We start from the raw sequence: 70777 nt of genomic DNA, 5'->3' as shown, positions 1-70777 counted from the left end.
TTGGCTAAGTCTAAAGTAGAGATGAATTGGGCATGTCCCAATTTCTCCAATAGCTCATCTGTGCGTGGCATTGGATAGTTGTCAGGACGAGTTACAGCATTTAGCTTACGGTAGTCCACGCAAAAGCGTATTTCCCCATCTGGTTTGGGAACTAGAACCACTGGAGATGCCCATGCACTGCTAGAGGGGCGGATTATACCCATCTGTAGCATGTCCTGGATTTCCCTTTGTATAGCCGCTTGGGCATGAGGTGACTCCCGGTAGGGGGGGGTTCTAATTGGGTGAGCATTACCTGTGTCAATGGAGTGGTATGCCCGTTCGGTCCGTCCTGGAGTGGCTGAGAAAATCGGTGCAAAGCTTGTGCACAGCTCCTTGATCTGCTGTCGCTGCAGACGTTCCAGGATCGTGGAGAGGTTCACCTCTTCCACGCCACCATTTCTTTTTCCTTCATAGTAGACACCTGCAGGCCACTCTGCGTCATCAGTTTCCTGGGCTGTAAACTGGCAAACGTTTAATTCTCTAGAATAAAAGGGCTTAAGAGAATTAACATGGTATACCTTAGGCTTTATGTTGGAGGTGGGGGAGGCTATGAGATAGTTAACAGCTCCTAGGCGCTCCTGGACCGTGAATGGTCCTTCCCACTACGCTTCCATTTTATGGGCCTGGAGCGCCTTTAAGAACATGACTTGGTCTCCTACTTTGAAGGACCGTTCTCTGGAATGTTTATCATACCAGGCCTTTTGCTCTTCCTGAGCATCCTTTAGGTTTTCTTTAGCAAGGGCTAAAGAGTGTCGGAGGGTGTTTTGTAGGTTGCTTACAAAGTTTAGAATGTTAGTTCCTGGAGAAGGCGTAAACCCCTCCCATTGCTGCTTCACCAACTGTAATGGCCCCTTAACCTCGCGGCCATACACAAGTTCAAATGGTGAAAACCCTAAAGTGGGATGTGGTACAGCCCTGTAGGCAAAAAGGAACTGATGCAACACTAGGTCCCAATCATTGGAGTGTTCATTTACGAATTTACGTATCATGGCCCCCAAAGTTCCATTAAACCTCTCCACCAGACCATTGGTTTGATGGTGATGAGGGGTGGCAACCAAGTGATTCACCCCATGAGCTTCCCACAGGTTTTTCATGTTCCCTGCCAGGAAATTAGTTCCCGAATCTGTAAGGATGTCGGAGGGCCAACCTACCCTGGCAAAAATGTCTGCTAATGCCTGGCACACACTTTTAGCCTTGGTGTTGCTTAAGGGTACAGCTTCCGGCCATCGGGTAGCAAAATCCATGAAAGTCAGTACATACTGCTTTCCTCTGGGTGTCTTCTTTGGGAAAGGACCCAGAATATCCACAGCTACTCGCTGAAATGGGACCTCAATTATGGGTAGTGGCTGGAGAGGGGCTTTAACCTGGTCTTGGGGCTTTCCCACTCGTTGGCACACCTCACAAGACCGGACATAATTAGCAACGTCCTTGCCCATTCCCTCCCAGTGGAAGGACTTCCCCAACCGGTCTTTGGTTCTGTTCACCCCAGAATGGCCTCTGGGATTATCATGGGCTAAGCTCAAGAGTTTTACCCGATACTTAGTGGGAACTACCAGCTGTCTTTGAGGATGCCAGTCTTCCTGGTGCCCACCAGAAAGAGTCTCCTTGTATAAAAGTCCTTTTTCTACAACAAACCGGGATCGGTTAGAAGAGCTGAGAGGCGGTGGGGTGCTCCGTGCCGCCGCCCAAGCTTTTTGAAGGCTGTCATCTGCTTCCTGCTCGGCCTGGAACTGTTCCCTTGATGCTGGAGACATCAGTTCCTCCTTGGACTGTGGACTGGGGCTTGGTCCCTCTGGAAGCGATGCAGGTGCTGGGGCTTTTTTAATTGACTGTGAACCGCTGTCCGCTGGTGCACTATGTGGTATTTCAGGCTCTGGCTGAGCCTCTTGGGTAGGGTTATCTGCTCCTTTCGCCAGTTTAGGCTCGCTGGTGCCCTCTGGCATTGGAGTTGTAGACGGGGTTGCAAGCGCTGGACTCAGTGCTGGCAATGGTTCTGGTGCTGGTTGCGTTGCCAGTTCCGGTTCTGGGACTGGCTTTGGCTGGGTCTCTGGGATTGGATCCACTACGGCTGTTGCAGTCGTTGGCAGGGGATCCGGTTCCACCACCTGTGTTTGGGTCTCCGGTAACACAGACGGGGCCCTGGTGGACGGCTCAGGAACAGGGATGGGGGTGAAAGCTTGCTTAGCCTGGCTGCGGGTGACTATTCCCACCCTCTTGGCTAGCTTCACATGGTTGGCCAAGTCTTCCCCCAGCAGCATGGGGATGGGATAATTGTCATAGACTGCAAAAGTCCACATTCCTGACCAGCCCTTGTACTGGACATGCAACTGGGCTGTAGGCAAGGTTACAGACTGTGACACGAAGGGTTGAATTGTTACTGTAGCCTCAGGGTTGATGAGTTTGGGGTCCACTAGGGATTGGTGGATAGTTGACACTTGTGCCCCAGTGTCCCTCCAAGCGATAACCTCCTTTCCGCCCACTCTCAAGGTTTCCCTTCACTCCGAGGGTATGAGAGAGGCATCTGGGTCTGGGGTTCTTTGGTGTGATTGGGGTGCAATGAACTGTAATCGGTTGGGGTTCTTGGGGCAGTGAGCCTTTATATGCCCCAGTTCATTACATTTAAAACATCGCCCTGCTAAGGTATCACCGGGGCGATGTTGGTTGATGGAGACTGGTGTGGTGGGGTGAGAAGGAGTCTGGGGTTTCCCTTGGGATGTGGGTGGGGCCTTGGGTTGTCCCCGGTGATAAGGTTTTGTTTCGGCTTGCCCCTTCTGATATTCGCTCCAACTGCTACTAGCTTTTTTCTTTTCTGTCACCTCCACCCATTTGGCTCCAATCTCCCCCGCCTCGGTTACAGTTTTGGGCTTCCCATCTAGGATATACCTTTCTATTTCCTTAGGAACACCCTCTAAAAACTGCTCCATTTGCAATAGGAAGGGCAACTCTTCCGTAGATTTAACATTTGCTCCTGATATCCAGGCATCCCAATTTTTCCCAATGTGGTAGGCATGTCGGGTAAATGACACATCAGGTTTCCACCTTAGGGCTCTGAACCGCCGACGGGCAGGCTCAGGTGTTAGCCCCATTCTGATTTTGGCCTTGTTTTTAAAAAGTTCATAACTGTTCATGTGTTCCTTAGGCATTTCAGCCGCCACCTCTGCTAAGGGTCCACTGAGCTGCGGCCTCAGCTCTACCATGTACTGGGTTGGAGGGATGTTGTATCCAAGGCAGGCCCTTTCAAAATTTTCTAAGAAGGCCTCAGTATCATCGCCTGCCTTGTAGGTGGGGAATTTCCTGGAATGGGAAGTGGTACCTGGAGAGGAGTTGTTAGGATGGTCTGATGCACCCTGCCTAGTCCTTGCTGCTTTCAGTTCCATCTCTTTTTTTTTCAGCTCCATCTCTTTTTTATGGGCCTCCTGTTTGGCTTTTTTTTTTTTTTTTATGGGCCTCCTGTTTGGCTTTCTCTTCTTTGTCATGTTTGGCTTTTTCCAGCTCCATCTCTCTCTTGTGGGCCTCCTTTTTGGCTTTTTCTTTGGCTTTTTTCAGCTCCATCTCTCTTTTGTGGGCCTCCTCTTCAAGTTTTTTAATTTGAAGCAGTCTTTGATGTTTTTTTTTCATTTTCTTCTGCTTCTAGTTTGGCCAGTTCTATTTTGTTAGCTGCTTCTTTGGTAGTCATTTTCCTGTTTTCTTGTGCTGGGTCACACCCTCTGCAGTTGACTGAAACTGGGATGTATTTAGCTCAGGCTCCTGCTGAGTGCTGCTGAGTTAACAGAGACTTTCTAACTAGCTACTTCTGAGGATGTAAAAAGAAAAAAAAACAATTCAGCTTGTAAATTACCTTTACCAGATCAAAGTTTGCTCACTTATTGAACCGTTCTCTTAACAAAGGACCTTGTTAAAAAAACTTAACACCTCTGCCTTCAGGCAAGGAGAGATAAGATATGCATCTACCTTCAGCTCTGCTCTCCAAGCAGCTAGAAGGAAAAAAAAATCTTTTACTGGCTTTTGGGTTTAAAATGATCCCACCGCTGACACCATGTCAAGGCTGTATCCCCACTTTGAACTTTAGGGTACAAATGTAGGGGCCTGCATGAAAACTTCTAAGCTTATTTACCAGCTTAGCTCTGGTCCGCTGCCACCATCTCAAGAATTCCCTCCCTGGGAAGCCTTGAGAAACCTTTTACCAATTCCCTGGTGAATACAGATCCAAACTCCTTGGATCTTAAACAAGGAGAAATTGACCCTTCCCCCCTCCTTCCTTTCACCAACTCCTGGTGAATACAGATCCAAACCCCCTTTGGATCTTAAAACAAGGAGAAATGAATCAGGTTCTTAAAAAGAAGGCTTTTAATTAAAGAAAAAGGTAAACATTATCTCTGTAAAATCAGTATGGAAAATAACTTTACAGGGTAATCAAACTTAAAGAGCTCAAAGGAATCCCCTCTGTCTTAGGTTCAAAGTATAGCAAACAAAGATAAGCACTCTAGTAAAAGGTACATTTACAAGTTGAGAAAAACAAAGTAAATCTAAGACGCCTTGCCTGGCTTTTACTTACAATTTTGAAATAAGAGAGACTTGTTTAGAAAGATGGGGAGAACCTGGATTGATGTCTGGTCCCTCTCAGTCCCAAGAGCGAACAACCCCTTCAAACAAAGAGCACACACAAAAGCCTTCCCCCCCCCCGCAAGATTTGAAAGTATCTTGTCCCCTTATTGGTCCTTGGGGTCAGGTGTCAGCCAGGTTACCCGAGCTTCTTAACCCTTTACAGGTAAAAGGATTTGGAGTCTCTGGCTAGGAGGGATTCCATAGCACTGTACACAGGAGAGCTGTCACCCTTCCCTTTATAGTTATGACACACCCTTAGAGTCACACAGATTATGCAAAGTGCAGCACACAGCTATGACCATGGGGATATTATCTTTGGTAAGGTCTAGCTTGCCATTTAGACACCTCCAGTGAGCTTTCAAATGGCCAAAGGCACATTCGACTACCTGCTCAGCCTATTGTTAAAAATGCTTCTTGCTGCTGTCCAGGTGCCCTGTGTAAAGTTTCATGAGCCAGGGCTGTAAGGGGTAAGCTGAGTCTCCCAGGATTATTATGGGCATTTCCACATCCCCCACTGTGAACTTGTGGTCTGGAAAGAAAGTCCCCACCTGCAGCATTCTGTTCAGGCCACTATTGGTGTCACTAGGCATAACCCTAGGTAACTTGGGAGGGTGGAAGACCACGAGTGTCGATGAAGCCTTCCTGCACTAGGCCTAAGTAAGCCAAAGTTCTTCCCCTGTTTAAACTCTATTCAACCTCAAAAGCCAGAGGCAGAAATTGGAATGTGTAAACAGCCAGTTATTAGTTACGACCCTGCTCATACCAGTACCAAGCGGTAATAATGAGGCCTGTATGTTTCTAGCTGGAGAGGAGGTAATAAATCAAGGTGAAACAGGACCAGGTAACGGCGCCAAGATGATTTAACTGCTTAAATGTATAAACATGTCTTCGGTAGAGATGGGAGGGGGGAAAGGGAGGGGTAGAGAGGGGGGTAAGGAGAGGGGGAAGAGGGGTGGATTAATTGTAAAATGTATAAGAAGAGAGAAACTGTTTATGCTGGTGTGCTTGATTTGAGACATGCCAGTCTCCTTGCACCGCTTTGAGATCTCAAATAAACTTTGATTGCTTCTCCACCCTGGTGTGTTCATTGGTGCGAAGCACACCGGGCAACAAACCCCGCTGTTGCTGTCCTCGGGCCCTCTGTGCCGGCAATACCACTCTTCCTGAAGATGCATGTGTCATGCACCTTTCCAAACCACCCTGCATTGATGTCTGTGAAACACCCCCGGTGATCCACAAGCACCTGTAACACCATGGAGAAGTATCACTTCCTGTTGATGTATTCAGAGGCAAGGTGGTCTGGTGCCAAAATTGAAATGTGTGTGCCATCAATCACCCCGCCACCGTTAGGGAAACCCATCTCTGCAAAGCCATCCATTATTTCATGCACATTTCCTAGAGTCACAGTCCTCCGCATTAGGATGTGATTTATTGTCCTGCATACTTGGAGTAATACAGCCCCCCAACAGTGGACTTTCCTTCTCCAAATTGATTTGCAACTGACCGGTAGCAGTCTGGATTCAGCAGCTTCCACTCAGCGATTGCAACACGCTTCTCTACTGAAAGGGCAGCTCTCAATCTATTGTCCTTGCATTGCTCAGCACATAGCTCAGCAAATAGCTCAGCACATAGGTCCAGGAAGGTTGCTTTACACATCCTAAAGTTCTGTACCCACTGGTCATCATCCCACACCTACATGACAATGCAATCCCACCAATCAGTGCTTGTTTCTCTAGCCCAAAAGTGATGGTCTACTGTATACAGCTGCTCTGTGAATGCACAAAGCACTGATAAGTAGCTGCTGTCCATATCACACTCGGGTGCCTGCAATTCATCCTCTGCTAACTTTGTGAGTAACTCTGCGAGTAACTGTGCTGCCATGCATGGTGTCCTCATGACAGCTAACAGTGCATAGGAGAGAAGTGCGGGATCCATCCTCTCTTACTGCAGATGCTGGTGCACACTACAAAAGAATGACAGTTGGAAAAATGGCGCAAAAGGAAGCCAGAAACCTTTGGAGGGGTGGGACACAAAGTGGTGCATGACGGTACATTTTGCACATCCCAGGATGTGCTGCACTCCGTTTCCGCATTCCCACAACACCTAGCAATGGATGGTGTCACCAGGCACTGTGGGATATATACTTACAGTCCATTGCTCTTGCTGTCAACAGAGGTGCCCCGATGTGGACATGATCTGTCGACAGAGGGAGCAACTGCAGACATACTTTGGTGACTTTGCTTTTGTCGATTTTTATTTGTCGACATTAGTTTAATCAAAGAAACTTGCCAGTGCAGACAAGCCATTAGGTAACAGTGAGCACACCAAAGAAGCAAATGACATATTAGGACAAAAAGAACAGGAGTACTTGTGGCACCTTAGAGACTAACAAATTTATTTGAGCATAAGCTTTCGTGGGCTACAGCCCACTGCATCAGATGCATGGAGTGGAAAATACAGTAGGAAGATACATATATACACAGAGAACATGAAACAATGGGTGATACCATACACTCTCTAATGAGAGTGATCAGTTAAGGTGAGCTATTACCAGCAGGAGAGAAAAAAAAACTTTTTTGTAGTGGTAATCAAAATGGTCCATTTGCAGCAGTTGACAAGAAGTTGTGAGGAACAGTGTGTGTGTGGGATATAAACATGATACAAAAAGTAAAACTATTTCCCATGTTTATTTCACTCCTTGCCTGTCTTCCTTCCCCTTTGGGAGGTCCGTGGCAAAGAGGGTTACCAGAGAGTGGTGCTTGGGGTTCACTAATAGGAGCCATCTCACTGCAGCTAATTCCCACATGGGTAACATTTTGGAGGTTTTCAAACCCGCCTGGAGGATTTGAACATCCAGTTCCCAGGAGTTTTAATGGGAACTTTGAAACCCTGAATATCTCTGCCTTGGTTGTTGGTCTGACTGCAGAGGATTTGGGGTGGGGGTGGGGAGGAGCCCCTCTGTAGCCAGATGGGTTTTCAGGCCATGGGGGAAACGTTAATAACGTTAATACCTCAAGCCCTAAGCCACTTTCATACTCACACACGTACGTCCAGACTGGCCACGTCTGTGTATAACGTCCAGAGAAGGTGCTGTGCAATCTCCAACTTGGTTCCACTCTTGGGAGAGCTGTTCTTTTACAACCTGGGGTCTCCTGCGATGTCTCTTTCAGAGACCCTTAGCTCGGGATTCCAGTCCAGGCCGGCTGACTGTGGCTTCTTCAGAGTTCCCAAACCACATCGGCTCCAGGGTGGCAAAGGCAGACTGCTGGGTCTCACTGGGCAGCCAAGCTTTGCAAATGTAATTTCAGTCCTGTAACTTGTATTGCCTTTGGTTTACCTCTGTCTCTATTTTCCACAGCCAGCTGGGGCTGAAAGCAGTTTTTTTCTTTGTACTTGGCACGGTCTGTGCTGATTCTTGACCTTGAATGGAGCAGCTTTTTCTTTATCTCTGGGCCAAGCTGAATTTTTCAAATTAACCCGTTCTTTTCCCTCCTTGCTTTCAGCCTTATCTTACTTGGGGATATAAAGAAGCCAAGGGAGTTAATAAAATGGTTTGGGTAGGGAGGCATCCGGTTGCTATAGACAAATTGCTCCAACTGTGTGTCAGAGGCTTTTGGTGATGTAAGGGTTCCTCTGAGGTATGTGAATTTATCTAAATCAAAGGTACCTTCTAGTGGGAATTCTTTAGATGGATTATCACGTGTGCAAAAATTCCAATTTTCTAAATACCTGCAGGTTTTAGGACCATAATGTACGTATATGTAATATGCTGGGGTACCCTTAGGGGGTGAGGGGGGATGCTTAGACTGTCCCTCACCCATTTTCCAATCACACAGGGAGGGTGTCCTGTCCGCTAGCGGCTCATAAACTAAGGATCTCACCCCACAGGGCACTCACACAGGAAAGATTAACGAGGATGGCCACAACCCTCCTACACCTCCCTTCAGCAAAGACGTCAGCTAGTCTCAGACAGATGGCGCCGCTTACTCTCATTGCTTCCAGTGAGATGGTCAGATCAGTCAGTGGCTCACATGGAGAGGAAAAGGGGGAGGGAAGATGGGTTCACACAATCCTAGACCCAGGTAGGCCCCTTGCCAGACGATGCCAGGCAGAGACAGCCCACACTTAATTGAAGGGGACAAATAAGCAGGCTGGTAGCAAGACCTGAGTGAGGGAAGATATCAGTGTCTTAAGGGCCTAACTGGCTCCTAATACTTCAGTTGACTGCCTGTTCTCCTCAAGTGGGTTCAGGGAAGCAGCAGGAAACAAGCAGCTCCCTGAGAAGCTGGTGTTAATCAGTCCAGGCTCCTGGGGGTGCTAGAGAGGTACATAAGAGGCTCCTCCTCCTCTCTCTCTCTGCAGCTCCTGCTGCTTTCTGATATTCCCTTTCACCTTTTCTCCTGCCTGCCTGTTATGTCTCTTATGCCCTCCTTCCTCCAGCACAGCACTCCACCATATCTGTGCATCTAGAGCAGAGAGAATACATATGCACCAGCAGCAGACACAATTTTCTACACTCTGGGTCCTAGTGGTGCCCCCCCCCCCCCACAGTCTTACACCTGAGGTGGCCGCCTCTGTTCATCTCATGGTAAGGCCAGCCCTGATCATCAAGGATCTACAACCTATCCTGAAGGACAATCCCTCACTCTCACAGACCTTGGGAGACAGGCCAGTCCTCGCTTACAGACAGCCCCCCAACCTGAAGCAAATACTCACCAGCAACTACACACCACACAACAAAAACACTAACCCAGGAACCAAACCCTGCAACAAACCCCCGTGCCAACTCTGTGCACATAGCTATTCAAGGGACACCATAATAGGACCTAACCACATCAGCCACACCATCAGGGGCTCATTCACCTGCACATCTACCAATGTGATATATGTCATCATGTGCCAGCAATGCCCCTCTGCCATGTATATTGACCAAACCGGGCAGTCTCTATGCAAAAGAATAAATGGACACAAATCTGACATGAGGAATTATAACATTCAAAAACCAGTAGGAGAACACTTCAATCTCTGTGGTCACTCAATAACAGATGTAAAAGTGGCAATTTTTCAACAAAAAAACTTCAAAAACAGACTCCAACGAGAAACTGCAGAACTGGAATTAATTTGCAAACTGAACACCATCAAATTAGGCCTGAATAAAGACTGGGAGTGGATGGGTCACCTTGATTACATTGGCCTCATTAGCACTACAAAAGTGATTTCCACCCCTTCTTGTCAACTGCTGACAATAGCCCACATGCACCTTAATTAAATTGGCTCGTTAGCACTGACCCCCCACTTGGTAAGGCAACTCCCATCTTTTCATATGCTGTATATTTATACCTCCCTACTGTATGTTCCACTCCATGCATCTGATGAAGTGGGTTTTAGCCCACAAAAGCTTATGCCCAAATTAATTTGTTAGTCTCTAAGGTGCCACAAGGACTCCTCGTTGTTTTTGCTGATACAGACTAACACAGCTACCACTCTGAATGCAGGGAAGAGGAAGACATGCAGCAGGGAGCCCCATGAGTGGGAAGACTCAGACAAAAATGCCCAGATTTTGTGCCTGAACCATTTCCAGATGCTCAGGGTGATTGGAGCACCTGGGTAGAGCTAAATCAAATTAAGTCCACTTTAATTCTGAATAAAAGCATCCACACAGGTATTTAATGTGGTTTACTTAACCCCCCACAGCTTCACAGCTTCTGATCAGGGTTGCCTGAAAATTTTTCATCTGAAAAGTTTTCCCCCACTTTTCAGTTTTTTACAATGTTCTTGTTGAAAGTTTCAAGGGAAATTCATCTCAGTTTTCCACTGGGAAAAAAAAACATCTTCCACATGCCCCAGAATGCACCATGTTTTAGTACTCGCTGGTGGAATCTGCCAATCCTCCATCCTGCCCTTTGTCCTTCATGAGGCCCCTGCAACTTCTTAGGGGTTAACGAGCATTGGCGAGATACACTGTGAAAACTTTTCCCCTCCAGCGGGTACAATGCTGTGATTCCCAGTGACACTCAGGAGGGGCTTTTAATTGCTGTTCTGGAGTCAAATATGGATCAGGGCAGGTGTACATGGGCCCAGCAGCTTGCTCACACTCTGGGCTGTGTGCTGGCCAGACCTCTGACCCTTGGATACAGAGATTCCAATGCTCCCACTGGTTGAGTCTCAGAGACAAGCGAGGTCCTGCAGGAGCCTCACTGGAGGGTTCAGATGCTTCATCCCCTTTCTCCCCTTCCTCATAATGGCAGTCCAGAGGCATGGATCCACCCCAGAGGAGTGTGACTGTGAGGGACAGGGCAGCAGGAGGGGAGCAGGGCCAGGATCAGAGCCTGCCTGTCAATGAACCCCTGGTTCTGAAGGGTCTCAGCTCTCAGGAAGACTTTACCCTATGGATGGCTGGGTTTGGAAGACACTGAACTGCTGCAGGGCTTCTGGGCTGATGAACCACTCCCTACCAGCGTCCCTTTCTAGCAGTCAACACTCCCATCAGCCTCGGGCTGGGTGTGTCTGGATTGCACACACACACCCAGAACAGCACAGCCAGCCAGTATAAACGAGGCTCTGACACAAGATGAGCTGGATAAGGTAACCCTTACTAGCCCAGCACGGCTCTCTGGGCTCCTGTAGTGAGGAGAACAGGAATTAGGTTTATGGGGTGGCTCAGGTGGGAAGCTAGTAGCCATCTGCCTTTAGCCAGGTGACAGTAACACATATATTTTGCTCTATAGGGCCTAAATTCAATCCCTGCATCCTACCTAACCAGTGTTACTCAAATGATAAGCAGAAAAGAACTGTTAATAGAGCTTGTTCCTTAGCTAAAGTGGCAGAGGCCTGTGCTATAGCATAGCAGATGCTGAGTTCAAACCCGACCCATGACCCCTAGTAGATGCACTTGTATACACCATCACAACAACTCCTCCTTAGAAGTCTCTGGGGCTGTTATACCCTGTCCCATGTTCAAGCTGCTTGTATTAATTTGCACTGAACCATAGTTACCTGGGCTGCTGTTTTCTATGCATGCCCCACCCTGCTAATGCCCCCACCAGTGCTGGGACAGGAAGGGCAGCTTGGTGGTGGGAAAAGGGGATGAGATGGGAGTGGGAAGCAGATCCAGGGACAGGGGAGTATCAGCCCTGAGGGGTGACCTGCAATGGGCCTCCCAAGCGATGGGAGGATGAATGGGAACCCAGCGGCATGTAAACTCCTCGCTGCTCACCGTGTCTCCATAGGTAACCGAACACCTGCCCTGGATCCTGACCAGGTGAAACCACATACACAGGTTAATGTGTGACTAATGCCCGGGTGCTTTCACTTTCCCCTGGTCAGAGTTCACAAACAGCTCCGGGATGCATTTCCCCATCTGCCCCAGAATATCCATTCAGTTCCTTGGGCGTTCTGTGTGGGTCTGGCACCCCAGGCTACAGACACACTGCATGGCATCTCCTGGGACACGCTGAATCCTTAAGGTAGGTCTCTCCCCATTATTACCCCCTTTCCTTTGCTCTCAGGGGTTGCTCACACTCCTGCCCCCTGGGAGCACGTCCCCCCTGCCATGGCCTGTTCCCTCCTCCCATCAGTGCTCGGCAAATCCTGATGGTGGCTGTGATTCACTGCTCAGCCTGTTATCCCCTCACTGCAGGGTGTGGCCATCTGGGGTTCCTTGTGGCCTTTCCCTGGAGGATGTGATGGGGAGCACGGCTGAATTGGTGCCTCTTCAAAAGGGCTGCACAGCCCTGTGCTGCTGATGCTTCTAGAAGGAGGGGATGCCAGGCCAGAAGTGTTTATGTGGGGGGGCATCATTTGGCTCAGAGATCTAAATGGGAGGCCATGGTGACTCCCTGGTTGTTATTATTACATGTATTACATTAGCAATTAGAGGCCCCATCAGAGATTGGGGTTCCCATCATGCTTGGTGCTGCTCAGATCACAACTGAGATCAGAGCCTCACTGTGCTGGGTGCTGCACATACAGATTGTGAGAAACTGTTCCTGCCCCAAAGAGCCTCAGTCTGGCATCAGGTGTAGCTGAGCCTAGCTGGGCTCAAACCCTTTCAAGCCTCATCTCCATGGGACATTACATTGCGTTAGATCATGTGTTAACCCAGCACAGGAGGCTGAACGCACAGGCCTGGTCTATGCTGGAGGGATGTGTGGTGTTAGGTAACATATTAACTGTCAGATCTACCAGTTCATCAAGCCATCAGCTCATGCTCTGCCAACAATAGCAGCCCTGAATGTCAGCCTGTCCTCTGGAGCATCTCCGTGCTTTCTCCCACGCTGCTGCCATGCACGGGAACAGCTCCCCGCCAATGTTCACAAAGCCAACATCTTCCCATCCTCGAAATCCTCCCTTGGAGCCTACCTCTGCCATGGGGCCTGCATAGAGAGGTCATAAGGGCCCTGGCTGGACTATGCTTGTCTGGGGAGAGCTGGATTTGCTGATCAGAAGCCAGGAAGCTCCGGTGGTTTAAGAGCTGTCCTGGGCGTTGTTGTGTGTTGGTTTCTATTGTGTATCTGGAGCTCACAGACTGTTCATCTGCAGGAAGGTCGGGGCTCTGATTGTGCTGGCTTGTGGGTAACATCTTCAACACCACTCAAGTGATTTAAGAGCTGAGGGCTGGAGTCACAGGGTTGCAGGGCCTGACTCCCAGGTGCCCTGCTGCCTAGGAGACTTCACAGCCCTGAGCTGGGCACCCAGGGTTCACGTACAATGTCTGCGCAGAACTAGGCACCTACCAAAGGGCTCCTCAGAAGCCAGCATGCTGAGCAGGCAGCTGCCTAAGCCAGCCAGTGAAATTCTGGGGAAAGGGGTGGGGTTCAGGGCCCAGATTCACAAAGGGATTAGGCACCTCACTCCCATTGATCTGGAATTTAGGTGCCTGGCTGATGGCTGGAGGGAGGTTTCTCCTTCCAGTTGGGATTCTCAGCAGTAAACCCTTGCCTGGAGTTAGTCACCTAAATCAGGTCAGCCCTTCCTTGTACACAGCCAGAGAGAGAAACTCCCCTCCCCTGCTAATGCCAATAGCCCCAGGGTCAGGGCACTCAGCTGGGTATGAGAGACCCAGAGTCAAATCCCTGCTCCAATAACTATTTATTCAAAGTGGACCAGCTCCAATAGGAGAGACTCACACCACAGCCTGTTACTAGGGGACACATGTGGGATGGGAAAGACCTGGGGACAAATTCCTGGCCTAAATCAAAGGCAGGGAATCAGACCTGGTTCTCCCACGTGCCACCTGAGTGCGCCAACCAATGACTCTTGGATCCTCTGGCCACATGCCCACACTCTCTTTCCCTCTCACTCACCCCAGTTGTCTTTAGAGCAGGGCCTGAACTGGTAGCTGCTCTCAGAGCAGTTAGCCCTTAGTCTGTCTGTGTCCTTTTGTGGACCTGGCCCTCAACTCCTATTGAAAGCCAATGGGATTTAGGTACTTTTTCAGTATTTTACCCTGTGTTATTAGGCTGAACAAGAGCCCTGTAAAGAAGCTGGAAACTAGGCCTGGTGAGGAATGTTTCATCAGAAACATTTGTAATGAAAAATGGCTGTTAAAAGTATATGAACATTTTCAACAAAAAAAATTCAAAATTTTCAATACAATGATTCACAAGAAAAAATGTTCCTTTTGATTCCTGTCTGATGGCATCAAAATGAATAATGTTTGCCTTCTAAGGAGGAAAATTTAGGAACTGAACTTTAAAAAATATTAATTTTGTTCCCATTTGATTTTAATTGATTTTCCAATCTATTTTAAACTATTTTCTTTTTGTTTTGAGTCATTTTGTCAGAATACTGGAAGATTTCAGTAAAAATTTTGAATGGAAAGAAAATTTTCCTCAAAAAAAATTCCCCATTTTTGCCAGCTTCCCAGAATGCCCAGCGCCTGCCATGCCCTGTCTCTCTGGCTCTCAGTGGCTCGCTCTGCACAAGGTCATACAGGTAATTAAATGGCTCAGAAACTTACACTCACCCTTTGCTCTGGGGCTGGGCTGGAGATGTAATGATAATAGAGAGTGCTTGGAGAGGGGCCAGACTCCAATCCCACCTTCCTGGGCCAGCAGGTGCTGGGAGCTTTGCAGAGGGTAGGGCTGGATTCAGGCAGTGCAGGCCCTAGGCTTTCCCTGACATGGAGCCCCCATAGACCTGCCCTCTCCCCATTGGAGTGACAATGGCAGGGTCCCCCCTTCCACTCCTAGAGCGACAGGCCAGACCATGGGCCCCCTCTGCCCCCAGAAGAGTTAGAGCATTAACAAGGCTTTTGCCCCCTCCTCTCGCCCCCAGTACTTCCCTCAGCAGCGGGATGTTGGTTGTAGAGATTATAATTTAGAGAGGCTCCTACATAAGGGACAGTATTAGGAACACAGAAATTTTGAGCCGTGTCTGGTAGTTGGGTGGAGAATACAGGGTAGCTGTGCCCAGCAGTTCACCACAGACACTCTAGTTTGTTTTTAACAAAGTTTTATTCCTTTCTCATTCACTGGTTTGTTGTTTAATGAACCCCAAGATCATTACAGTGGTGCCTGGTATGTTTGTTTGGGGGGTGTTGGGTCCCCAGGACTCTTCCCCCCCCCATCACACACACAGTCCCTGCTGGGTGCAGTTGGGAGGGCCCCCAGAGGTGGGGCTGGCTGTAAACCTCCCACTGAGCTGCATGGGGCAGTTCCCCTCTTGGAGCTCTGGTCCCCGGCTCTCTGCAGACTCAGGCGGGTGTTGCTGGGACTGTTAAACTCAGGGCACAATTCTCAGCTTTTTTCCTCACACATGAAACCTGGAAACTTACATTTTCTTTTAAACACAAGACAAGAGTCTGCTGGGCCCCTGGGCACAGGCCTATAATTCCTACGCTTTAACCCTGCCCCAGCACAGGACAGGACAGCCCAGCACATGACAGCTCAAAGCCATCCTTTGTGTAGTGTGAATCGGGTCAACTACCCGAAGCCCCATGCTTTGGGAGGTCCTGCACTTCGATCAAATCAGGACTGTCCCAATATTTTGTCCTTTTCCTGCATCCCGACCCATGTACAATGAGGATGCCATTTGTCCTGATATTCAGGTGTGGAGGTGGTCGGGATGTGGGCAGGCGAGTGGGGTGAGGAGGCAAATGGAGAGGCGAGCAGGCAGGTGGGCAAGGAGGATGAAGAGGCAAACTATGGCCAGGTGGGCGGGTGCACCAGGCAGATGGTGAGGAGACTAGCAGGGAGGCTGATTTGTCCCAGGCCCCACATCCCCCCAGTGAAGGCCCTGGCAGTCCCTAGGCCTTAGGCCTGCTCTCTGGCAGTTCATGTCATTCCCCAGTGACCTTGGATAGGCAATGAAGGGAGGTCTTGTTGGAGATAAGGTCCCCTTTGTTATGCTCCCGGCACACACAGAGGAGGAGTTAGAATATAGAACATCAAGGTTGGAAGGGACCTCAGGAGGTCATCTAGTCCAACCCCCTGCTCAAAGCAGGACCAATCCCCAGACAGATTTTTGCCCCAAATGGCTCCCTCAAGGATTGAACTCACAACCCTGGTTTTAGCAAGCCAATGCTCAAACCACTGAGCTATCCCTCCCCCTGTAGCAGAAATCCTCCGGCGGAATGCTGCAGTGTAACATGGCTTTAATACTTAGGGTACGTCCAAACTACCCGACGTATCGGCGGGTAGCGATCAATTTATCGGGGATCGATATATCGCGTCTCATTAAGACGCGATATATCGATCCCCAAACGCGCTCCCCATCGACTCCGGAACTCCACTGGAGCCAGCGGCGGTAGCGGAGTTGACGGGGGAGCCATGGCCATCAATCCCATGCCCTGAGGACCCAAGGTAAATCGATCTAAGATACTTCAACTTCAGCTACGCTATTCACGTAGCTGAAGGTGTGTATCTTAGATCGATCCCCCCCCAGTGTAGACCAGCCCTTAGAATCCAGAACGATAACACATAAGGACCCAAAACACAGAGAGAGAAAGCAGGCTGCTCCATAAGGCTTAGAGGCCCAGATCACCCTTCCTTTCTCTAGGCTTCTGTTGGACCTAGATTGCACACTTTCCTACAGAGACCCCTGGCTGCCAGCAAGACCAAGAAAACCCACATAGTATTTATTGTGATGATTTACAATTCCAATACAGTTTTCAATGCACTACGCACATGATGGTTGGGCATGGAGGGAGCTGGGTGTGAAACAGAAATAGATCCACAGATGTTAAGGCCAGAAGAACCCATTGTGTCCATCCCGTCTGACTCTGTGTACACAGGCCGGAGAATTGGGGGCAGGACACATGAGCCTCTGTGCAGAGCTGAGATAGCCCCTCCTGCCCATCTGCCCCTGTGTATTTTACTGTAATGTCTACTAATGTGATGGTTTCCCCTTGATGTCAGGGGAGGGGGAGCAGGTATCTGACAACACCCTCTGGTGTCTGTGAAAGCCACTACCAGCCCCATCTGTGTCACTTGGCAGTGTCACTTACAGAGGTGGGTGGCTTCCGGCCAAGCTGACCCTGTAGAAAAGGGCCCACATGACACCCACTGGCCAGGTTGTGAGATGGGTTCCCTCTGGGCCTGATCCACACAGCACGTGAGTCTGTCACAGTCCCAGCTGCACAGTCTGTCTCTTTAGCTCACACTGTAGAGCCACATGCAGTTAGCTGTGTAGAGCCCCAGGTCACTCATCTGCTGTGTTATCCAGGGTGGAGGCAGGCACAAAGCCAGGCCCCTTCTGTAGGGAGGACAGCAGTGTGGGTACCACTGGGGTTACCTCAGAAGTGGCTTCCCCTGCATTGGAATCGGGGGGACACCTGCACCAATGGATGGTCAGAGAATAGGGTTGCCAACTTTCTAATCACACAAAACCAAACAACCTAGCCATGAGACTGAGACTCCTCCCTGAGACTCCTCCCCCTGCTCACTACATTCCCCCTCCCTTGGTGGCTTGCTCTCTCCCACTCTGTCATGAACATACAGCTACAGGTAGCATAAAATCCCTCCTTTACCTGTAAAGGATTAAGAAGGTCAAATAACCTGGTTGGCACCTGACCAAAAGGACCAATAAGAGGAGAAGATACTTTCAAATCTAAGGGAGAAGGTTTTTGCTTTGTGTTGTATGGGGGGATCTCCCCAAGACAAAGGGAGAGACCAAACAAGTAATCCAGCTCCTACTGAAATGATAAATCTAATATTGCAGAAATAGTAAGTACTTGCAAGGAAATGTGTTCGATTATCTTTTGTTTTAGCTTGGGAATGTTCCCTACGCTAAGAGGGAGGTTTATCCCTGTTTTTGTAACTTTGAAGTTTTGCCTAGAGGGGAACCCTCTGTGTTTTAAATCTTATTACCCTGTAAAATTATCTTCTATCCTGATTTTGCAGAGGTGCTTCTTTTACTTTTTTTCCCTTTGTAATAAAGATCTGTTTTTTTAAGAATCTGGTTGGTTTTTCGTGTCCTAAAAAAAAGGGTCTGGTCTGTGCTCACCTTGTTTACCTATCTGGTTGGTAGATTATTCTCAAGCCTCCCCAGGAAAGGGGGTGAAGGGGCTTGGGAGGATATTTTGGGGAAACAGAAACTCAAAGTGGTCCTTTTCCTGAATCTTTGTCTAACTCACTTGGTGGTGGCAGCAGTACTCATCCAAGGACAAGGAAGGATTTGTGCCTTGGGGAAGTTTTTAACCTAAGCGGGTAGAAATAAGCTTAGGGGGTCTTTCATATGGGTCCCCACATTTGTACCCCAGAGTTCAGAGTGGGGAGGGAACCCTGACACACCCTCACTCACTTTCACTGGGCTGGAGCAGAGGGTTGGAGTGTGGGAGGGGGTGAGGGCTCTAACTGCGGGTGTGGGCTCTGGGGTGGAGCCAGAAATTAGGGGTTCAGGGTGTGATAGGGGGCTCCAGGATGGGGAATGGAGTTGGGGTTTGGGAGGGGGTGAGGGCTCCCGCTGGGTGTGTGGGCTCTGGGGTGGGCCTGGGGATGAGGCGTTTGGGGTGCAGGAGGAGGCTCTCAGCTGGAGGGTGGGCCAAGAGATTTGGAATGTGGGAGGCGGCTGTGGGTTGAGGCAGGGGGTTGGGGTGTGGGAAGTGGTATGGGCTCTGGGCTGGGGGTGAGGGCTTTGCACTGGGAATGGGGATGAGGGGTTTGGGGTGCAAGAGTGGGATCCAGGTTGGGGGGTGGGGCCGAGGGATTTGGAGTGTGGGAGGGGGCTGCGGGTTGAGGCAGGGGTTTGGGGTGCAGGAGGGGGCTCTGGGTTTGGAGCAGCTCAGGGCTGGGGCAGGGAGTTGGGGCTCAGGCTTGTGGCACGGGCTTCCCTCGGGCGGCTTTCAGTCAGCAACACAGCAAGGCTAAGGCAGACTCCCTGCCTGTCCAGGCACCGCACTGCACCCTGGAAGCGGCGAGCAGGTCTGGCTCCTAGGTACAGGGGGGAGGAAGACAGGAGGATCCGCGGTGCACGCTCCTCTCGCCTACAGGCACAGCCTCCCCAACTCCCATTGATTGTGGTTCCTGACCAATGGGAGTGCAGAGAGAATGCTCAGGATGGGGGCAGCGCACAGAGCCCTGTGGCCCCCCGCCTAGGAGCCAAACTTGCTGGCTGCTTCCGGGGTGCAGCGCAGTGCCAGAACATGTAGGGACTAGCCTGCTTTTGCGCTGCAGGACTGCCGACCAGACTTTTAATAGCCCGATAGGCAGTACTGACTGGAACCGCCAGGGTCTCTTTTTGACAGGACGTTCCAGTCGAAAACTGAACATCTAACAACATTATTGACAGAGAATCAACAAGGGGAGGAAATAGGGGTGGAGACACGGCACATCCCAGTGGTGGAAATTCCTAGTGCCAGGCCTGGGCAGGAGGAAGAGCAGCCTGGGAGGGGTGAAATCCTCTCCTGTCCCTGGGGATCTGCTCTGCCTGGGAGCAGAGTGGGTCAGGTCAGACAATGGATGGGGAATGTTCCCTGCACTGCCGGCCCCTCACGCAGCCTGGGGAGTGTTAACCATCCCTGCTCTCTCCTTACAGGTCCCTGCCTGGGGTTTCCCCATAGCGATGTGGTGGCGGCTCTGTGTGTGCATCCTGGGGATCCTCCTCCTGGCACCATGTTCTCTCTCTGGTAAAAATGTTTGAATCCCAACTATTTTCCTCCCTGTCCCCCATGGGCCCCCTGCAGGGCTGGGGTGGCAGGATTGTTGGGTCTTGCAGCAACTCACCCAGCTCCTGCTGCCCCTGAGAGAGGCTCCCAGAGCCCCCAACACTGATCCCTTCCTGTCCTGCCACGGGACCCAAAGGCACTGTGCTGCTAGACCTGCCCCACTGGGGACCTGGATTCTCATGACCTGCTATGCTGAGATCTTCCCAGCTGCCTGAGGGATGGGGGTGCCCAATTCCCATTAGGATGAAGGGGCGCTGCAGCGTCACCAACCCCAAGCCTTCAAACACCATGAGTCAGGCCTCAAAAATCAGGAAATTTGCTAAAAAATCATCAGATTTAAACAATCAATCAATCAAACAAACAAACAATAAACCTTTTGGTGTCTTCTTGTTTCCCTTGTTTTTTTGAGCCTTTGGTCACATTTTCAAACTTTTCTCTGCAAGTACTAGAGCTAGAAACTGACTTTTTTTTAAAAGATAGTTGAGATTCTCACACGATCATATCTCCAGGAGATGGGGCTTATGAAAAATATATGATAGCCCAAGAGCTGGCAACTCTGGTATCAAAATCTCCTTGGTGGTTTGCAAATCTCACCCAAGTTATCCCTCCCTACCTGTAGCCACACAGTGAATGTCAGGTGTTGCAGCTTGGCAGTAATTAAGTAATTAACAAAGGACCATGGAGACCCTTCAGACACAGCTATGTTACAAACATAAATCACCTTCAGATGCTTAATTTCCTCCAGACACCGATCCCTAGAATGGTGACTGCCCATCTGAGCCAGTTTCTATTTTGGGTATTGAATCCATGGAAGGGACATGCATCAGCCCAAAAGTCCTCAAAGACCCAATACCCTCAGGGCAGGCAGAAGCTCCTCTGAGGCAGCCTCTCAGCAGCTGTGGTGGGACTACATGGATCTGAAACTCATTCATCGAAGAAGTTGCTTTCAGTGGAAAGAGCTTGTAACTGGTTGCCATGGGGCTATGTGGGGCTCTTTGAATTGGTAGGTGTCTTTCAGCTGGGACCACCCCTTATCAAAAGAGTGTAAGTAGGTTGCAAGACAGACACCTTTGGAGGGGTTTACAGGGGATTGCAGGACAACATTGGAGGACTAGCTTGTGTCAGCTGTGATATGGCTGCACCACCCTGTGTCCACACTGAGAGTAACTTAAGCTACATATGATTCAACCTCAGGAACCTTCTGCTATGAGCAATGCATGACTGAGGAAATTTTGTTTAGCTCAGCAATCCCTCCCCTCTTTCCTCTCACTCAATCTGCTCCTGGGGTTCTCTTTTACAGAGGAATTCTCTCTGGATGACTTTCCGCACCCCGTGGTGGGGGTAATTGGCCAGGATGTGGTGTTACCCTGCCAGCTCACACCCCCGGCCAGGATGCCCAGCATGGATGTGCAGTGGAGGAAAATTGGACCAGGATTTATCCTGGTTCATGAGTACATGGATAAGGGTACCCGGGACCTGTCAGGGGTGAATTACCAGAACCGGACAGAGCTGTTCCTGCAGGAATTCAGCAGCGGGAATGTCTCCGTGAAGCTGAAACGGCTTCAAGTGATGGATGATGGGAAATACCGATGCTTTGTGAGGAACCCACAGTGGAGCCTAGAAGCCACCACTGAACTACGAGTTGCAGGTGAGATGCAGCACTAGGGGATGTAGAAGGATGGAATGTCGTTGCCTCAGTAACACTGGCCAGGCTGCTGGAGCTGTTCCAGCTGTTCAGTGCTTCTATTCTTGAAGCTCCAGTGTTATCAGTACTAGCAGATAGTGCAGCCTGCTAATTCAGCAGACCTAAGTGTTACTCATAAAATCCACAGGCACTGTTCGGTGAGAAAGACACATGGCCAGGTGTGACATTCCCCTGGTGTTATCTGGACCAGTGACCTGCTAGGTCACTCCAATCCTCAACTCTGGGAGCCAGCCTTACCCTGCTCTGCTGTGAGAACCCCCACTCCCAGGCTGTTCACGCACAGCCTCTAGCATGTAAGCTGGTCCCAGCTAGGTGAGTGAGCACTTTCGGCCAGCCACTGTTTGGATTGTGCAACCGAATGACACTAGCCAATATCTCCGGTCCGAGACACAACCCTAGAAACCTCCATCTTGCAGTGTCCAGTTATGCCCGCTGGATGCTGCAAGTTTATATGAGTTTGTCAATTTAACAAATAAATTGATATGTACCAGGCTTGTTATCCCAAAGGGAGTCTCTGACATACTGCAAACCAAACACACTGCTTCAGGTAGACTAAACAAACAAATGTATTAACTACAAATGATAGATTTTAAGTGATTATAAGTCAAAGCACAAGTCAGATTTAGTCACATGAAATAAAAGCAAAATGCATTCTAAGCTGATTTTAACACTGTCAGTGCCCGTACAAACTTAGATGCTTCTCACCACGGGTTGACTGGTTGCTCTTCAGCCAGGCTCTCCTCTTTGATCAGCGCTTCAGTCGCTTGGTGGTGGTGTCTGTAGATAGAGGTGGAAGAGAGAGAGCATGGCAAATGTCTCTCCCTTTTATCATGTTCTTTCTTCCCTCTTGCTTTGCCCCCCCCCTTCAGAGTCAGGTGAGCATTATCTCATTGTAATCCCAAACTGACCAAGGGAAGGGGCGTGACTCACTCGAGAGTCCAACAGATCCTTTGTTGCTGCCTAGGCCAGTGTCCTTTGTTCCTGTGAGGCTGGGCTGGGTTTGTCCCATACATGCCCTGATGAGGTGTGAACAGCCTCTCTGCTCTTGGAGAGCTTTGCCTTGGCTTGTTTTAAGCCACGAGGATACATTTTAAGCCTCATACCTATATACATGAAATGACAACCTATAACATTACTGTAACAACAATGCTCAGTGCATCGTGAGCCTTCCGAAGACACCCGACATGACAAACTTTGCATTGGATACCACACAATCATATTATAAAGATGAACATGGCCGTGCAGGCTGTTCTCCTGAGGTACAGAGCGTCACACCAGGTTTATTACCCTCAAGGCACCGTCCTAGTGCCCTGACTCCGTGGTTAAAGATATGCTAACACATGAGTGCCCAGTGGCAAGGAGTGGCTCAGTCAGCAGCGGGAGTCTCTGTTCCTCGGCCACACAAAGGGTTAAAGTGAACCCCCAACATTTATAGACTGAAACAAACAAATGGGATAAACAACTTACATAGCACCTTACATGACATCTGTTTGTTACTTCCCCTTGTTCCTGATATTACAGACAGAACAACCCTATTCATTGTTCTGTTAAATCATTTTATCTTTAACCAGATTGGGCTGTATCTGTACTAGCCTTCTGGAATGTATTTACATAAATATGTAGTGCCTAGAATTTTTTGAGAGTGATTATGATTTGGCAACACTAGCAGCAACTTTGCCAAGTTCATGTACTGGACAATGAACTTGGAAGCATCTCTTTTAATACATGGCCTGTTTTTGGTTCATAGCTTCTGGTTAAGGCCTCAGATCTTGCAACAGGCCTAGTGCTCAAGGCTCTTTTTCTCTTCTAATATCAAGCCCTGGGTACCATCACAGGGAGCGCTTGTGTCTGGGCAGCCAGAGCCTCCTGTACCCCTCCGGGTGCCCCAATACTCAGCCCAGCATGGCATTAGGGTCGTGTGCTGCAGGGAGTGGTGTGCAGGACACAGTAGGGGGCACTTTCCCCTCGCACTCAGAGCTGACTCCAGTGGGGTGCTAGCAGGGTCAGTGCTGCACTAAACGACCTCTTTTCAATTAGATGTAAAATTACAGTCCTCAGCTCTCATGCTTATTGCTGCGCTGTTTGTGGGAGCGGGACCTTTACCCTGATGTTCTGCCCAAATCCTAGCTAAGGATATAAGTACATTTGGCCTCCCTGAAACTCCCCCTGCAGTTTCCATGGACTGGGATATTGTTCTTTTATTCCCTTGGTATTGACCATATTTTCAGTGCTGCACAAGGGTAGTGAAAGGCATGGTGGATATAACCTAACCCCAGTCAATATAGTTCAGAAACATCAAGCTCCAGATGAGGGGCCCTTCTATAATAATGCAGAGCGTTGAGGTTGTTTTAAATCATCTCCCAGTTTTGGTGGCTCCTAGTGCAAAGGCTCCGCAGAAGACGTGTGCTTTTAGGGAGAGATTGAAATGAGGGGAGGGTGGTTGCATGCAACACAGGGAGAGGGAAATCCAAGCATGAAGAGTGGCTTGGCCTGGGGCACCATTACCATTGTGTGAGAAGGACACCACAGGGGACAGTATTTCGGAGGGTGGTACAGGAGGAGTGGTAGCAGATATGTAGCTGGGGTCACCATCCCTCACTTCCTGTTCTGTACTGAAGTGCAATGATCCTGACAACTGCTGGGCTTCACCCCAGAAGTGGCTGCATTTCAGCAGCAGGTGCAGCAATATCTGTGAGCAGTTTAAGCCTGCACATTCTTCTGTGAGCCTGAAGGGCTCAGTGCTCTATGGAAATACAAGACAGTATTATTTAATTTCCCCATTCGTCAGGATGAGGGATCCCAGGGAGGCTTTGCACACAAGGGAATGGAGCTTTCCAGTTGTAAGCGGGGGAATGGTCCCGCTATTGTGGGGAACTTTCCTGGCTTCTGCACTACCCCGGTGAAGTGGGCTAACGAAAGGATCCGAGTCCTCGCTCCCACTTCCTTTACCCAGAGGCCTCCCTGCCCTTGAGGACTCCCCTTCCACTCTCCTGTCTGGCAGAGTCCTCGTAAACCCCGACAAGGCTGGGCCCAGGATTCCTGGGGGGCTTGACCCCCAACCCTGCTGTGGTCACCTAGGACAGGGGCTAGGGTGTCCCCACTCCGGGGTACTCTCTTTGCACTGGGCACCTCCCTGACCCACTGATCATTTTATACAATTTAAAGCAAATACAAGTTATTTAATTAACAATTACTTTTAAAAAAGAATAAAGAAAAATGGAAAAGGTTAAAGGAAACACATCACCCTGCTCTGAGGCACGGAATATCACAAGCAGTGTCTCTGGAACGTCAGGGCAGTTCACAGTCTGTTCCTTGTAGGTCCCGGGCCTCCTTCTCAGGCCCTGGCTGTGCTGCAGGGACGCTGTGGGTTGGACACTTGCTCTGGCGGTGGCCACACGCTCTCAGGCTCTAGGTGGCAGGACCCTTCTTCCCAGCGTCGCCCCCGCCCTGTCAGGGTTACAATCCCCCTCCAAGTCTGGCCTGCAAGGCCTCTTGGCTGAGGTATCTCCCTGTGCTGGGCCCACTGCCAGGGTCCCCCTCACTCTCCCCAGCTGCTCACCGCACCCAGCTCCGGACTGCTCCAGCCCCAGCTCCAGCTCCACTCTGCCTCAGCACGGCTGCTGCTGCTGCTCTGCCTCCAGCTCCCTGGGCTGCTTCTCTGGCCCCTCTGGCTCTGGTTGCTGCAGCTCTCCTCCCAGGGCAGGTCTGCTCTGCAGGCTGCTTCTGTAACTCTGCTTTGGGGCTGCAGCTCTGCTCCCAGCAACTTAGCTCAGGCCCCTACTCTCTCCTGGCTGTGCTCTGGCTTTGGGGCTGCAGCTCTGCTCCCAGCAACTTAGCTCAGGCCCCTCTGGATCTGGCACGGTTCTGCTCTCCAGCTCAGCTTGGGCCCCTGCTTTCTCCTTAGCTCGGCCCCACTCAGTCTGACCCAGGCAATTCCAGCTCACACGGAGGACGGGACCTCCCTGGCCTCCTGACCCTCTGATTAGCCTGGCCGCCCTGTCAATCAGGCTGATCTGGAGCATTGGCCTCTCCCCATTGTTCCTGGGGACTGTCAGTCTCAGGCTCCTGATTTGCCATCGACCCTTCCCCTTTTAGTACTGGGAGCAAGCCAATCAAAACACCCCCACTGAATGTTAGTAAGGGGGCAACAGTCCCCTTACATTCCCCCTTGCTAAAATACTGCCACATCCACAATATTCACACCGGTACATCCGGGCCCCATAGTAACAACATATACCCACATCATTTTATATCAACAACCCATTAACAATTATCAAAAGAACATTTAACATATTTAACATTCCACATCTACTTCTTAATACCATACATAACAATATTCATTAAAACACTACATAGAACCAATAACATAATTATCTCTAAGTCTAACAGGAAGTACACCCTTATTAGCCCTCTGCGGCCTTCTTAAGACTGGTGGTTCGTTACCCATATTTTCTATTTCCCTATCCTCAGGTAATACTGGGTCAGTTTGAAGGATCTGGCCATTCTCATTAGGGTTTGGGTTTGCCCCACTCTGTCCCCCTCTGTATTCGGTTTGTGGGACTAGAACCATTTCCCAATTGGTTTCAGCCTCCTCGGGGTGTACTGATCTACGCCTCCTATGGTCCCTATCTGGACTAAGAGTGCAATGTTTCAACTGGTCCCTATGTACTACTCTCTCAGGACCTCCTCGTTCAGGCTGGTTAGCGTACACTGGCAGTTCGGGATTGTTGTGGGTGACCACAGTGTGGGGATTTGGCTTCCATTTGTCCTGTATTTTATTACATCTCCGGCGTCTATGGCTACGAACTGGTACACAGTCACCAGATCTGATGAGAGCCCCACTGGACTTGCTATCATAAGTCCTTTTCCTACTTTGGGCTGTGTCTTTAGTTGTACTGAGAGCAACTTTCCAGGCTGTCTTCAGCCTGTCATGGTGACCTTTGACCTGGTCATCATAATTGGTCACCTCATCCTTAGAAAAGACTTCTTGATGTTTCTCTGGCAACGCCCTTATGTTAGCCACATGTGCAGGAATCAGCCCTTGGCGTGCCGCTTGAACTGGAACTGGCAGTCTCCCATCACATCTTTCTTGAAGAAAGGTAACTCGTCCTCCCTTCTCCCTCGTCACCTGCAGCTCATTTCCTGGTACACAGCTGTGTTTGTCAAGGATCTTCCCTCTCCAAGGAGGAATAATGGTCTTCCGTTTTCTGCCCACTTTAACATTTCCCATATGGCTTGTGGGGCCCAGAGAAAGACTCTGCCTCTCCGCTCGAGCCAGTACTTTACTCAGCACAGCATTCTTCGTAGAGTGCTCGTGACAGTTCATCCTCCTGGTCCCTTTTCCTGGTAAGAGTAGCTCCTTCAGCTCACTAATGATGTTCATCCCTAGAATCCCTGGAACTCCTTCTCCCATATGGCTCCCTTTTGAGGCTTTGTCTTTCAGGATGAAGATGCATTTTCCTGGTAGTGTCTGGCCCATATACTCTATGTCTGCTTCAAGGCACCCCACCATTGGGATTGCCAGTCCATTAACAGCTGTTAGACGTACAAACCGTGTGCTGTGCATGGTCAGGTCCTTGTCCTTCAGATATTTTTGAAAATGCGACTCAGTAATGGTGGTGACTTCTGAGCCAGTATCTAACAAACATCTGGTCTTCACCCCTGCTATACATACTTCAGCAGTTAGACAGTCTCCAAATGCTCGCTTACAGAAGTCGCTAGATATGCTGGCACTGCCCACGTTCCTCTCAACACTGTATGCAGAGGGATTTTCTACGAAGGACAGGCCTAGGAATCCTTCTGCCACTGCTTGGCCTTCTACTGTAGATGGACCACTTGCTCCTGGTGCCCCATTGGTTTCGAGTGCCTGGGACTCTGTTCTCCTTCTCAGTGGACATTCTCGGCTAGTATGTCCTGGCCTTTCACAAGTGTAACAAATGTATCTTCCCAGCTCGTCCTTCAGTGGGGCTCTTCGGGATCCCGGTGCCCTTGGATACTTGGGCATACTAATGGGATTTTTTTCTTTCATCAACTCGGTCATCACTTTCAGCATCTCCCCCTGTTGGACCGCCAGTTTTTGGACAGCTTCACTTAAGCTTTCCAATATTAGCTCTGTTTGAGGCAGGGCCTTTTCCCCAGCAGCTGCATTCACTAGGCCCCCACTTCGTGTATGGGGGTTAGGCTTGGCCGTCTCTGCCACAGGAACTTCCTCTTCTTCTGACCACATAATGGCAGCCTGCATGAGTTCATGGAACTTCTTACTGGGCTCTTCTTTAAACCTCCTTTTCATTTCACGTCGGAGGGAGTCATCACGGAGCCCCAGCACCAACTGCTCTTTCAGAACCGTATCTGGGTCTGGAACTCGCTGAGGGTCTCGCCGCTCCACTTTGCTCATTCTCTCCTGGAGGTCATATGCGTATGCCCGGACAGTTTCACCAGGCTCCTGCTTTCTCTCAAAGAACTCCTTTAGTCGGGTTCCAATAGGTACCTTGTCTCCATACACTTCTAGGAGGAGTTCAAATACCTTTTCCACATCTTTCTTGTCTGCCACTGCCATGAACTTTACTGTGGCCTTGGCCTGGCCCTTGAGGTGCTCCTCTATGAAGTCCACATGATCTTCTTCAGGTACTCTTAGCACACGCAGAGCCGCCTTCACAGACTTGACCCACTCCTCTACTGTAATGTCTCCTGGTCTAGTCGGGAAGCCACCAAACTCCGTGACCTTCCGCTCCCGTGGGACATAAATAGTAGGGGGTTTCTTAGCTTCTGCTGTCTGTTGGTCTATTACTGCCTTGGCCAGCGATAAGGCTTCTCTCTGTTCAGTTCTAGCTTGCTGTAATGCCTCCGCTTGGTCTGATAATCTGCGCTGAAGTTCAGCAAACTGGGTTCGTAGTTCTTCAATTCCAGCCATGGTAGGGTGCTCAACCAGGCCCGGACCGTGCTACTAGAACTTAACCAGAAAACCAATGGGATGGACCCTGTGGATAGGATCCTGTTCGTGACGCCAATTATGTAAGCGGGGGAATGGTCCCGCTATTGTGGGGAACTTTCCTGGCTTCTGCACTACCCCGGTGAAGTGGGCTAACGAAAGGATCCGAGTCCTCGCTCCCACTTCCTTTACCCAGAGGCCTCCCTGCCCTTGAGGACTCCCCTTCCACTCTCCTGTCTGGCAGAGTCCTCGTAAACCCCGACAAGGCTGGGCCCAGGATTCCTGGGGGGCTTGACCCCCAACCCTGCTGTGGTCACCTAGGACAGGGGCTAGGGTGTCCCCACTCCGGGGTACTCTCTTTGCACTGGGCACCTCCCTGACCCACTGATCATTTTATACAATTTAAAGCAAATACAAGTTATTTAATTAACAATTACTTTTAAAAAAGAATAAAGAAAAATGGAAAAGGTTAAAGGAAACACATCACCCTGCTCTGAGGCAGGGAATATCACAAGCAGTGTCTCTGGAACGTCAGGGCAGTTCACAGTCTGCTCCTTGTAGGTCCCGGGCCTCCTTCTCAGGCCCTGGCTGTGCTGCAGGGATGCTGTTGGTTGGACACTTGCTCTGGCGGTGGCCACACGCTCTCAGGCTCTAGGTGGCAGGACCCTTCTTCCCAGCGTCGCCCCCGCCCTGTCAGGGTTACGATCCCCCTCCAAGTCTGGCCTGCAAGGCCTCTTGGCTGAGGTATCTCCCTGCGCTGGGCCCACTGCCAGGGTCCCCCTCACTCTCCCCAGCTGCTCACCGCACCCAGCTCCGGACTGCTCCAGCCCCAGCTCCAGCTCCACTCTGCCTCAGCACGGCTGCTGCTGCTGCTCTGCCTCCAGCTCCCTGGGCTGCTTCTCTGGCCCCTCTGGCTCTGGTTGCTGCAGCTCTCCTCCCAGGGCAGGTCTGCTCTGCAGGCTGCTTCTGTAACTCTGCTTTGGGGCTGCAGCTCTGCTCCCAGCAACTTAGCTCAGGCCCCTACTCTCTCCTGGCTGTGCTCTGGCTTTGGGGCTGCAGCTCTGCTCCCAGCAACTTAGCTCAGGCTCCTCTGGATCTGGCATGGTTTTGCTCTCCAGCTCAGCTTGGGCCCCTGCTTTCTCCTTAGCTCGGCCCCACTCAGTCTGACCCAGGCAATTCCAGCTCACACGGAGGACGGGACCTCCCTGGCCTCCTGACCCTCTGATTAGCCTGGCCGCCCTGTCAATCAGGCTGATCTGGAGCATTGGCCTCTCCCCATTGTTCCTGGGGACTGTCAGTCTCAGGCTCCTGATTTGCCATCGACCCTTCCCCTTTTAGTGCTGGGAGCAAGCCAATCAAAACACCCCCACTGAATGTTAGTAAGGGGGCAACAGTCCCCTTACACAGTCACAGACCCCTATACCCAGTGGTAGGTGGGGAATCACATGGTGCCAAAGACAGGATTTCCTGCTACACACACTCTTTGTCTCTCCCTGTAGCTGTGGCTCCAGTGTTGATTGACGTGCTGGGCCCCCGGGGCCAGGGGATCGGGCTGGCTTGTAGATCCACAGGCTGGTTCCCCAAACCCGAACTCCAGTGGGTTGGAAAGAACTGGCAGAACCTGGCGATGGAGATTGTGACCGACGTGACTCAGGACAGGGAGAACCTGTATAGTGTTGTGAGTCATGTCACTGTCACAGAAGGGGAAGACAATGGAGACATCGTCTGCATAGTGCAGAATGGCCTGCTGGAGACCGAGCGACAATCGGCCATTCACCTCTCAGGTGAGTTTCCTCCCCACCCCCGTGTAGAATGTGTTGTTGTTAGTACTGGCCTTGTGTTGTTAAGGCCGCTGCCAGTGTCGCGATTTTTGAAGCTCCATGGATGCTCTTGGAGCTGCATGTTAATTCAGCAGACTTTGATGTTATTCATAAGAAAGAGCACAGGCTCCGTTCGGGGATGAAGGTGCTCAGCCAGATTTATTGTTGACAAAGAATGGTACTAGTGACATTTGGTTGATAAAGGTAATGTGGTGAAGTAATACACTCAGAGCCTGTCTACACTAGAAACATCACAGCAGCAACACTGTAGTGTAAACACTTATTACAGCACCAGACAGGGTTCTTACATAGCTGTGGTAAATCCACTTGTCCGAGAGGCGGTAGCTAGGTTGACAGAATAATTCTTCCATCGACCTAGTGGTGTCTACACCTGGGGTTAGGTCAGCTTAAATACATGGTAAAGGGGTGTGAAATTTTTCACAGCTGTGAGTGATGTAATTAACCCAACCTAACTCTGTAGTGTAGAACATGTCTCAGACTCTGTAAGCCGATTGACTTACTCCTTCATGAAACTCTGATTAAAAAAAATTGCACTGTACAAAATCAATGTAGACCACATTATATGGATTAAAAGCTGGCTTACTGATAGATCTCAAAGTAATTGTAATGGGGAATCATCCTCCAATAGGGATGTTACCAGTGGGGGTCCCACGGTGATCTGTTCTGGGACAATGTTATTCAAGAGCTTTATCAAAGAGCTGGAATGAAATGTAAAATTTGCAGGTGAGATGTAAATAATGATACAAGTACTACAGACAGACCTGGCTTGCTTGATAAGGTGGGTTCACACTAACAACATGCTGTCATGGATACACAGGACTAGTGCAATGGCCCCAGCAAAAAATCCCACTTTCTCACACAAGCATTTCCACATGGCCAAATGCCAGATCACATGTCTATGAACAAAGAGTGTAGGTCACACTTGCAGGATGGGAGACTATCCTGGAAAGCAGTGACTCTGAAAAGGATTTGAATGTGAGCTCCCAGAGCAAGTCTGGAGCTAACATGGTGAATGCAGCCTTTGAATGTATAAATGAGAATATCTAGCAGGAGAAAGGAGGTGACATCACCTGTGTGTGTGGTGTTAGCCAGAACGCTACTGGATACTATGTCCAGTTCTGGTGTCCACACCAGTGGAATAGCCAGGTGGACGGAAGAGAGGGATCGGAAAAAAAAGTTGCCACCCGCTGCGGCGCTTTTACTGATGGGGCAGCGCTCCGGGTCTTCGGTGGCACCTCGGCGGCGGGACCTTCACTCGCTCCGCAGGTCTTTGGCGGCATTTCGGTGATGAAGCTTCAGTGCTGCCGAAGACACCCAAAGCGAGTGAAAGTCCCACCGCCGAAGTGCCGCCAAAGACCCGAAGCGCCGCCCCATCAGTAAAAGCAATGCAGCAGGTGGCACCTTTTTTCCCCACTCCTGGGTGAGTAAAATTAAAAAGGTTCCCCCCCAGCTACGCTACTGGTCCACACCTTCAAATGGTATGTTGACAAATTGGAAAGTGCTCAGAAAATAGCTACAAGAAGGATTAGAGATCGGGAAACCTGCCTCAAGGTCAGAAATGTAGGAGCTCAAGTTCTGTAATTTATTCAAGGGAAGGTTAAAAGGTGACTTGATCATGGTTTGTAAGTACCTACACAGTGAGGAGATTTCTGTCAGTCTCTAATCTAGCTGACAAAGGAAGAACAAGATCTGATGGCTTGAAGTTGAAGCTAGACAAATTCAGACTAGAAATAAGGTGCAGATTTTAACAGTGAGGGGAATTAACGATTGGAACAACTGCTCTGGGGACGTGGTGGATTCTCCATCATCTGGAATCTTGAAACCCAAACTGGGCATCTCTTTCTATAACATCCGCTCTAGCTGGAACAGAAGTTCTGGGCTGGATGCAGGGATCATGGGGGGAGGATCTCTGGCCTGGGCTATTCAGGAGCTCAGATGGCCCCTTCTGGCCTTAACTCTGAATCCATGAACTCGTAACACACTGGTGCCAGCTAGGAAAACAATTGTTCGCTGCTGAACTTATGTGGACTGGACCTGGAGACAGAACTGGGAGCTGCGTGACAGTGACCATCTGAATAGCCAGCTGGTGCAGGCAGGGCTGGGCAGACTGGGCATGGAGCTGCTGGCTGTTGGCTTGTAGCAGCCGGAGAGATTTGGACAGAGCAGAGTCCTGGTTCTTGGAACTGATGCTGTGATGGCTTCTCTGGTTTCAATGACTCCCATTTGTGGCTGTGCTTTGCGCATGGAGGGGATGTTCCCTTCCATCCTGGGAATTTCTGAGGATCCCTGAGCCAGGACTCAGCTGTCAAACCAAGTGGCAAGCCCCATTCTCCAGCTCCAGGATGGGACCGTGCTCCTCACACACTGCGCTCTCTGTTTGCCAGGTGACATTTTCCCCCGTGTGTCTCCCTGGCTGGCTGCATTCTGGGTATTGTTCACTCTGGTTCTCATTGCTGCTGGAGCTTGTGCATATCGTGAATACACAGGTAATGGGAATGTGCAATTTGCATGTTGAGAGCCCAGCCCTAGATGGCACTGGGCTGGGGCATGGGAACATTTTATGGTTCAGATATTTACCTTGTGTTGGTTTTAGGAAATAAACCAAACTAGCAAACACACTAGGGGTCCCTAGCCCCAGCTGTATTAGCGTATTGTTCAGTGTGTCCACTTCTTTCCCTGCCTCACTGCAATGTCTGATTCTCTGTCTCACAGCAAAGCGAAAGGCCTCTCAGAAGAAACGATCTGAAGAGGAGACTCTGTTAAATATGAGTAGGTCTCTTGCTCTGTCTTTTGTTTTGTCTCAGATGGGTGAGCTCTGTGACTGGTTGGTATTGTCTATTGTCGCAATGCAATGAAAGGGATGGCAACAAGAGGTCTCTGCTTAGTGATTCCTCACCTCCCCACATTCTCACACACCCTGAGGGTAGCAGGTTGGCAAATGTATATTTTGCAGTAGAAACCCAATGGTCAGTGTTGTGAGAGTCCCTGCATCCAGGGCCGGTGCAAGGATATTTTGTGCCCTAGGTGAAACTTCCACCTTGCGCCCCCCGCCCCCACCCCTCCCCCCGGAGCATTGCTTATTATAAACTTTCAAAAATGAATACTGCATAATGTGGCATTGTTCATTAGAATTAATACACATTCGTCTTGAAAATGTATTAATTTCATTATTTAGCCTACATATTTAATGAAAATAAATGGATAACATGAGAGGGTGTGGGGCTGGCTGGTTTCGGGCAGGGGAATGCGGCAGCAGTTGGCTGGAGACAGGCGGGTGTGAGGCTGGCTGGCTGGCTTTGGGCAGGGCAGGGGATGTGGAGCTGGTTGGAGATGGGGTGTGGGTTTGGCTGGAGACAGGGGGTGCGGGGCTGGCTTCGGGCAGGGGTGTGTGGCAGGGGCTGGCTGGAGACAGGTGGTGTGGGGCTGGCTGTGGGCAGGGCGGGGGTGTGTGGTGGCTGGCGACAGGGGGTGAGAGTCTGGCTGGAGACAGGGGGTGTGGGGCTGGCTGCGGGCAGAGCAGGGGGTGTGGGGCTGGCTGGAGGCAGGGCAGGGGGTGTGGGGCTGGCTGTGGGCCAGGGGTGTGGGGCTGGCTGCGGGCAGGGCAGGGGGTGTGGGGCTGGCTGCGGGCAGGGCAGGAGGTGTGGGGCTGGCTGCGGGCAGGGCAGGGGGTGTGGGGATGGCTGCAGTCAGGGGGTGCGGGGCTGGCTGGAGGCAGGGAGTGCAGCAGGGGCTGGCTGCAGGCTGGACAGGGGGTGCAGCAGGGGCTGGCTGCGGGCAGGGCAGGGGGTGTGGGGCTGGCTGCGGGCAGGGCAGGGGGTGCAGCAGGGGCTGGCTGCGGGCAGGGCAGGGGGTGTGGGGCTGGCTGGAGGCAGGGCAGGGTGCGTGGGGCTGGCTGTGGGCCAGGGGTGTGGGGCTGGCTGCGGGCAGGGCAGGGGGTGCAGCTGCCATGGATTGAGCTGGAGCACAAAGAGCAGCTGCGGAAGGAAGAGCTGTTGGACAGAAGCTTCTGTGAGGAACTGGCTGTCTCCCATGGAGAGGTACCACCTGAGGGATCCACATTTTAAATAGCAGTGGGGATGCCCCTGCAGCCCCTTGCCCTCTCAGCCTCCTGGTCCCTGGCTCTCCCTGCAGCTGGCTCCCTAGGGGCTCTCCCTGCCCTGCCCCTCTTGCCCCAGCCCCTCATTAGGCCTGGGTGCATGTAAAGCATGCAGCATATCTTTGTACTGTGTCAATGACTCCTGAACTGGTGGGTGCTATGTCTAATTGCTGCCCACTATCTCTTTCTTTGCTGGGCAATTAGATGACAATTAACTCGGAAAAGCCCAGAGGGCTCAGAGCAGAGAAGGAAGGATGAGAGACCTTTAGGTTTCAGTTCTGTGCAAAGCAGGTTAACTTTTCTTTTCAGCTGCCTATAAATAAACCTAGTGGAGAAAAGGGTTTTTTCCCCACCCCTCACCCCTCAAAAAATCGCTTATGATTTTAATGGACCCAGAAGCAAAATAATTCTGTAATCAAAAAGACAAGTTTCCTGCTTTCCCTTCCACAAAGATCTATTTCCAACCCAGGTAACTTGTTATTTATTATCTGTAGTAACTATGTTCTCACGTTTGAATAATATACTGTAGTGGTGTCGGAGTTCTTTGGACATCCCTCAGCTCTTTTGAGGTGTTGGGAGTGAATACTAGACCCTCGGTTAATTACCTTTAACTTACTTCATGTGCCCATCTTCTGGTCATTAATTTTTGAAGAGTTAAATTAGATTTTCAAAACCCAGCTTTAAAATGATGTTCACGCCGACAATTGCAATTTAATTGTCCAAATGGGGAAATCGATGCCTTGAAACATGGGATCTAATTTTAAAATTGTATTAAAAATGTGGCATTATAAAGGGGAAATATTTTAAAAGGTTTCACCAGTATCCCCATTACTGTTACCCAGGATTCTGCCTCAAGCAATAACACAGGAGGGAGAGGGCAATGGACAGATTAGTGTTCAGGGGTACTTCAAACAAAAAGGCATTTACTCTTAAATTATCTCGTTGAATAAACTTGTTAGCATTTCTAAGGGGGACACTGAGCATTCCAAACAGTGATAAGGTTTCTTATCAGCCATACTTCAATGCTCCCCACACCCCCCACTATGCCCTGATTGGGCAGGTAGGCAGGCTCCATGCTGGCTCCCAGCTTGGCTGTGCAGGCTGCAGGTGAGACCCGGCGATGTGGGGAGGGGGGAATGAGCATATAAGGGCTGTAGTCAGGGCCAGCTTTAGGAAGTGCGGGGCCCAATTCGAACATTTTCGGCGGGGCCCCAGCAGGGACGATTAAAAAAAAAAAAAAAAAACACGTAAAAAACCCCCTTTCATTTCTTCCATATATTATTTACTTTCCATAACTATATAAATAATAACAAAATGATATATTACGTACATTGCTGGCTGGAGGCAGGGCAGGGGCAGGGCAGGGGCTGACTGGAGGTAGGGTCAGGCTGGAGGCAGGGCAAGGGGTGTGGGGCTGGCTGCGGGCAGGGCAGGGGGTGCGGGGCTGGCTGGAGACAGGGCTGGTGTGGGGAGAGCAGGGGGTGCAGGGCTGGAGTCAGGGCAGAAGGTGCAGCAGGGGCTGGCTGCAGGCAGGGGGTGCGGGGCTGCCTGGAGACAGGCTGGCTGCGGGCAGGGCAGGGGTGCAGGGCGGGTGTGGGCAGGCGGTGCAGCAGGGGCTGGCTGCGGGCAGGGCAGAGGGTGCTGGGCTGGTGTGGGCAGGGGTTGCAGCAGGGGCTGGCTGCAGGCAGGGGTTGCAGCAGGGGCTGGCTGCGGGCAGGGCAGAGGGTGCTGGGCTGGTGCAGGCAGGGGTTGCAGCAGGGGCTGGCTGCGGGCAGAGCTGGGGGTGCTGGGCTGCTGCGGGCAGGGGTTGCAGCAGGGGCTGGTTGCGGGTAGGGCAGAGGGTGCTGGGCTGGTGCAGGCAGGGGTTGCAGCAGGGGCTGGCTGCGGGCAGAGTTGGGGGTGCGGGGCTGGTGTGGGCAGGGGGTGCAGCGGGGGCTGGCTGCGGGCAAGGCAGGGGCTCCCCTGCTTCTACCGCCCCGGCCCTTCAAATAGCTGCTGGAGCCCCGGGGAAGTGGCAGGGCTCCAGTGGCTATTTAAAGGGCAGGGGCGGTAGAAGCAAGGGCAGCCCCGGACTTTTTAAATAGCCCCCAGAGCCCCGCAGCCCTACTCCACCCCCTGCTGGGAGCCCCAGACACTTTAAATTGCCCCCTGGGGAAGCCTGGCCACCCCGGTACTGCGTACCGGCGGTGGCAAGGGAGCGGGGCCCGATTCAGGGGAATCACCTGAATCGGCCTAAAGCCGGCCCTGGCTGTAGTGTCCAGTTTTGAAACATTAGAAATTTGGCAATCCTAACCAGCAGCCCTGCTCCTATCAAACTTGCCAGCTCTTGCACTGGGTTTGGGAGTGCAGCTCTGGCCTATCTGTAACTAACCCCAGTTGTTAGGGAGTGTACAGAACCACCCAGTGTGTATCCAGGGGTTCCCAACAGTCCCTTATTACAAGTGACGTCCCTTATTTTTCATCACTGTACAACCAGGAGTTGCTGAGTGCTGCAAATAGCAGCAAGAAATATCCCTGGCAAATGTAGGTCAGTACTGCTTAATAATAATAATAATAATAATAATAATTAATAATAAATTAATAATAAGTATAATATAATCTGGGAGGACAGATGGGGGGTGCTAAGAAAACAGTCCCTTATTTTTGAAATACAATGTTGGCAACCCTATGTGTGTCTCTTTTCTCTTCCCCATTTCAGAGAGTGACAAGGAGACCTTGGAATCAGGTACTTGGCTAAACCCCTAGTAAACGTGTGTCTGCACTTTCATGCTATAACAAGATAGAAAAAACACCACATGCACTGTATGGACTTCAATCACTTTCATGGTTATCTCCCCCTGCCCTGGAAATAAACAAACATTGCAGAGTTTGCAGACCAGATTTCAGTACCATCCTGAACAATGGAGAGTGAATTTCATGGATAGCAGGACTCAAGCTAGGTCTACACTGCCCAACAGGCCAGTTTATGGGGGTGTGAATAGCAACACATGCCAAAGTGCTGCATTGTAAAAACCTCATGGGGATGCTGGGGTGTGAATTAAAAGGTTGCTAGTTTGCATTAATGTTGTCCTGTTTGAAGAAGGTTACATTAGTGCAAACTAGGTGTTGTTTAGTGCACACCAGCTGCAGCCACCTGGGGCAGTTACAGCGCGGCACTTTGGTATGTACTGCTAATCACACCCCTGTAAGCCAAATTTTGGGCCTTGGCTACACTGGCAATTCACAGCGCTGCACTTGCTGCGCTCAGGGGTGTGAAAAAACACCCCCCCTGACCGCAGCGAGTGCAGCGCTGTAAAGCGCCAGTGTAATCAGCGCCTGCAGCGCTGCACGCTCGCTCACAGCGCTGCAAGCTATTCCCCTCGGAGAGGTGGAGTACTTGCAGCGCTGCGAGAGAGCTCTCGCAGCGCTGGTGGCGCGACTACACTCGCGCTTCACAGCGCTGCCACGGCAGCGCTGCCGCGGCAGCGCTGTGAATCCGCGAGTGTAGCCAAGGCCAAGGGGCTGTGTAGACAAGCCCTGAGTCAGGGGCTGGGCAAACTTCCTCCATGCGGTTGTGTGGTTATATCTTAATTCTGAAGTGCAAAATCCCTGCTCTCCCATTGCTGGGTTCCCTGCATGCACACAGCTCTTCCACTACCCCTCAGTCCTCACCCATTGCCTCCCCACTATCCCAGCCCTCAGCTCCCTACAGCACCCCCAGTGTCTCTGAATCCCCACCCCAGCTTCCCTGCTATCTCAGCCCTGGGTTCCTCATTCCTGTCCTCTTCCCCTATCCTTGATAATCTAGGTCTGGCCCACAAATGAACAGAGCCTCCAAACCCTACTACACTCTGTAGGGACTCTGTGAGGTGCACTCTGATGGGCCCCACTACCCACATTGTTCCCATAAGAGCCTGGAGAGGACCTGCGCCCATGTCTCTAGGGGAGGACAGTAAATCCAGTGCCCACACAGCCCCATGAAGCCCTTCCCCAGCTAAGCTCCTGCCAACCACTGACCCTAGAGTTACACACTTCTGCGAATCAGCACCACAAAGGGATTGGGCACAGTCCAGAAATAGGAGATCTGAGGCCGGGTGACAGGCTGCAGCAGTGCAGGCCTCTCTCTACAGGATACATGTTCTGAAGTGACACTCTCTTCCCTCATTCCCTGCAATGGGGTGCTGCCCCTGGGCAATTTGTGGGCCCTCTTTAGGGGCTGATCTGGGACCTTGTCTGTTATCCATTAACAACAGTTTTGTCTGACATGTCCTGTCACTTCTGAGATCCTTGGCTCATCGGGTACGTCTTCACTGCACGTAGGAGCGAGCTTCCAAGCGCAGGTATCCAGACACTCGCTAGCTCTGTTTGAGCTAGTGCGCTAACAATAGCAGTATGGCTGGGGTAGCAGAGGAAGCAGCTCAGGGTAGCCACCTGTGTATGTACCCGGGGGGGGTTTAAGGGGATTTGTACTTGAGCAACTAGCCTAAGCAACTGCATGTGCTACCCCCAGCTACCCGGCTGCTTTTAGTGCACAAGCTCGAGCAGAACTAACACTGGTCTGCGCCAAACTGGGAAGCTCGCTCTCAGCTGCAGTGTAGACGTACCCAGAGTTTGGAACAGCCCCATGTCACTGTGCTTAGAACGACCCACGCTGAACCCATGATGGTCTCCTTCTCTTCTCTCCCCAGAGCGCCAGGAGCTGCATGAGAGGCTTGGTAAGATCATCCACCTCCCCATTACAGCCCCTGGGCAGAGGCTCCATATTTGTTTCTAAAGATGGATCCCAGAGCTGAGCTCCAGTACTCTCCAGGTCCAGCTATCCCCTAGTTACACCTGCAGTGTGTAGCTTTGATGCTCCAAAGGGTTATTAGTAATTCCCTTTAGACAGAAGGGTTGAAGACATCAGAGCTGTATCTGGATCCAGACCCACATCTCCCATCCAGGTTAGATGCTTGGCAAATCCCGCTTGGGATTTGTATCTTGCCAGTGTCCCTTTAAAATCCCCAATCTGCTGTGGACCACCATGGCCAAACAGCAGCTTCTTACAGGCCTGAATTCTGCTCTTGGTAACACTGGTGTAAACCAGATTCGCTGCAGTGAAGCACATGGAGTTATTGTGGATTACAGCAGCGTCACTGAGAGCAACATTTACTCCAGTCCAGCAGGTCATTGCCATTAGCCGAGATCTCTGGTCTCTGGGATCAAAGGGCCTGTCTTTCACTTCATGCAGCCAGGACATTTCTCCTTTGGCAGCGAGGTCCCATGAACCACGTATAAAGCAATCACAGGGTCACAGAGCAGCCCCCAGAACTGAGCCCTCTATGTAAATGACAGGGAATAACTCCGTCTCTTTCCATTTCAGGCAGGGAGGTCGCAGAGCTAGGTAAGAGGACGTGTTTCCATGTCACATTTCACATTGCTCGTTTCCTTTATATCTGCCAATGACCCCTATCCCAGAACAGCATCTCCTGTGGGAGCGAGTTCCCTGTGTTTGCTGGGCCCCTGATCATGTTTGTTCCTCTTCCCTTGCAGAGTTCAGGAGGGTTCGGAGCTTCATGGGTGAGTGGGGCTGTGTGGGGCTGAGGTGATGCCACGCTGGGTTTAGTGGTATCGGCCTTACGTAGCTGAGCTGTCAGGGGCGTGGGGTCTCCATGGGGCGGGCGGGGCAGGGCATGCGCTGGCTGCAGAGCTGTGGGGATGGATGCCATGAATCATCCTGAACACGCTGCCCTGAGCTGTAAGTCTAACCCCGGGCAGCTCCCTCGCAATCCCCCCTTCAGCTAGTCCTGACACCCCTGCACACACCTCTCATTGGCCCTTCAGTGATGATCCATCCCTACCCCATCAGCTCCCCCAACATCCCCACTCAGCCCTCCTCCCACAGCCTGCAGAGTCTTCACCCCCTGGGCACCTTCCATGGCCCCCAGGAGCCCTAACACCTCTCAGGGACAGAACCTGTGCAGGGTGGGGAGTGAGAAGATACAAAGAGCCCAATTCTCCACTATATCTCCCCCCACATACCACCAGCTCAGGGGCCAGGCCCAGCCACAGCCCTGCAGCTCCCCAGAGCCCATGGCCGGATCCAGGCTAGCAGGGCTTGTCCCACTAGTCACTCCAACCCTTAATACTCTGTCCTTCGCTCCAGCTGTCCTGGCTGGAATCTCTCCTGTGGGATCATGGGGTCCCCAACTGATACATGGCTAATGAGGTTATTCTGGTTTCTCTCCCCAGTTCCTGTCACCGTAGATCGAAATTGCAAACACCCCAAACTCACCATGTCTGCAGATGGCAGAACAGTCTGGCACAACCAAGGGCCGGCTGCCCCATCTGGGCCCCTGATCGCCGTGGGGATGGAGGGATTTTTGGCCAGGGAGGATCATGATAAGGAGGCAGGGGCTTGCCGGGTGTACTGGGAGGTGGAGGTGGGAGACAGCCCAGACTGGGTGCTGGGGGTGCTGAGTAGGACTGTGAGGGAGAAAGTGGCATATCAGAGGCTGGAGAGTTTCCCCGACTGGGGATGCTGGGTTCTAAGGAGATCTGAGGGGCAGTATCACCCAAGGGAGGCCAACACTGTGATTCAGAGCTGGGGTGTGACACCAACAGTGGTTGGGGTGTATCTGGATCTAGAAGGGGGGAGTCTCTCATTTTATAGTGTCAGTTCAATGGCCCTTATCCTAGAGATTCCTGTGGAAGGTTCTGAGAGATTGTTCCCGTTCCTCAGCCCTGTTTACGCTGCAGGGAGGGACCAGGGGAAACCCCTCAGCTTCTGCCCCCCAGGCAACTGGGATTTCCCCCAGAAATTAGGAGTTAGTGGGTCTGTTATTCAGGGAGATCCCACAGCCCCTGCACAACCCCCTGCCCCCAAGAACGGGGAAGGGGCAGAAAATGACACAGGGCCATCCGCAACTGCAGAAACAACCCCAGCCCCTGCACATTACCCTGCCCCTGGAAACAAGCAAGTGAGAGAAAACAGCACTGGGGCATCTGTCAGAGAAAATGTGCAAAAGCTCCTGCCCACCAACCTGCTCCTGAAGTGGAAGCAGGGGGATAAAACAGAGCAGGAGCATCCACAGCTGGAAGCATCCCCCAAAGAGAAGGGGAAGAAGAAACACCAAAAACCCCAGGTCTGAAATTCCCCTCCCCCCCCCACCACCACCAAACCCTCCTGTGCGGCAAAGGGAATCATGCAAAGAAAAATCCTCAGAATTTGACTTCAGAGGGGATCTCTGGACCTGACTCTTGTTCCAGGGATACAAGGCCAGGAAATACACCGGTATCAGACCCAAATGCCGACACCTGAGAAAGAACCTTGCCCCACAGGGAAAGTGGGGAAATGGCGACACGTCAGAAATTTCCTGTCTCCCTGAACTTCAAGGAGAACCACAGCAATTCACGATAATGCTTTAAACCAACCCCTTGTGAAATAGAAATGGGCTAACTGAAGAGAACTATGTTAACATGACTGTTAAATGTAGGAAATTCAGTACATACCGGCCGGGGGATGCAGAGGGGAAGGATCTCGCAGTAGTACTGACTCACTCCCATTGCAGACACACACACCCTGCTCTTGCCAGCCTCAGGTCGTGCGAGTGGGTGACAGGATCGGGCCCTCTGTGTCTCAGATTGGGTTGTGATAGCCTCACACTGAGCAGAACCGTTAGCATATAAGTGTGTTTGTTAGCCTGAGATAGAATTTTGGATTTGACTTTTAATACTTTTACATCCTTACTAATATGTGTGAAGAAGAAAGGACAAAGATGCTATGTGTTACATTTCCCACAACCAGCTGGGGCTTTCAGTACAAAAGGACAGATAAGGGATAGAGCTAAAAGTATTACAGGGTATGGTGGAAGTGTAATATATGAGCGCAGACTTGACTGCCTCAACTCCTTATCTCGAAGCAAGGTCAGGTAACCAGTCGGGAGGGGCAATTGGGGGTTGGTGGGGAGGTAAAACACTAGAAGACCAGAGAAATGCCTGCTCCTGACCGGAGCACAACCTCACTCCTTACCCCTCCCAAGGGGTACAAAAGGGGTGGGACGAAGACCCTGACACATGACCCTTCAGAACGGAACATGACCATAAGTTATAAGGGGTGTGACTTGGGGTGTGCATTGCATGTATATTTGGATCTGCTAAGAAGAAGGAGGGGGAGCGGGAATGATAATGGTCATGGGGAAATGGGGGACTGGGAACAGGGGAATGAGGAACAGGGACACAGGCAAGGCTCTGCAGCGTCAGAGCTGGGAAGCGGGAAGCGGGACACGGGGTAAATTCTCTGCGGCATCAGAGCTGGAAACAGAACACTGGGAAGAGGGAGCTTTGTCGGTGTGCGGAGCTAGGGGTTAGAAGAAGAAGGGTTCTATTGAGGTATAGAACTGTAGTCGGGGGGGGAGGGGAAAACTCTATCAGCGTGAAAATATAAGCCTGACTGGTTTGAAGGGCTTTGAAATATGTTTGCTTGGATCTAAACCTCAAGAAACATCACATTGCCTCCACTTTGGACTTCTGCTTTCTGTCTGTGTGACAAAAACCAGGGAAGAGGGTGAAGGAAAACCCTCTAACAAGCACCCCGAGGGCTGAACCCACCCCCCAACCACCAGAGACCTCCCCTGTGCTCTGGCAGGGCTGGCTGGTCTCACAGGGCAGCAGGGATGATGGACGATGCTACAGAAGCTTCTCATGGACAAGGGCGTGGGGAAGTTCAGATGCTGTTGGAAATTGTAGGGGGGGGGTGCAGGAGGGGAACAGGCTGCCAGCTGCATGGTTGCCAAGTCTCATGGCATTTGCTGTTTCCCTTAAAGCCCCAGCTCCTGGAGTCCTGGGATTGTGGGAGAATATCAGCTTTGCTTTAAAACAAATAAAAAGTCAGTCTCTAGCCTATGGCTGTGGTGTGGAGCTGTAAAGTGTGACCCCAATGCCCCTTTGTGCCGTGTCTGGCTTTACTGCTGGGTGTGCTGCATTTAAACCCTAGGGCCTGGCTGTTGGTTTATTACAGGTTGTGATGGGATCCAGCAGCAAATGGGGGGGGGGGAGCCCTGGGCAGTGCTGCCCACAAAGGCTGGGTCCACGCTAGGTGAAAGGTGGGTGTGCGATGAACTGGCTGGGCCAGGCAGCGCTTCTGGTGTCAGATCCTAGTGAAGGAAAGGCTGTCGTTGTGCCGTTGGCATTTTACCTCCCTGTAGCTGGTGGAGGTGAACCCAAGAGAGGCAATAGGATTCCTGGTGCAGGCGGGACACTGGCTGCCATGGGTAGGGGGGCGAGGGGATCTTAGGGTGTGATGGGTTTGGAGCTGCCCTGTAATAACCTCTGAACATTGTCTGCTCTGTTTGTCTGACTGTTGTGTGTGTGTGTTTGGGGGTGGGGGAGTTGTCACTACATGAACAGAAGGGGTTAATTCAAACAGGGGTTGGAAAACACTGCAAGGGGTAAGGGACACTGCAGAGCCATCCACTGTGAAGTCCCCTCCGGCCCCCTGCTGAGCCACCTGGCCATTAACCAGGCTCAGGGACACAGGAGGGAACAGAGACCTCAGGCTGCAGTGTCAGACACACTGAAGTATGTGGAGGGGACAGGCAGAAACTGTGGGAAGAGACAGCCGCAGCCCCAGAAGTGAGAGCCTGGGGTAGGACAGGCTGCCTAAGTCTAGGGATGAGATAGACCTGCAAGGAGCCTGTTACTGTGTTAAATCCTGTTCTCTGGTTGTGCCTGGCTCCTGCTGTTGAGATCAAACAAGACTTTGTGGAAGAAGGTGTTTGGGTCACTGCAGTCACAGCTGGTCATAGCTCCAGTGGGTGGAACCACAGGTACCAAGTGCAGTCGGTCCTGCTGGCAGGGGTGAGCACCATCAGCACACAGAGGCCTGAGGGGTCACCCAGAGAGGGCACAGAGGAACTTCTAACTCTAACCTCTTAATTGTGACATTAGGTTTGTGCAATAATCCAGCGAGAGCTACCAGGAAAGTGGGATTTTCCTGGGAGAATTTACTCAGCAATAATCCTCATGCGAGATGTTCCCATTGGACTCTCCATATTTCCCGGGGAGGGGAGTAATAACTTTCCCATGCTTTGGTTACTGGTTTCTAGTTGTCTCAGGAAGAAGGGGTGGCAGCATTTTATATCCCCCTGTGATGTTACCGACATGAACTGTGACCGTATAGATCATTGTTGCAACCAAGGTCCTATAGTTGCATCAAATCTTGTACAAAGGAGGTCAAGTAAGGTGTCTATGAAAATGTTATAATTTTCCATATATGATAATCTTGTTTATATATTTGTCAAGTATCAGGGGGTAGCCGTGTTAGTCTGTATCTACAAAAACAACAAGGAGTCTGGTGGCACCTTAAAGACTAACAGATTTATTTGGGCATAAGCTTTCGTGGGTAAAAACCTCACTTCTTTGGATGCATAGAGTGAAAGTTACAGATACAGGCATTATATACTGACACATGGAGAGCAGGGAGTTACTTCGCAAGTGGAGAACCAGTGTTGTCAGGGCCAATTATGAGTTATAGATATGTATGTATGTCTGTATTTCAAACTTGTGCTATGCTTCTGGGTGACACCCCAGGCACCTCCAGTTTGGCATCAGCTCTGCCTAGCCTGCTTGATGCCCCATTAAGGACCATCAACTATACAACTGACCTATTGAGAGAAGGCAGATACACCTTATGACTCAGCAAGGCAGGCAGGGACATGACTATGGAGAGAACTCTAAGGCCTCCAAGCCATGTGCTGGGCAGCTTGTGTTTGGGACAAAGGAAGCACAGGCCACATGGCAAGAGACTATAAAAGGGAGCTGCATCTTCTCCATCTGGTCTTCAATCCTGCTTCTGACCTCTGGAGGAACTTTGCTTGAAACTGAAGCTCTGAACAAAGGACTGAACAACCCATCCAAGTTGGGATGTTTGTACTCCAGAGACTTAATTGGTTTAAATCAGCAGTAATGCCATCAAGTCTGAAACAAGCCTAAACTAAGAACTTTGCAATTGTTGTATGTATTTGATTCCATTTAACCAATTTTAACTCTCATCTATATTTCTTTCTTTTTATGAATAAACCTTTAGATTTTAGATTCTAATGGATTGGCAAGAGCATGACTTGTATATTGACCTGGGTCTGGGGCTTGGTCCTTTGGGATTCGGGGAACCTTTTTTCTTTTACTGGGTATTGGTTTTCATAACCATTCATCCACATAAGGAGTGCTGCTGGTGGGGATACTGGGAAACTGGAGTGTCTGAGAGAATTGCTTATATACCTTCTGGTTAGCCAGTGGGGTAAAACCGAAGTCCTATCTGTTTGGCTGGTTTGGTGTGCCTTAATAGTGAAGGAACCCCAGCCTTGGGTTGTGACTGCCCTTCTCCAAGCAATTTGTCCTGAATTTATATTCTCAGTAGTGTCCCGCCAGAGGCCTCTTCGTTACAGCCCCATGTTCTCACACTCAGAAATTCTCCCACAGGATCAATCCCAGCTGCCATTGGTAAATCCTCATTTCACAGAAACCAGATTTTCCATTGGGAAATTGTCCACCAGGGACATTCTGATCAGTTCTAACCCCAGCCACTAACACAGGGATCTGAGAATCTTTCCACAGCTAAAGAGAGAGAATGTCTATGGCCCTCTCCCCAATGGTCCTGACCAGCTCCCCTCACATCTGACACCCTACGACACCCCGGGAGCAACTGCCCTAGCCCCCAACTGCTGCTCGGCCAAGCCCCCATTTCTGATAATTTCAATTGGTTCCCTGCTGCCTCTTTTACTAGCCCTGGGAAGGAGCACAAAGAGGGAGAGCAGCGATGGGGAAATGCCCCCAGCTGCTGCCTATGTGTAGGGAGCTGGTTGGGCAGCCTGACATGCTCTGCTCAGGTTACTATCAGCCCAGCAGGCATTTTGCCAGGTGCTGGAGAGGGGCTGTTCTGTGCTCCCAGGGACAGCAGCCAAAATTCCAGCTTCTCCCAGTGCAACCATCAGGACCCAATGAAACCAGTACAAGCTACACACATTTGGGGGGAGGTAGGAGGAGTTGTAGGGCCATTTTCACTTTGTTCCCATCTCCCTCCATCCCATTCCAGGCTGTATCCACAGTCCAAGGAGGGATCCTTCCAGGCCCATCAGCATAGGTGTAGTTTGACTTCTATATTTGGTGGGGCGGGGGGGGGGAAGTCATCTTCAGCCAGGCTAATGGGACTACATGTGGGGGGCAAATTCTGTGCCTGCCTGAGTCTTCCAGGTCTGGGGCCACCGTGGGGTCACCTCTGGTGCATGGGGTGTGGAACCGTCCCCATTGTTTCTTCAGGTCTTGCTCAGGGACCGGGGGGTGGGGGTTAACTAGGGCCCAATGCACAGGAGTCCCCAGCCCTGGGGGCCTTGGAAGCCACAGCTGGAAACCATCCAGAATCCAGGGGTGTTCAGGGTGGGGCTAGGACTGCCCCAAACCCATGAGTGGGTTTCCTGTTGATTCAGAGACAGCCCCACGCTTGATCAGAACACGGTGTGGCTGGGCCCCCTCCCTGCATGACACTGGCATAGCCGAGCCATTCAATTGACCTCAGTGGCTGGGTAAGCTGTGCCTTGTGGGGAAAGGCAGAAGAAACAGCAGGATGCTGCAGGGTGGGGCCGATGCTTTCCAGGAGAGAAGACTGAGAGTAAGGTTGGGTTGGGGGGGGCTGCCTGGTGGGAGCCTAGATGAGCTGTTTGGGAAGCGGCTGACCCTTTACAATGTTGCCCCCCATCAATGTACACAGTTTGATAGTTCCCCCACCGACCTCAACCACCAGGCAGGCGATCCACCGTCACCTCAGCCAGGCCTCCCCAGGCCACCACACATCTGTCAGGGAGAAGAGCACCAAGGGGCATGTGCAGCCCCTTGCCTCAGCAGGGACCACGGCCAGTGAGAGGGCAAAGGGGCCAGGCATATCACGACGCTGTCCAGGTGGAAACAGAGTGACACTGACAAACCCTCGTCCCTGGGGGGCCATGGGGACAATACTCCAGGGATCCTAACAGCCACAGATTGCAGGGTGCAGTCAGTGGCGTAGCCAGCTTTTAAGAGGAGGGGGAGCAAAGATAAAAAAGGTGCCCCCACTTGGCTCCTCCTCTGGCCACGCCCCCTTGGCTCCTCCTCCGGCCACACCGACCCTCTCCCTCCATGCCTCCTCCGGCCCTGCTGTGCCACCCCCGTGGCCCTCCCCTCGCTCTTCCGGCCGCCATGCTGCATCCCCCCCTCCTCTGGCCACACCCGCCGCCCCCCCATGGCTGCCGGCCGCGCTGCAGGCCACCAGGCTGCACCCCCCCTCGCTCCTCCAGCCCGGCCACGGCTGCCAGGCCGCCAGCCTGCATCCCCCCTCGCTCCTCCAGCCCGGCCGTGGCTGCCAGGCCGTGCTTCGGGCCGCCAGCCTGGGCCCCCCGCCCCCCCTCGCTCCTCCGGCTGCGGCTGCCGGGCCGCGCTGCGGGCCACCAGCCTGCGCCCCCCCTCACTCCTCCGGCCGCTTTTGGAAAGGCAGGGGAAGTGGCTGCTTCCCCTGCACCCCGCTAGCTATGCTAGTGGGTGCGGTGGCTTGGAGTGGGAGCAGATATGAACCCTCCATACTCCTCCAGTTGCCCTGAGAGATGATGCTTCTGGGGGCCAGCATCTTTTCCTCATCCTCCGCCAACTGCCCAGCAGTGCCACTTCATCCTCTGCCACCCATACTGACCATCACCAACCACCACTCCACTAATGTAGACAGTTTGGAGGAGCAATGCCCCCGCTGCTTCCTCCAAACTACACCCATGCCTACCAGCACCATATGGCTTATATCCAAAGTTACCCGAGTGTGGCCCAGGCTCTACCCCAGGGGATCATGGGTAGAGCTTCTCCAAAGGCTTTGCCCCAGGAATGTCCCTGCTGAAAAGTGGGGGGGGGGTCAGAAATGGGGGGAGGGTGTCTTTGGGGTTTTTCCTTTTCTTTGGAAAACACATTTTCAACATTTTGACAGGAAATTCCAGCCCAGAACAATGGTTGGTGTTGATTCAGGTTTTGAAAACAATAACGTCTGGAAATTTCAGGTTTGTCTCCCCTCCAACCCTGCTAGTTCCCATGTTCAGTGCTGAAGGCAGCAGCAGGAGTGACACCAAGGGGGCTGGGTTCCCTTTGTGTGACAGGCCCCGTCCAGCTCCCTGGCCCTGCCTGTCATGCGCCTCTGTGGTAGTTCCATGTTTCTGGGTGGCCGTTGTGGGGAAGTGGGGATGCAGCATCTGAACCAGGGCCGGCTTTAGGCCAATTCCCCCGATTCCCCTGAATCGGGCCCCGCGCCCAAGCCCAAGTACGGCATACCGGCAAGAACCCATGCAGTGCACTGGGGTGGCCCGGCTTCCCCAGGGGGAAATTTAAAGGGCCTGGGGCTCCCAGCAGGGGCTGGAGCTCCAGGCCCTTTAAATTGCCACCAGAGCCCCTCTGCTGTAGCCCTGGGGTAGGGCTGCAGGCAGGGCCGGCTTTAGGAAGTGCGGGGCCCAATTGGAACATTTTTGGCGGGGCCCTGGCAGGGATGACTAAAAAAAAAAAAAATGTAAAAAAAGGGGAGTGCGGGGCTGGCTGGAGACAGGGGCTGGCTGTGGGCAGGGCAGGCAGTGCGGGGCTGGTGCAGACAGGGGGTGCAGCAGGGGCTGGCTGCGGGCAGGGGGTGTGGGTACAGGGGGTACAGCCCACCGTGTACAGTAAGTGTCCCCTCTTCCTCCCTCCTGCACTGGGGTAGCAGCAGCAGCCCGGGGCTCGGGGGCTATTTAAAGGGCCCAGGGCTCCCCTGCTTCTACTGCCCTGGCAATTTAAATAGCCACGGGAGCCCTGGGGAAGCGGTGGGGTGGCAGAGGCAGCTGTAGGCAAAGAGTAACTGCTTCAACACTATGTTCCAAACATTGGAGTGCTCATACATGAATTTACATATCATGGCCCCCAAAGTCCCATTAAACTTCTCCACTAGGCCATCTGTTTGATGCTGGTGGCAACCAAGTGGTTCACCTCATGAGCTTCTGTACCTATTGGGCTTCAGGAAGGGGGCGGGCGTAAGCCCGCCCACTGCTAAAGGGTCCCCCCCCCCCCAGCCTAAGGGGAGGATCCACAGGGCCTGAAACACAAATAATTACAGGGGACAACTAATGTAAAAACAGGGACAGGAGTGCGGTTAAAGGGTCAAAAGAAGGGAACTGACGGGGACACCGAGCAGAGAACCCCGGACAGCGCCCACTGCTCCTCAAAGGTGTCAAGGGAGCCAGTGGACGCCGCCCAGAGGAACTCTGCCTGGATACGTGAATGGACAGAGGATCGGAAACAGGCCCCACAGTCACAGGAACCTCCATCGGCCAACCTCCTCTCCCTGGTTTTATAGATGGCTTGTTTAGCCAGGGCCAAGAGGAAGTTGACCAGGAGGTCCCGTGACTTTGTGGGGCCACGGATAGGGAGTGCATAAATGAGAAGGTGAGGGGAAATGTGCAACCAAAAACGCAACATAATGTCGGTGAGGAGCCGGTGTAGGGGCTGCAACCTGGCACACTCTAAGTAAATGTGAGCCAGGGTCTCCCTCACGCCACAGAAAGGACAGGTGTCTGGGACAGGGGTAAACCGTGCCAAGTACACGCCCGTGCTCACGGCCCCATGAAGGAGCTGCCAGCTGATATCCCCGGCGGGCCTCGGGACCAGGGTGGAATAGAGGCTGGCCCACCGGGGCTTCTAACCCTCAACAGGTGGCAGGAGGTCCCACCACTTTTTATCGGGGCGGGACACGAGGGTGAGGAAGTGAAGAGTGCGGAGCACGAGCGTGTATAGATGTTTCCTTGGCGCGGTCAGGAAACGAACTGGCTGCAAGTCGTGCAGCCGGCTCACGGAGAAGGGGCGGGGGGCCGGTTGGGTCCACGGGGCAGGGGCCCGATAAAAAGGTCCGGAGGACCAGGGTTGGAGGGTGGGCAGGGTGTGCCCTCACGCAGGACCTGGTCGAGGTAGACCCGAGCAGCGGGCGGCAAAGCGGCCCTCACCTCCTGAAGTACGCGCCGGGGGGTACAAGGCCTGGAGAGCCCCATGCGCCGAGCGAGCGTCAGGGGATCCAGCCAGACTCCCCAGTCATAGTCCAGGAGGTCTCCGACTCTAGTGACGTCTGCCAGGACCAACCTCTGGCGCACCGCGGGGGAATCCGCCACCCGCACACGAAGCTGGGGGTTGTGTAGCGGGGCTCCACGAGGAGATCTGCCCCCCCGGTGGCCGCCACGGACCTGGTCGCTGAGAACAGTTTCCAGGTCCGGAGGAGGTCCTGGTAGAAGACCGGCAGCCCGGAGAGGTCTTGCAGAAGACCTCTCGGATCGAGATAAAAGAGCTGCCGGTCGTATCGGAGCCCTCGGAAGCGGCGCAGGAAGGCGTGCACCAGTACACTCCACGCCGGACTACCTGCACCATAAAGGAGCCTCTGCAGGGCCTGGAGGTGGAAGACATGGACCTGAGTGTGGAGGCACTTCAGGCCCTGCCCTCCCTCCTCCAGGGGTAGATGGAGGACCCCCGCAGAGACCCAGTGCAGTCCTGGCCAAAAGAACTCCAGAATCGCCCTCCGGAGGTCGGCCAGGAAACCCGGGGCTAGGACCAGGGTGTTGAGACGGTACCAGAGCATGGACAGGACTAGTTGATTTGAGTACCAGTGCCCTCCCGCGAAGGGAGAGGCACCGGAGTAGTCCTGTCCATTTCCGGAGCCGCTCCGTCACCCTGCCCTGTAAACCTTGCCAGTTCTCCGGTGGAGACGGATGCATGGCAGAAAGGTAAACGCCGAGATAGAGCAGCGGACCCGCGCTCCACCGGATGGCCTGAAGTGCGGGTGGGAAGGAGCTCGACTGCCACCCGGCCCCTACCACCAGGCCAGAGCTCTTGACCCAGTTGACCTGGGCGGAGGAGGCCGCCGAGTACACGGTCTGGCAAGCCTCCACCCGCACCAAGTCGCCCGGGTCCTGGACCACGAGGAGCACATCATCGGCGTACACCGACAGGACCAGCCGCAGCTCCGGCTCCCGAAGCACCAACCCCGTCAACCTCCTGCAGAGGAGACAGAGGAAGGGCTCGATCGCCAGAGCATACAGCTGGCCCGAGAGGGGGCACCCCTGCCGCACTCCCCGCCCGAAGCTGACCGGCTCGGTCAGGGTCCAGTTGAGCCTGACGAGACACTCTGTGGAGGCGTACAGCACCTGGAGAAAACCCACAAACTGGGGTCCGAAGCCTAACGCTTGCAGAGTGCCCAGGAGATACCCGTGGTCCACCCTGTCAAACGCCTTCTCCTGATCCAGGGACAGGAGGGTGAACGACAGACCATCCCTACACCCAAGTGCCAAAAGATCCCAGACCAGGTAGAGGTTATCAAAGATGCTATGGCACGGGACGGTGTAGGTCTGGTCTGGATGGATCACGTCCTCCAGCATGGACCCCAGCCACAGCGAGATGGCCTTGGCTACGATTTTGTAGTCCGTGCTGAGGAGCGAGACGGGACGCCAATTCCGCAAGTCGCGGAGGTCCCCCTTCTTCGGCAATAAGGCGAGCACGGCTCACCTGCACGAAAGAGGGAGGACCCCACTCCGCGAGGCCTCGGCCCAGACGGTGACTAGGTCCGGGCCGAGGACAACCCAGAACACGCGGTAGAACTCCACGGTCAGCCCGTCCATGCCCGGAGATTTATTAGTGGGCATGCGGCGGAGGGCTTCCGAGAACTCGGCCAGAGAGAGAGGCAACTCTAGCCGGTCCCAGTCGCCCACGCTGACTGTCGGGAGTCCGTCCCAGAGCACTCTGCAAGTGGTAGGGTCGGTCGGATCCGGGGAGAAAAGGTGTGCGTAGAAGGCACTGGCCCTCTCGCACATCTCCACCGGATCCGTGAGGGGGGTGCCGACCTCCGCCAGAAGGCAGGTGACGTGCTTCTTGGCCCCCCTCCGTTTCTCCAGGGTGTAGAAGAAGCGGGAGCCGTGATCCATCTCCCGAAGGAGGCGGATGCGGGATCGAACAAAAGCACCCCGGGCCCGATGATCATCAAGGGCCCGGAGCTCCTCCCGCTTCTCCTGGCACGCTCCGCAAAGGGATGGATCCTCAGGGCTGGTGGCCAGACGCCTCTGTAGCTCTAAGACCTCCCGTTCCAACTGCTCTATCGCCGCATCCCTCCGTCGGCTGGCGCCCCGGGTGTAGTTACGGTGGAAGAGCCGGGCGCGCACCTTTCCTAGGTCCCACCACCGCCGCGCCGAGGGAAAGGCACGCCGCTGCCCTCGCCAGACCAGCCAGAACTCCCGGAAGGACGCCACAAAGCCCACATCCTCCAGCAAACTATTGTTAAAATGCCAATAGGCCGGCCCCGGCCTCTCCGCACATAGAGAGGCCGTCACGGTGACTAGATGGTGATCTGAAAAGGGGGCCGGCCGGACGTCAGAGGAGTGGGCCCGTGAAAGATGGAAACGTGACAAGTAAATGCGGTCCAACCGGGAGTGGCACGACCGATGGGCTTCCACCCGGACATAGGTGAACGTGGAGTCATCGTCCGGGTGGTGGTCGCGCCAGACGTCCACCAGGGAGTGATGTTCCACAATCTCCCGGAGGACGTCCGCGGCGGCCGGGCACTGCTCGGTCCCAGAGTGGTCCCGCTCCTCGAGGGTAGCATTGAAGTCGCCGCCCAGGACCAGGCACTCACGAGGATCCAAGAAGCCGAGGAAGGCAGACGCCTGCTGATAAAAAGGCAGCCGCTCTGGGCCCGACGTCGGGGCATAGACGTTGACAAGGTTGACCACAAGCCCCTCCATGCGGACCCGGAGGTGCAGCAGGCAGCCCGGCACAACCTCGGCAACCCCCAGCACCTCTGGCCGTAGGTCGGGGGAGAACAGGGTAGCCACTCCAGCCGTATGAACTGTGAGACGGCTAAAATAGACCCTGTCCCCCCACTCCAGCTGCCAACTGTCTTCGGCGGCCGGATCCGTGTGGGTCTCCTGCAGGAAAACCACAGAGTACCCCCCCTCCCGAAGGAAGGAGAGCACCTGGCACCTGCGGAGACCCACCCTACAGCCCCGTGTGTTCAATCTTGCAAAGGTGATAGGTGGCATGAGGAGGGCTGGGGGGGGGATCCTCGTCGGCAGGGATGCTCACGGCCCCCATTGGGCTGCGCAGCAAACCGTGACCCACCCCGAAGGTGAGCAAGGAGTCACGGAAGCTGCGGACCCGCTGGTAAGCCGAGGCACCCTGCTTCCCGGTCCTTTTACCCTCCCCCATGAGGGCCCTCGCGGCCCGGAGGATCTGATGGAAATCCCCCCATCGCTGGAGAGCGAGCGGCACCTTATTGTGGGAGCCACGGACGTCTTCTAAAAACTCCCACAGCTCTTCTCGCAGCGTATGGGGGGGTGGGGTCACTGGCTTCTGGTCATCCCCTGCTGGGGCCCATGGCACGGCCCTGTGGCCCACCGAGACAGGCAAGCAAGGGGCGGACCCTCGACGGAGCGCCCGATGGGCCGGCGCCACATGGTCCGCCTCAGATCCCGGCTCAATGGGGGGCGGCGGCGGAGGGAGGATAGCAGCCCCTAGTGGGTCGGGACTGGGGAACACAAAGGCCGCTCCCTGGGGGGTCATCCTTCGGTAAAGAGAAGGAGACGTCCCCAGGGGCGGCAATAGCATCATGGGAGGTGGAGGGGATAGGAATTGGGTCAGGAGTAAGGGCAGGGCCAGGGGCAGGAGTAGGGTCGGGAAGAGGGACAGAGGTAGGATGCTGGGCCCCAGGAGCTGAACAGCTGGAAGGTAGCTCCTCTCGGTCAGGCTCAGGGGTCTGAGGGTCAGGGAGGGGGTCCCCAGCGATGCTGGGCTCAGGCTCTATGGCAGATGGAACAGCCACGGCAGCAGGAGGTGAACAATCTTCAACGGGGCCCCCACCCGGGAAGGAACTCGGTTGTCCCACGCCAACGAGGGATACCCCTGGTAACTCTGGTCCCAGCTGCGAGGCACTGGCTGTCGCCTCAACAGGCTCAGCGGCCGTTAGCGGGGTGGCACCCGCAGCTGGGCAGGTCGAAGAGTCCAGGGGCTCCTCTGAGGCAGGAGCAGGAGCAGCAGTTAGGGGCATGGAAGACGGAAAAAAGGGGGCTGGGGTGAGGTCGGCCAGATCGAGGCCCGCTGGCAGAGGTTCGTCCTCCCCCTGGGTGACCGGGGTCAGACCCAGGGCCTCGATCTCCTCATAGATAGAAGGGAGCTCACCTCCCACCACCCCAGGGTCTTCCCCGCTAGCACCCGAGGCGACGCTTGCCTCGGGCATCGCAGAGGGTATAGATAGCAAGGGGGCAGGAGCGGCTTCAACGGGGGCCTCCGCGAGGAGGGACCGCGGAGGATGGATGGTGGCACCCTCCGGTGCCGCCACACCTTCCCCAGCCGGCAACGGTTGATGTAATGTACCCGCGGGCAAGGCGGAAGGCTTGGCAGCTGTGCCCCCCTTCCTGGTTTTTCGGGGGGCATCCGCACCGGATGGCAGGAGCGGAGCTCAAGCCTTCTGCTTGCCCCGCTTTCCCTGTGCTAGGGTCCAGCCCTCCATGGCATTGTCTGCGGGCTGGGTGACAGGGATTGGGTCGGGGGGCAGAGATGATGGCTCGAGGACCTGAGGAGGTAACAATGGGGCAGCAGGAGGGGGGGCGGATTCCCCCTGGGGAGGGCCCTCTCCCACGCCCGGCAACACCCCCACCGCACCCTCCTCTACGGGCCCCACCACAGCGCACGTAGCAGAGCTGGGGCCCTCCTGCTCATCTGGGCATGGTGGGGGAGGTACCCCTTTTGCCCGAGCGGGAGCAGTGGTGGTCCGAGAAGGAGGAGGGGCAGCTCTGGGTACCGGGCAACCAGGGGCGCCAGCAATGGTGGGGCTGGCGCCCTGCCGGGGCTTGGGGGTCCCGGACGCTCCTCCGTGCCGGGCCAAGGGGCAATCCCTCCGGACGTGCCCTATCGCCCGGCAGAGGTAGCACTGGGCCTCCCCCGTGGAATAGTGCACCCGGTAATGGGCCCCCTGAAAGGGACCAAGAAAGACCCCTCGAGCACCTCTCCGCCACGTGCTGCCGGCGGCAGTTGGAGCTGCACGTGCCGGCGGAACGAGAGGTCGTGGCAGAGGGTGGGGTCTTTGCAGCCCAGCGAGAGAGGGCTGAAGATGGAGATCGGTTTCCCCAGGGTAGAAAAGGCAGGTAGCAGGGCGACATTGGGGAGGAAAGGAGGAACAGAGGTGAGGACCACACGGACACCCAGGTCCTCCAGCGGCTCCAGGGGGACGAACACTCCCCCCACCGCCAGGCCCTTCTCCACCGCTTCTTGGGCGGCGGCCTCCGAGGCAAGGGAGAAGACAACCTTGCCATACATTTTGGAGGCCGCCACGATGGCCGTGGGCCCCACCACCCTCGCCAACACCCGCACGTAGGTCTCCACGTGCGGCGAGGTGGGCACCTGGAGGCAACGGATGCCATGCCTCCTAGCCAAGGTGGGGAAGGGGCCCAGGCCGCTATAGATGGAAGCAGAGGCGGTGGATGGACAAGATGGCGTAGCGGCAGGCGGGGGGGCTGCCACCACCTGGGCATACGCCCTGGGGGCCGGGGGAGGGGCACCCGCAGAGCTGGTGGAGGGAGCAGCGGGAAGGGACGCCGCGGCCGGTGGCGGGACCGTGGCAGTGGGGGCAGCCCCTGCCATGGAGGGCCCAGTCTTCCTAGCGGGGCGCTTTCCCTTCTTCTTGCCCTGGCCTTTCCTGCCGGGTGGGGCGGCTCCCCCAGAATCTGAGGGAGCGAGGGATGTGGAAGCAGCGGAGGTCACCCCGTCGCCCGCCGCTGCCGATACCGCAGCGGTGGCGGTGGCAGGTGGTTTGGTAGCGGCGGTTGAGGAAGTGGCTAAGGGGGTTGTCGGGGGGGCAGGCGGGGGAAGGGCGGCGGGGCCTACTTGGGGTGTCTCGCCCGCCGTGTTTCCCTCCATAACGAGCAGGGAGGGAGGGGAAAACACACCGGAGAAAAAGGGGGGCGGGTAAAGGGGAAGTAGGTCAACCACTCCGCCCTGCTAGGCTGCAGGCAGGGGAGGAGGGTGCCGAAATGGGGGGGGGGACAAGGGGGAGTATCAAGGGCTTGTGGGGGAGGGACAGTCACCGACGCCGGCTCCTCTAGCTGCACTAGGGGAAGGAAGGTCACAATAACAGCAGGGGGTGCAGTGATTAACCAAAATGTGATGGGGGGCACAAGCGCACGGGAGGGGGCATGGGCACACGAGGGGAGGGGCAATCAGGGCAAGGGGGGCGCAAAGGAAGGGGAGCAACCAGGCTGGGAATGGGGCAGAGAAACCAAGGGGCTAACCGCAGGGCTGGGGTGGGACAACCAAACCAAACTGCGGAGGGAAAAGGGCGGGGCAGGCAAACAAACTGAAGCTGTGGAGGGGCAAAAGGCTATAGAGGGCAAATGGGGTAGGCAGCAAGGGGCAAAGCTGGGAAGCCTATAGCAAAGCAGAAGGGGCAGTCTGGGGGGGGGTAGGTGCGCCCACGAGCACTTGTGGAAAGTCAATGTGTGGGCTGCCTGCCGCTGCAGGCCCAAACGATGTCAATAGGGCACGGCAGGCCAGGAGAGCAGCAGAGTCCCAGAGGCAGGAGCGGAGGCAGATGGTAAATAGGCTCTGGGGGTGGTGGAGGGGGCAACGGTGGTGGTGGGGGTTTGGGGGGGACACAGATGGACCAGGGGGCAGGCTCCACGCCACACCCCCTGTGTCCCCACAGACACAGTCTAGACCCCCACCACTAGAGCACAGTTCGAAAATTACTCAGTCCTGAATGGCCCCCTCCACAGTGGTCTCCAGAGTCCTGTGCGCTCCCCCAGCAGCCGATGGTCTATGTAGTCCTCTTCCTCCACCTCCAGGCTCCAGCAGCTCCCCAAGACAAATACGGCAGCAGCAGCTCCGGCAACCCTGGCAGTCAGGCAGGAAGGACCCCCCACAGGTGGTAGTGGTGATGGTGAAGGTGGGGTCCTGGCTTCTCCCTCCAGAGATGGTGGGGAGGAGGGGCTGGTCGGCAAGGCTCCCCCACCCCTCACTCAGTAGCAGTGGCAGCAGCAGCAGTCCAGGGAAGGAGCTCTAGCCAGCAGCAGCAGCCCAGGGAGTAAGAAGGAGCTCCAGACAGCAGGGCAGCTGGAGACAAGAAGGAAGAAGAGCTCCAGCCAGCAGGGCAGCCAGAGGACACTAAGCACGCTCTTGAGAGGAGTGGACACCCGCTCCTGCCCTGGGGGGTTCGAAAAGCCCTGCAGACGGCTTGGGCTAGGCAAGGTAAAACCCTGGCTGATTGGGGGAAGTGGCTGCAGCTGGGCCACACCCTAATCAGAGCCCAGATGGCCTGTATAAAGAGGCTGGGAGCCAGGAGATCAAGAGTCTCTCTCTGCATTCAGGGAGAGAAGGGCCTGGCTGCAGGGAGCTAGACAGGGTACCTGTAGTGGAGCAGGGCTGGGGAAAGGCTGAGGAGCTGGGGAGCACCAGCCTGGAAAGCCCCAGGCTGCGGCCTAGTATTAGGCCAAGGGGTACTGGGGGTTGCAGAGGGCAGCCCAGGGCGAGTCCAAGGCAGCAGGTCCAAACCCCCCTTGCCAGTGATGAGTGGCCTATACTGCCCCAAGGAGCGGGGGCTAGTTGGTGACTGGCAGTGGCCTAGTGCTGAGGCAAGGTGGGGATAGTGGGTGGGGGTTCCCCAGGGAGGGGAGACCCAGATCTGTGGGGTACTGCCAGGGGGCAGCATCCCAGTAATAGGGGCACCGGGTCCTGGGAGGGACACGGGTGCCAGTGGACGACAAGTCGGATCACCGGCCCGCAGAGGGCGCTCCAGAGGCTGGTGAGCTAATTCCCTGGATGACCAGCAGGAGGCGCCACAGGGGTGAGTCCAGACGTCTACATATGGTGGAGAATGCGGGCATAGGCGGTCCACCCCTGACACAAGGGGCAAGGCGAGGACAGCAGGACTATTTCCTGGACTGGGGAAACTGAGAAACGGGACAATGGATCCCATATACCGCGGGGTATATTATGCAGAGACCCCGGGGGTTGTCCCTGGGTAGGGCCCAGCATCAGAGGCCCAGTGGAAGGAGGCTGATGGCCTGACAGGGGCCCAGGAGACCCAGGATGGACTGTGGGATGCGCTGTGGGCCCTCCAGGCACAGATTGGCCAGCTGGTGGAGGAGCAGCGGGCCGTGCGAACACTCCTGAGGAGGGAGTATACAAGAGACCACGGAGGGCGTGGGCCACAGAGTGCCAGGGCCAGGAGGCCCGTGGCGAAGGCTTGCTACGCCTGTGGTCAGGCTGGACATTTAAAACGGGACTGTCCCGATGGGGCTGGAGGCAGAGGACCTCACCCCGCAACGTGACGGTGCCCGATCCCTCAAGTAGGCTGCGGGGGGAGGGAACCTCGGCGGCTGAGGGCATGTTGGGCCTGTGGGCGCAGGGGGCACCTGGAGCGGGAGTGCCCCGGCCCCAGGAATACGGCCCAGGGCAACCCCGGGAGGGTTGGCCCAGTGAAGGACAAAAGGAAAATACCGAGGCCCGGGGCAGCACAGAGGCGGGATGCCTGCTGGGGCTGTAGGGAGCCCGGGCATATAAGGAGGCACTGCCCCCTCAGAGGAACTGAGGAGAGGCCAGAGGAGGTGCCTGTGAGGCCAGAAGGGCCAAAACTGTTGGAGGCGACGACCGGGATGGAGGGATTCCTGCAGGAGGCAGGAACCCGGACCGGCCCGGGGTTTGTCGCCGATGATGAGACCCAGACCGAGTGGACCCAGGAAGAGGCTGGGACCCAAGTGATCCACGATCAGGCCACCAAATGGACCCAGACCCTGAGGGTGGGGGGTCAGGAAGATGGCCTGGGGGACCAGGACCTGTGGACGCGGCTAGAGGCCGTGGAGCAGGCCCGGCGGACGTCGGAGGCGGGGCTCCAAAAAGCTCACCAGGAGAGGGAAGACCTGGCCTTCAAGCTGAAAGACAGTAAGGAGAAGCAGGCGCAACTGGCAGGACACCTCCGGGCCGCACAGGCCAGAAGGCCCCTTGATTCCCCGGGGTGGGGGTTTTGAGGGGGGGAGGTGTGTAGCGGGGTGGACACCCGCTCCTGCCCTGAGGGGTTGGAAAAGCCCTGCAGAGGGCTTGGGCTAGGCAAGGTAAAACCCTGGCTGATTGGGGGAAGTGGCTGCAGCTGGGCCACACCCTAATCAGAGCCCAGATGGCCTGTATTAAGAGGCTGGGAGCCAGGAGCTCAAGAGTCTCTCTCTGTGTTCAGGTAGAGAAGGGCCTGGCTGCAGGGAGCTAGACACAGGTTACCTGTAGTGAAGCAGGGCTGGGGAAAGGCTGGGGAGCGCCAGCCTGGAAAGCCCCAGGCTGCGGCCTAGTATTAGGCCAAGGAGTACTGGGTGTTGCAGAGGGCAGCCCAGGGCGAGTCCAAGGCAGCAGGCCCCAACCCCCCTTGCCAGTGATGAGTGGCCTATACTACAGTCTGCCCCAGGGAGCGGGGGCTAGTTGGTGACTGGCAGTGGCCTAGTGCTGAGGCAAGGTGGGGATAGTGGGTGGGGGTTCCCCAGGGAGGGGAGACCCAGATCTGTGGGGTACTGCCGGGGGGCAGAATCCCAGTAATAAGGGCACCGGGTCCTGGGAGGGACACGGGTGCCAGAGGACGACAAGTCAGATCACCGGCCTGCAGAGGGCGCTCCAGAGGCTGGTGAGCTAATTCCCTGGACGACCAGCAGGAGGCGCCGCAGGGGTGAGTCTGGACGTCTACAGCTTCCCAAAGACATTTCATGGTCCCTGCCAGGAAGTTAGTTCCCAAATCCATAAGGATGTCGGAGGGCCAACCTACCCTGGCAAAAATGTCTGCCAATGGCTGGCTCACACTTTTAGCCCTGGTGTTGCTTAGAGCTACTGCTTCCAGACATCGGGTGGCAAAATCCATGAAGGTCAGTATGTACAACTTTCCTCTGGCTGTCTTCTTAGGGAAAGGATCCTGAATATCCACAGCTACACACTGAAATGGAACCTCAATTATGGGGAGTGTCTGGAGAAGGGCCTTGACCTGGTCTTGGGGCTTTCACACCCTCTGGCACACCTCACAAGACCGGACATATGTAGAAACATCCTTGCCCATTCCCTCCCAGTGGAATGACTTCCAAAAATGGATTTTGGTCCTGTTCACCCCAGCATGGCTGCTAGGGTGATAGTGGGCTAAGCTCAAGAGCTTTTCTCTATACTTAGTTGGAACTACCAACTGTTTCTGAGGATGCCAGTCCTCCTTGTGCCCACCAGAAAGGGTCTCCTTGTATAAGAGTCCTCCTTCTACAACAAATCTGGACCTATTGGGAGAGCTGAGAGGGCGTGAGTCGCTCTGTGCAGCTGTCCAAGCTCCCTTGAGGCGTTCATCCGCTTCCTGCTCTGTCTGGAACTGCTCCCTTGATGCTGGAGACATTAGTTCCTTGCTGGGTTGTGGACTTGGGCTTGGTCCCCCTGGAAATGATGCAGATGATGGGGGTGTCTCCGTCGATTGTGAACCACTCTCCGCTGGTGTACTAGATGGTATTTCAGGCTCCAGTTGAGCCTCTTGCACAAGTTTAGCTGCCTCTGCAGGTGCAGGCTCTGTGGCGCCCTTTGGTGCTGGCTCCCCTGACTCTGGTGATGTTGCAAGCATGGGCTCTGGTGCTGACTGCTCCACCAGTTCTGATTATTGGGGTTGTTCTGGCTGGGTTCCAGGAATTGGATCTACAATGGCTGCCATAGACTCTGGTCTGGGATCGGGTTCCACCACCTCTGGCTGGGTCCCTGTAGGAGGTTCAGGAATGGAGTTAAATGTGAAGGCCAGTTTAGTCTGGCTGTGGGTGACCATCCCCACCCTTTCTGTTAGCCTCACATGGTTGGCTAAGTCTTCTCCCAGCAGCATGGAAATGGGATAATCATCATAGACTGCAAAAGTCCATATTCCTGACCAGCCCTTGTACTGGACAGGCAACTTGGCTGTAGACAAGTTAAAAGAGTTGGCCTTAAAGGGTTGCACCATCACTTGGGCCTCTGGTTCAATGAATTTGGGGTCCACCAGGGATTGGTGGATAGCTGATACCTGTGTGCCAGTGTCTCTCCATGCAGTAATCTTCCTCCCGCACACACGCACAGTTTCCCTTCCCTTCCCTTTCCTTTTTCATACCTGGCTTAAAGCTTCTTATAGCTTTGCTGATATGTGTTTCCTGTCTCTGGAGAACAACAACAGACAAAGGGAAAGTTTTTTCCCAATTTTAAAAAGTTCTAGCCCTCCCATTGGCTCCCTTCCTTTTACCTTTGGACTTTTTAAACCCTTTACAGGTAAAGCAAGCAGAGAACAGCTACTAACAGGGATTCTATAGCTAACTGGCTGGCTGGGTGTCCATAAAAGGGAGCTACCTCCACCCCCTTTCATTTATCACACCAACACTGTCTATTCCTAAAACTCTCAGGATTTTTAAGCGAATCTCATGATTTGGGTGGCCTGACTTGTGATTTTTCTGCACTGGGGTGGCAAGGCTAAGGAAAAGCCAGCTGAGAGGGAGGAAAGGAGGTGGGTTATTGTCTGCATAAAACTGAAGCAGAAGACTGTTCACAAAGAAGATGACTTTTTGTAGTTTGCAGAATTCATTTTCTTAATTACTTGTAAAGTTGAAAGCTGACCCGAGTTGCATGATGATTGCTTGTTCTGTTCATTCCCTCTGGGGCACGTGGCATTGGCCACTGTCAGAAGACAGGATATGGGGTTAGATGGACCTTTGGTCTGACCCAGTATGGCCGTTCTTATGCTCTCTCACGTTTGAGTCACACAGGCCCCGGGTCAGAGCAGAGCTGAGGCATCAGGGCAGGGAGGGGTCAGCTGGGAGCCCTGTGTGCCCCGCTCGGATTCCACACAGTCCCGTCTGCCTTCCCATGCCACTGCCACTGCAGTGAGCAGCCTAGGAGGCGGTGGCTGGATGCTGTGGAGGGCGAGGGGTAAATGCCCTGGGTAGATTGGGGACAGGCAGACAGATGACTCACCGGGAGCTGAGCAGAACTCCTGGCTGCTGGGCCTCAGCGCTGGGAAAAGAAAGGTGCCGTGTGTTCAGTGCCGGGCTAGATGCTCCCCTGCTGTGAGATGCCCTGAATGTCTGATGAGGTCTCTGCTTCCCCCATGGTCCCCGCTCCCGAGGTGACAGCGCCCCCTGGAGAGATGGGTGGGCTCTGGGTCAGTAACACGCTCCATCACCCTCCCCAGCCCCATGCACTGAATGGGATTCACACGCAGGCACCTGGGAGCCAGGTCCCCCTCTCTCTTCAATACAGAGGAGACTGGGGCCTGCTTCCAGCCCCACCCATCCCAGCAGGGGCACCCCTGCCTGCTCGATGAGGCTGTGCCAGGCACTGTGAGGACCCCTGAGTCCACTTGGGCCAGTGACTCCCATGGGGGTGGCCTGGGGGTTCCCATATCCCCAGGGGATCAGCACTGAGCGACTCTGCAGGTGGCTCTGCTACCAGCTGGCTACCTACGTTCATCCCCAGCCTCATTGGCTGAGCTCAGCCCTCACTTCACCAGCAGAGCCTGCAGCCGGGAACACGCTATGAACAGACAGAGGGACAGGGCCCAGATCTGATATGGATATTTGAGAGACAGAAATAAAGTAGAGCCATCAATAGCAACTCACCCCCCCAACCCATAACACAGATCTGGTGTTGGATCCAAACTGTGTGACTTGAGCCTGGCCCTTCCACCAGTCTGACCCTGAGACTAAGACCCAGAGCCCCCGAATATGGGGAGAATCCAGATCTGGATCCAAGCCTAGATCCAAGCCTGGATCCCAGCTCAGTGTCTCTGGCCATCAGTAGCTGGGAGCCCTGGGGCTGGACTCCACTAATTCTCCAGCCCCATCCCCCAATGGCAATGGCCCTCCCTGCTTTCTCTGACTCCAGACTGAGCTGAAACCTTATGAGCATCCTCCCCCGATCTCAGCCCATCCTGACTCCATGTGCCTGGCATGGGGAGCTGGGTCCAGTGACACACCAGGGGTTTGGATACAGCCAAATGCCAGGTTACAGCTCCCAACAAGGAACGCCGGGCAGACCTGCAGCCTGGGGCCTGAGCCAGTACAGCAGGGACCCAGGAAAGGATTTAGGGGCCCCAAGGGGCAAGTACCTCCACATGAGCTCCCAGGGCACCGTAGGAGAACAGGGCTGATGCTCGCCTCAGCTGTGTAACGAGGGGAGCAGGGAGGGGATTTCCCCCAGTGTGCGGCCTTGGTGAGGCCGATACTGGATCCTGTGCCTGGTTCTGGGGCCCCAGTTTAAAAGGCTGTTGCAAATGTGCAGCAGGTGCAGAGCAGAGCCAGAAAAACGCTGTGAGGGCTGGAGAAGAGGCCTCACAGGAGAGGCCAGGGAGCTCCGTGTGTGGAGCTGCTCAGACAGCTGGGCTGGTCACGGTGTTTAAGCTCCTTCCTGGGGAGAAAACTCCAGGTACTACTGGGCTCTTCAGTGCAGCAGACACAGGGCTGGACACTGAGTCTAGGCAAACTCCAGTGAGAAAGGAGGGAGACAAAGCCAGGCCAGAGGCCTTTCTGGAAGATCATAGAATCATACAAGATTAGGTTAGAAAGAGACCACAGGAGGTCATCTAGTCCAACCCCCTGCTCAAAGCAGGATCAACCCCAACTAAATCATTCCAGCCAGGGCTTTGACAAGCTGGGCTTTAAAAACCTCTAAGGGTATGTCTACACTACGAAATTAGGACGATTTAATAGAAGTCGATTTTTTAGAAGTCTATTTGATACAGTCGATTGTGTGTCCCCACTAAGCGCATTAACTTGGTGGAGTGCATCCACAGTACCCAGGCTAGCATCGACTTTCGGAGCGTTGCACTGTGGGTAGCTATCCCACAGTTCCCGCAGTCTCCGCCAGCCATTGGAATTCTGGGTTGAGCTCCCAATGCCCGATGGGGCAAAAACATTGTTGCGAGTGGTTCTGGGTACATGTCGTCAGGCCCCCCTCCCTCAGTGAGAGCAAAGGCTGAGAATAGTTTTGAGCCTTTTTTCCGAGCAGACGCCATACTATGGCTAGCATGGAGCCCGCTCAGATCGCCTCGGCAGTTATGAGCACTGTAAACACCATGTGCATTATCCTGCAGTGTATGCAGCACCAGAACCTGCAAAAGCAGGCGAGGAGGCGACGGCAGCGCGGTGACGAGAGTGATGAGGACATGGACACAGACATCTCTCAAAGCACTGGCCCTGGCAATTTGGACATCATGGTGGTAATGGGGCAGGTTCATGCAGTGGAATGCCGATTCTGTGCCTGGGAAACAAGCACAGACTGGTGGGACTACATAGTGTTGCAGGTCTGGGATGAGTCCCAGTGGCTGCGAAACTTTCGCATGCGTAAGGGCACTTTCATGGAACTTTGTGACTTGCTTTCCCCTGCCCTGAAGTGCAAGAATACCAAGATGAGAGCAGCCCTCACAGTTCACAAGTGAGTGGTGATAACCCTCTGGAAGATTGCAATGCCAGACAGCTACCAGTCAGTTGGGAATTAATTTGGAGTGGGCAAATCTACTGTGGGGGCTGATGTGATCCAAGTAGCCAACGTGATCACTGACCTGCTGCTATCAAGGGTAATGACTCTGGGAAATGTGCAGGTCATAGTGGATGGCTTTGCTGCAGTGGGATTCCCTAACAGTGGTGGGGTGATAGGCGGAACCCATATCCCTATCTTGGGACCGGAGCACCAAGGCAGCGAGTACATAAACTGAAAGGGGTACTTTTCAATGGTGCTGCAAGCACTGGTGGATCACAAGGGACGTTTCACCAACATTAACGTGGGTTGGCCGTGAAAGGTACATGAAGCTCGCCTCTTTAGGAACTCTGGTCTCTGTGAACGGCTGCAGCAAGGGACATACTTTCCAGACCAGAAAATAACCATTGGGGATGTTGAAATGCCTATAGTTATCCTTGGAGACCCAGCCTATCCCTTAATGCCCTGGCTCATGAAGCCATACACAGGCACCCTGGACAGTAGTCAGGAGCTGTTCAACTATAGGCTGAGCAAATGCAGAATGGCGGTAGAATGTGCTTTTGGACATTTAAAAGCACGCTGGCACAGTTCACTGACTCGGTAAGACCTCAGAAAAACCAATGTTCCCATTGTTATTACTGCTTGCTGTGCGCTCCACAATATCTGTGAGAGTAAAGGGGAGATGTTTATGGGGGCGGGGGGAGGTCGAGGCAAATCGCCTGGCCGCTGATTATGCACAGCCAGACACCGGGGCTGTTAGAAGAGGACAGCAAGGCATGCTGCATATCAGAGAAGGTTTGAAAACCAGTTTCATGACTGGCCAGGCTACGGTGTGAAAGTTCTGTTTGTTTATCCTTAACAAAAACCCACCCCTTGGTTCACTCTACTTCCCTGTAAGCCAACCGCCCTCCCCTCCCCCCTTTGATCACCGCTTGCAGAGGCAGTAAAGTCATGGTTGTTTCAAATTCATGCATTCTTTATTACTTCATCACACAAATTGGGGGATAACCTCAAAGGTAGCCCAGGAGGGATGGGGGAGGAGGTAAGCACTGGGTGGGGTGGTGGAGGAGGGGAGGACAAGGCCACACTGCACTTCAAACGTATTGAATGCCAGCCTTTTGTTGCTTGGGCAGTCCTTTGGGGTGTAGTGGTTGGGTGCCCGGAGGCCCCCCACCAGGTTCTTGATCATCTGGGTGCAGAGGCTTTGGAACTTGGGGAAGAGGGCAGTTTGGTTACACACGGGATGTAGCGGCAGTCTGTGCTCCTGCTGCCTTTCCTGCACCTCAACAATACTCCGGAGAATATCAGTTTGATCTTCTAGTAGCCTCAGCATTGCATCCTACCTCCTCTCATCACGCTGCTGCCACCTATCATCTTGATCCCTCCACATATCCTCACTTTCATTTAGTGCTTTCCTGCACCCTGACAGTGTCTGCCTCCATGCATTCTGCTGGGCTCTTTCAGTGTGGGAGGACTGCATGAGCTCAGGTTTCAGAGTAGCAGCCGTGTTAATCTGGATCCGCAAAAATAACAGGAGTACTTGTGGCACCTTAGAGACTAACAAATTTATTAGAGCATAAGCTTTCGTGGGCTACAACCCACTTCTTCGGATGCATATAGAGTGAACCATATATTGAGGAGATATATATACACACACATACAGAGAGCATGAACAGGTGGGAGTTGTCTTACCAACTCTGAGAGGCCAATTAAGTAAGAGAAAAAAAACTTTTCAAGTGATAATCAAGATGGCTCAGTACAGACAGTTTGATAAGAAGCAAGTGTGAAAATACTTACAAGGGGAGATAGATTCAATGTTTGTAATGGCTCAGCCATTCCCAATCCCTATTTAGCCCTGAGTTGATTGTGTCTAGTTTGCATATCAATTCCAGCTCAGCAGTCTCTCGTTGGAGTCTGTTTTTGAAGTTTTTCTGTTTTAAGATAGCCACCCGCAGGTCTGTCAAAGAATGGCCAGACAGGTTAAAGTGTTCTCCCACTGGTTTTTGAGTATTATGATTCCTGATGTCAGATTTGTGTCCATTAATTCTTTTGCGTAGAGACTGTCCGGTTTGGCCAATGTACATGGCAGAGGGGCATTGCTGGCACATGATGGCATATATCACATTGGTAGATGTGCAGGTGAACGAGCCACTGATGGTATGGCTGATGTGATTAGGCCCTATGATGGTGTCACTTGAATAGATATGTGGACAGAGTTGGCATCGGGCTTTGTTACAAGGATAGGTTCCTGGGTCAGTGTTTTTGTTCAGTGATGTGTGGTTGCTGGTGAGTATTTGCTTTAGGTTGGGGGGTTGTCTGTAAGCGAGGACAGGTCTGTCTCCCAAGATCTGTGAGAGTAAAGGATCATCTTTCAGGATAGGTTGTAGATCTCTGATGATGCGCTGGAGAGGTTTTAGTTGGGGGCTGAAGGTGACAGCTAGTGGTGTTCTGTTATTTTCTTTGTTGGCCCTGTCTTGTAGGAGGTGACTTCTGGGTACTCGTCTGGCTCTGTCAATCTGTTTTTTCACTTCAGCAGGTGGGTATTGTAGTTTTAAGAATGCTTGATAGAGATCTTGTAGGTGCTTGTCTCTATCTGAGGGATTGGAGCAAATGCGGTTATATCTTAGAGCTTGGCTGTAGACAATGGATCGTGTGGTGTGTCCTGGATGGAAGCTGGAGGCATGTAGGTAAGTGTAGCGGTCAGTAGGTTTCCGGTACAGGGTGGTATTTATGTGACCATCGCTTATTAGCACAGTAGTGTCCAGGAAATGGACCGCTTGTGTGGATTGATCTAGGCTGAGGTTGATGGTGGGATGGAAATTATTGAAATCATGGTGGAATTCCTCAAGGGCTTCTTTTCCATGGGTCCAGATGATGAAGATGTCATCAATGTAGCGCAAGTAGAGTAGGGGCGTTAGGGGACGAGAGCTAAGGAAGCGTTGTTCTAAGTCAGCCATAAAAACGTTGGCATACTGCGGGGCCATGCGGGTACCCATAGCAGTGCCGCTGACTTGAAGGTATATATTGTCCCCAAATGTGAAATAGTTGTGGGTGAGGACAAAGTCACAGAGTTCAGCCACCAGGTTAGCTGTGACATTATCGGGGATACTGTTCCTGATAGCTTGTAGTCCATCTGTGTGTGGAATATTGGTGTAGAGGGCTTCTACGTCCATAGTGGCCAGGATGGTGTTTTCTGGAAGATTACCGATGGATTCTAGTTTCCTCAGGAAGTCAGTAGTATCTCGAAGATAGCTAGGAGTGCTGGTAGCGTAGGGTCTGAGGAGAGAGTCCACATAACCAGACAAGCCTGATGTTAGGGTGCCAATGCCTGAGATGATGGGGCGTCCAGGATTTCCAGGTTTATGGAAATAAAGGAGCCACAACAGTAGTTCCCTTAACCCACCCAGCAATATTGTTAACCTTTCCAGCTATACTCTTAGCCCAGCAGAAGAGTCTGTCCTATCTCGGGGCCTCTCCTTTTGTCCCTCCAGACCCACGAACATGATACAGTTCTGCGGTGACCTAGAATCCTACTTTCGACGTCTCCGACTCAAAGAATATTTCCAACATACCTCTGAACAGCATACTAACCCACAGAATCCCCCCTACCAGCACTACAAACAAAAGGATTCTGCGTGGACTCCTCCGGACGGTCGAAACAACAGACTGGATTTCTACATAGATTGCTTCCGTCAACGTGCAAAGGCTGAAATTGTGGATAAGCAACATCACTTGCCCCATAACCTCAGCCATGCTGAACACAACGCCATCTACAGCCTCAGAAACAACCCTGACATCATTATCAAAAAGGCTGACAAAGGAGGTGCTGTCGTCATCATGAATAAATTGGAATATGACCAAGAGGCTGCTAGACAGCTCTCTAACACCACATTCTACAGGCCATTATCCTCTGATCCCACTGAGGATTACTTAAAGAAACTACACCATCTGCTAAAAAAACTCCCTGACAAAGCACAGGAACAAATCTGTACAGACACATGCCTAGAACCCCGACCAGGGACATTCTATTTGCTACCCAAGATCCATAAACCTGGAAATCCTGGATGCCCCATCATCTCAGGCATTGGCACCCTAACATCAGGCTTGTCTGGTTATGTGGACTCTCTCCTCAGACCCTACGCTACCAGCACTCCTAGCTATCTTCGAGATACTACTGACTTCCTGAGGAAACTAGAATCCATCGGTGATCTTCCAGAAAACACCATCCTGGCCACTATGGACGTAGAAGCCCTCTACACCAATATTCCACACACAGATGGACTACAAGCTATCAGGAACAGTATCCCCGATAATGTCACAGCTAACCTGGTGGCTGAACTCTGTGACTTTGTCCTCACCCACAACTATTTCACATTTGGGGACAATATATACCTTCAAGTCAGCGGCACTGCTATGGGTACCCGCATGGCCCCGCAGTATGCCAACGTTTTTATGGCTGACTTAGAACAACGCTTCCTTAGCTCTCGTCCCCTAACGCCCCTACTCTACTTGCGCTACATTGATGACATCTTCATCATCTGGACCCATGGAAAAGAAGCCCTTGAGGAATTCCACCATGATTTCAATAATTTCCATCCCACCATCAACCTCAGCCTAGATCAATCCACACAAGCGGTCCATTTCCTGGACACTACTGTGCTAATAAGCGATGGTCACATAAATACCACCCTGTACCGGAAACCTACTGACCGCTACACTTACCTACATGCCTCCAGCTTCCATCCAGGACACACCACACGATCCATTGTCTACAGCCAAGCTCTAAGATATAACCGCATTTGCTCCAATCCCTCAGATAGAGACAAGCACCTACAAGATCTCTATCAAGCATTCTTAAAACTACAATACCCACCTGCTGAAGTGAAAAAACAGATTGACAGAGCCAGACGAGTACCCAGAAGTCACCTCCTACAAGACAGGGCCAACAAAGAAAATAACAGAACACCACTAGCTGTCACCTTCAGCCCCCAACTAAAACCTCTCCAGCGCATCATCAGAGATCTACAACCTATCCTGAAAGATGATCCTTTACTCTCACAGATCTTGGGAGACAGACCTGTCCTCGCTTACAGACAACCCCCCAACCTAAAGCAAATACTCACCAGCAACCACACATCACTGAACAAAAACACTGACCCAGGAACCTATCCTTGTAACAAAGCCCGATGCCAACTCTGTCCACATATCTATTCAAGTGACACCATCATAGGGCCTAATCACATCAGCCATACCATCAGTGGCTCGTTCACCTGCACATCTACCAATGTGATATATGCCATCATGTGCCAGCAATGCCCCTCTGCCATGTACATTGGCCAAACCGGACAGTCTCTACGCAAAAGAATTAATGGACACAAATCTGACATCAGGAATCATAATACTCAAAAACCAGTGGGAGAACACTTTAACCTGTCTGGCCATTCTTTGACAGACCTGCGGTGGCTATCTTAAAACAGAAAAACTTCAAAAACAGACTCCAACGAGAGACTGCTGAGCTGGAATTGATATGCAAACTAGACACAATCAACTCAGGGCTAAATAGGGATTGGGAATGGCTGAGCCATTACAAACATTGAATCTATCTCCCCTTGTAAGTATTTTCACACTTGCTTCTTATCAAACTGTCTGTACTGAGCCATCTTGATTATCACTTGAAAAGTTTTTTTTCTCTTACTTAATTGGCCTCTCAGAGTTGGTAAGACAACTCCCACCTGTTCATGCTCTCTGTATGTGTGTGTATATATATATCTCCTCAATATATGGTTCACTCTATATGCATCCGAAGAAGTGGGTTGTAGCCCACGAAAGCTTATGCTCTAATAAATTTGTTAGTCTCTAAGGTGCCACAAGTACTCCTGTTATTTTTGCATGAGCTCAGAGAACATTTCATCATAAGTGTGGTTTTTTCGCCTTCTAATTTCCGCTAGCCTCTGGGACGCAGATG

At 53.1% G+C, this 70777-nt stretch overlaps 1 protein-coding gene across 1 annotated transcript; it reads left to right on the top strand.

Moving 5' to 3' along the window:
- Positions 1-19647: 19647 nt before the first annotated feature.
- LOC135893254 (butyrophilin subfamily 3 member A1-like) lies at positions 19648-41429 on the top strand. Its single transcript, XM_065421054.1, has 10 exons — positions 19648-19711; positions 21051-21398; positions 29883-30167; positions 32609-32710; positions 32937-32993; positions 37019-37045; positions 38988-39014; positions 39662-39682; positions 39832-39858; positions 40531-41429. The coding sequence occupies exons 1-10, from the start codon at positions 19648-19650 to the stop codon at positions 41427-41429; spliced, it is 1857 nt and encodes a 618-aa protein (XP_065277126.1).
- Positions 41430-70777: the final 29348 nt, after the last annotated feature.

The sequence above is a fragment of the Emys orbicularis genome, chromosome 21 (assembly GCF_028017835.1).
Source record: "Emys orbicularis isolate rEmyOrb1 chromosome 21, rEmyOrb1.hap1, whole genome shotgun sequence".
NCBI classification, from domain to species: domain Eukaryota; kingdom Metazoa; phylum Chordata; order Testudines; family Emydidae; genus Emys; species Emys orbicularis.
Note: the sequence above shows the minus strand (reverse complement) of the source record. Positions and strands in the feature narration are given on the sequence as shown.

Excerpts from the sequence above, each read along its gene's own strand:
- LOC135893254 (XM_065421054.1), top strand. The coding sequence starts at position 19,648 with ATGTGGTGGCGGCTCTGTGTGTGCATCCTGGGGATCCTCCTCCTGGCA. Across the intron at positions 32,711-32,936 it reads TGCATATCGTGAATACACAG|CAAAGCGAAAGGCCTCTCAG; the intron begins GTAATGGGAATG and ends TCTGTCTCACAG. Across the intron at positions 39,859-40,530 it reads GAGGGTTCGGAGCTTCATGG|TTCCTGTCACCGTAGATCGA; the intron begins GTGAGTGGGGCT and ends TTCTCTCCCCAG.